This window comes from Microchirus variegatus (genome assembly GCF_963457635.1).
Source record: "Microchirus variegatus genome assembly, chromosome: 15".
Taxonomy (NCBI): Eukaryota; Metazoa; Chordata; class Actinopteri; order Pleuronectiformes; family Soleidae; genus Microchirus; species Microchirus variegatus.
The window spans coordinates 23,008,556-23,080,644 of NC_139816.1; the positions used below are offsets into that span (position 1 = coordinate 23,008,556).

The window sequence follows — 72,089 nt, forward strand, 5'->3', positions numbered from 1 at the left end:
CAAAGTTTGATAAAATTTATGTAAAATTTAGAGTTTAAAGGAGGAAGAAGAGGAGACGTGACGATGATGACTCACCTTCACGCCGGTCTGAGCTCGGACACGACGGAGAAAGCTCGTTTAGAACTGAACGAGAATCCCGACACTCTTCACCACGACATCCAGCAGGTCCCAGGACTTTTCACTCTTTATTATTGTTATTTCAATTTGATTCAGCAGACGGTAAAACTCGCTAAAGAAATAACCATACAATAACAATATTTTTGTAAAAAATAAAAAATGTGACTATTGAGCTTTAATTTTGAGTCAATCAATCACGTGACGTAGACGATACAGAACACATTTTTAATCTTTTTTTTGCCTCTTTTTCCGCGACGTCTCCAGGTTCGGGATATGATCGTGACGCGGCCCGACATCGGTTTCCTGCGAACGGACGATGACTTCATCCTGCGCTTCCTGCGAGCTAGGAAGTTCGACCAGGTGGAGACGTTCCGGCTGCTGGCTCAGTATTTCCAGTTCCGACAGCAGAACCTCGACATGTTCCAGAGTTTTAAGGTAACGAGACGTCGACAGTCCGCCACTATGCTGACAACACCGTCTTCTATATTTTATTTATCACCTAACAACCTGACGTTTACACGTTGTAACTCACATGGGACGAGTCTGAAGACATTGTCACAGGTTCTCTGTGGACAAAATGATTTGATTTGTGGGTTAGGTTTTTTTTTTTACCGTTTTTAACGTTGTTTTAACTTTAACAGCTGTTTTCCTTGTTTGTCTTTGGAGACATCTGTGTCTGTAGACATTTTGACATGTGATCATTTGATCATGTGACTGCGATTTTTCGCATTTTCTGCGTTTCAGGTGGACGATCCGGGCATCAAGCGCGCGTTGATGGATGGGTTCCCGGGCGTTCTGGAGACTCCGGACCAACACGGGCGGAAAATCCTCATCCTGTTTGCGTCCAACTGGGACCAGAGCAGGTAACCATGGTAACCCTGTGTTGTTGTTGTTGTTTTTGTAAACAAGTGCAAACACTTGCGGGCGTGACCTTCAACCAGACGAAACAACACGCCCTCCATGTACAAGAGGCAGGGTCAGTCACGTGCGGGGGGCGGGGCTAAACTACACACGCTAATAATGTGTATTTAGAAATGACAAAAGACACTGAACACAAAACTTAGCAGCTCTGTGATGCCAAGCGCTTACACAAGAACATTTTAAAATCGAAATTCTAACTTTAAAATTTTGATTATTTTTGTCTTTTTATTTGTCTTTTCTAAAAAAAATGTAGTTTAGTTTATTATATAGTATTATTTTGTTTATTTTTTATGAAATTTTCCTTTTTAAAAAAAATAACTTTTCCTGTCTTTATTATTATGTCTTTTTTGACATGTGATGCCCTGGTTTTGTCTCTTTGCTCATTAAAAAAAATATATAATTTCAGTCTTTTTAAAAAAATGTTTATTTTAATGACTCATGTAACATATTAATGAATGAATGAGTGAGAATGTGATCTTCAAGATGTTTGTTAAAGACTAAAGAACAGTCATGCTGACTCCTCCTCGTGCTCCTCCTCCTCCTCCTGCAGGAACTCCTTCACAGACATCCTGAGGGCCATCCTTCTGTCTCTGGAGGTTCTGATTGAAAACCCTGAGCTTCAGATCAACGGTTTCATCCTCATTATCGACTGGAGCAACTTCTCCTTCAAACAGGCATCAAAGCTCACGCCAAACATCCTCAGACTGGCCATCGAGGGCCTGCAGGTGAGGCTGAGACTCTGACGTGTCCTCTCTGTCTCTGATGTGTCCTCTCTGTCTCTCTGACGTGTCCTCTCTTTCTCTCTGATGTGTCCTCTCTGTCTCTGACGTGTCCTCTCTGTCTCTGATGTGTCCTCTCTGTCTCTCTGTAAGTCCTCTCTGTCTCTGACGTGTCCTCTCTGTCTCTCTGACGTGTCCTCTGTCTCTAGGATGTGTCCTCTCTGTCTCTGACGTGTCCTCTCTGTCTCTCTGACATGTCCTCTCTGTCTCTCTGATGTATCCTCTCTGTCTCTGACGTGTCCTCTGTCTCTGATGTGTCCTCTCTGTCTCTGACGTGTCCTCTTTGTCTCTCTGATGTGTCCTCTCTGTCTCTGACGTGTCCTCTCTGTCTCTCTGATGTGTCCTCTCTGTCTCTCTGATGTGTCCTCTCTGTCTCTGATGTGTCCTCTCTGTCTCTCTGACGTGTCCTCTCCGTCTCTCTGATGTGTCCTCTCTGTCTCTGACGTGTCCTCTGTGTCTCTGATGTGTCCTCTCTTGGTCTCTGATGTGTCCTCTCTGTCTCTCTGATGTGTTCTCTCTGTCTCTGACGTGTCCTCTCTGTCTCTGACGTGTCCTCTTTGTCTCTCTGATGTGTTCTCTCTGTCTCTGACGTGTCCTCTCTGTCTCTGATGCGTCCTCTCTGACGTGTCCTCTCTGTCTCTGATGCGTCCTCTCTGACGTGTCCTCTCTGTCTCTGATGCGTCCTCTCTTGTCTCTGATGCGTCCTCTCTGACGTGTCCTCTCTGTCTCTGATGTGTCCTTTCTGTCTCTCTGATGTGTTCTCTCTGTCTCTGACGTGTCCTCACTGTCTCTGTCTGTCTCTGACGTGTCCTCTCTGTCTCTCTGATGTATCCTCTCTGTCTCTGAAGTGTCCTCTCTGTCTCTCTGATGTGTCCTCTCTGTCTCTGATGCGTCCTCTCTGATGTGTCCTCTCTGTCTCTGATGCGTCCTCTCTGATGTGTCCTCTCTGTCTCTAATGCGTCCTCTCTGATGTGTCCTCTCTGTCTCTGATGTGTCCTCTCTGACGTGTCTTCTCTGTCTCTGATGCGTCCTCTCTGATGTGTCCTCTCTGTCTCTGATGCGTCCTCTCTGTGTCTTCTTGTCTTCAGGACAGTTTTCCCGCTCGATTTGGAGGAATCCATTTTGTGAATCAGCCATGGTACATTCACGCCATGTTCACCATCATCAAACCTTTCCTCAAAGACAAGACCAGGAAGAGGGTGAGGACCATTCTTCATCACTTCATCCTCCTCTTCTTCACTTCATCTTTGCCCTTTTGTTTTTCTTCAGTTTCTTAATTATGTCGTTTTTTCTTTTTCTATTTTTTGCATGTCTTCTCACTTTTTTACTCCTCCACTTGTTTCTCCTTCGCTTGTTTGTGTACTCCTCCTAATCTTGTTCCCTCTCCTCTTCTCCTTCTGTTATACCTCTTGTCTCTCCCTCCTCCTCATCTGAACTTCCTCTCTCTCTCTGCTCCTCCTCCCCTCTTGCCTTTCCTTTGCTCTTCCTCTCTCCTCATGCTGCTCCTGCCCCTCCTCTTTTTTCCTCTTTGGACTCCTCTCTCCTCCCTTCTCTCTTTGCTCCTCCCCTCTCCTCCTGTTTCTTTGCTCCTGCTCCTCCCCTTTCTCTTTGCTTCTCCTCTCCTCCCCTCTCTCTCTCACCTCATCCTCCTCTTGCTCCTCCCCTCTCTCTATGCACCTCCTCCCCTCTTTGCTCCTGCTCCCCCCCTCTCTCCCTTGCTCTTCCTCCTCCTGCTCCTCCTCAGATCTTCCTCCATGGTAATAACCTGAACTCGCTCCACCAGCTCATTCTTCCCGACTGTTTACCGTCAGAATTCGGGGGAACGTTGCCGCCGTACGACATGGGAATGTGGGCGCGAACTCTGCTGGGACCGGATTATAACGACGACACGGAATACACACTAACGTACGACGCTCTGCACGTCAGGGAGAACGGAGGAGGAGGAGGAGAGAAGGAGATAATGAAGAGGTCACAGTCTGTGGCTGAACCAGGACGCCTGAGACACAACGACAGAGACACCAGTTCACCACTGCTGAGCCTGGACTGAACACACAAACACACACACATGAACACACACATATGAACACATATGAATACACACACATGAACACACAAACATGAACACATATGAACACACACACATATTTGTCTCTTGAAATCACAATTACATGTTGGTCTTTCTGTAGTTGTGAGGGCATTCTGACTGAATGTAGGCCCCGCCCCCTGACCTCACCCACACTCACTCACACGTGTGTTTGTGCATCGTTTTCTCTCTGGATTCATAAACTCCGTCGGCAGCAATGTGACGTAAAGTCCGACGTCGACGGGAACGAAACCGAACGTCGTTAAATGATCATGAACCAGCATTTTGTCGCAGAATGAACGCAACATCAAAGAACAGCGTCCGAGAGAAAACAAACATAACTGCAAAATACTTTGTTCATTTAGATTATGACCAAAGTCACAAAGAAACAAACAAATTCACGTGAATCCTGCAAAATCCAGTGGCGCAAATCGCAGAGAAACGTGAAATGTGCGATGTTCTCTTTGTGTTCCGTTATAGTATTTGCACTTGGTGCTAAAAAATTGCGGGATGCTACATCTTAATAGCCGATCAGAGTTGAGATCCTCCCAACGTCACAATCTCAGAAAACAATCGCAGAAGTCGGCTGCACTTTACCATGAGTGTAGTTAGCATTAGCGTCGGAGAGTCATCACAGTCATCATCAGTGTCGCTAAATTGCGTTCACACTGATGTCGCATTAATCTCTTTGTGTTCACGCAAGTAAATGCGACATCAATGTAAACGCAATTTAGCGACAATGACAATGCTTCATACTGGGATCCGTTTCACAAAGCAGGTTTAGTGAAAACTCTGAGTCTGTTAACCCTGAAATGAGGGAAACTCTGAGTTTTCCGTTTCACAAAGGGAGGTAAGTCAAAGCAGAGAAAGAGGAGTAACTCTAGCCTGTTCCACAGAGAGAGGTAACTTAACCTCTCGGTCAGTTACCATGGTAACATGCTCTTTGAAACTAACCTGGTCGGGAGCAGGTTTTTCTCCGCAAACCTGGAGTTTCTCTGTCTCCGCCCTCTTTCAGACACACACGGTATTTGATTTCCTCATTCATTCAGTCAGCAGAGTTTTGGTGTAGTATAGTTCTGCGTCTGTGCTGCGTCTACATTAGAAGTTATATTAGGTGGAGACTATTTTCACTACCATGTCCTTTTGACAGTGATCCCGTGGATGAAGGTGCAGAATTACTGTGCAGAGAATTAAATATTCGTCAGGAGATGATTATCATACCTCATAGATGTTCTTACATTTCCACACACTTTTCTTTTTGAGCAGAACTGTTTCACGTCACAGTCCAATCATTTACATTTACATACTTACAAATGTTCTTTTATACAACGTCATAGATGCAGAGCACTTGAACGTGATATAAAGAAGTCATTTATGTGTGAAAACAGCATAATCAATCCATCCATCCATCCATTTTCCACCGCTTATCCGGTGGAAAAGCGGATAAGCAGTCTGAGAAGGGACGCCCAGACCTCCCTCTCGCAGGACACTTCCTCCAGCTCTTCCGAGGGGACCCCAAGGCGTTCCCAGGCCAGCCGGGTGACGTAGTCACTCCAGCGTGTCCTGGGTCTTCCTCTGGGTCTCCTCCCGGTGGGACATGCCCGGAACACCCAAAACACATGTGGACTGGTTGAGCAAACTCCCATGAACCCTCGAGCACCCTGCGAAGGGTATAGAGCTGGTCCAGTGTTCCACGGCCAGGACGAAAGCCGCATTGTTCCTCTTGAATCCGAGGTTCGACTATCGGCCGAACTCTCCTCTCCAGTACCCTGGAATAGACTTTCCCCGGGAGGCTGAAGAGTGTGATCCCCCGATAGTTGGAACACACCCTCCGATCCCCCTTTTTAAAAAGAGGGACCACCACCCCGGTCTGCCATTCCAGAGGCACTGTCCCCAACTGCCACGCAATGCTGCAGAGACGTGTCAACCAGGATAGCCCTACAGCATCCAGATACTTAAGGTACTCAGGTCGGATCTCATCCACTCCCGGTGCTTTGCCACTGGGCAGCTTCCTAACCACCTCAGTGACTTCGGCTTGGGTAATGGATGAGTCGACCCCTGAGTCCCCAGCTTCTGCTTCCTCTAGGGAATGCGTGTCAGTGGGATTGAGGAGATCCTCAAAGTATTCCTTCCACCGCCCAACGATGTCCCCAGTCGAGGTCAACAGCTCCCCACCCCCACTGTAGACAGTGTTGGCGGAGTACTGCTTCCCCCTCCTGAGGCGCCGGACAGTTTGCCAGAATCTCTTCGAGGCCGACCGGTAGTCCTCCTCCATGGCCTCCACGAACTTTTCCCAGACCCGAGTTTTTGCTTCTGCGACTGCTCGGGCTGCCGTCCGCTTGGTCTGTCGGTACCTGTCAGCTGCCTCAGGAGTCCCTCCAACCAACCAGGCTCGATAGGACTCCTTCTTCAGCTTGACAGCATCCCTTACTTCCGGCGTCCACCACCGGGTTCGGGGATTGCCGCCACGACAGGCACCGGAGACCTTACGGCCGTAGCTTCGAACAGCCGCGTCCACAATGGAAGAGGAGAACATGGTCCACTCTGACTCAATATCTCCATATATATATATATATATTATATCTCCATAATGTTCTTTTATACAACGTCATAGATGCAGAGCACTTGAACGTGATATAAAGAATGATAAGTCATTTATGTGTGAAAACAGCATAATGTTGGTGATAAAACAACTGTACAGTCAAACAGCCACTTCATATTTACTTTATGTAAAACATGATCAAAATGAGGTAATCCCATGAGATTATACCGAGGTTTTACCTGTTTGAACAATGTTTTTATGTTTCATCTTAAACTGCTGCCAACTGCGCTTCTCCCCCACGGGATTACACCTAAATAAATAAATTAATAATCTACAACTCAAGCAGTTTCCCCCTGTAATATTATTGTGATTGTGCAAAGGATGACATTTAAACTTCCTCATCAGCAGCAGTGTTCTCAGACGCCGTCTCCCTCTCTTTTGCTGCTGTTACACTTCCTTCTAAAACATGCTCAAACTCACGCATTAATATTTTCAACTCCAGTGTAATGAAGAACGTCACCCTCCGCTTCCCCGTTGTCATGGTGACTCGTCGAAACGGGGCTCCATTCATGCTGTCTTTTTATACTTGTGGTGCACGCGCTTAACTCGAGGTGAAACTACTCCGAGTTGAACAAACTAACTCAAATCAGCTGTTCTGAAACCGAAAACTTACCTATCTCAGAGTAGATCAACTCAGAGTTTAGGGTTAGACTCAGAGTTTGTTGAACCTGCTTTGTGAAACGGACCCTGGGGCCTGTTTGACATGAATGGAGCCCCGTTTCAACGAGTCACCATGACAACGGGGAAGCGGAGGGTGACGTTCTTCACCCACTGGAGTTGGAAATATTAATGCGCTCATACGGTGAGTTTGAGCATGTTATTAGAAGGAAGTGTAACAGCAGCATAAGGGAGGGAGACGGTGTCGGAGAACACTGCTGCTGATGAGGAAGTTTAAATGTCGTCCTTTGCACAATCACAATAATATTACAGCGGGAAACTGCTTGAGTTGTAGATTATTAATTTATTTATTTAGGTGTAATCCCACGGGGGAGAAGCGCAGTTGGCAGCAGTTTAAGATGAAACATAAAAACATTGTTCAAACAGGTAAGACCGCGGTATAATCTCATGGGATTAACCTCATTTTGATCATGTTTTACATAAAGTAAATATGAAGTGGCTGTTTGACTGTACAGTTGTTTTATCCCCAACATAATGATGTTTTCACACATAAATGACTTGTCATTTATATCATGGTCAAGTGCTCTGCATCTCCGACGTTCTATAAAAAACTCCCATTTGTATAAAAAAAAAAAAACGCAGCGCAACACACAGTTTCTACTGTGATGTGAGAGCATGACTCCGGTTGTTAATGTAAGGACGGATTAGGTTGTGAATGTAAATGATGAACTGTGACGTGAAACGTTGCTGCTCAAAGAGAGAAGTGTCTGGAAATCAATGCGCAGTCTGATAATCATGTCCCGAAGAATATTTAATTATCTGCGCAGAAATGCTGCACCTTCATCCACGGGATCACTGTCAAAAGCACATGGTAGTGAAAATAGTCTTCACCTAATATAATTTCTAATGTAGACGACAGAACAGACTTCAAAACTCTGCTGACTGAATGAATGAGGAAGTCAAATATCGTGTGTGTCTGAAAGAGGGCGGAGACAGAGAGAAATTCCAGGTTAGTTGAAGAAAACCTGCCACCGAGCAGGTTAGGTTCACGGCGTATGTTGCCATGGTAACTGACTCAGAGTTAAGCTGAACTGGCTTTTTGAAACCGAAAAACCAGAGTTTCCCTCATTTCAGGGTTAACAGACTCAGAGTTTTCACTAAACCTGCTTTGTGAAACAGGCCCCAGATGTCTTTGGTATGTTTATTTCTCTTAATGTTCATCAAATCTTTTGCACTCATGGACACCGTGAAAACTATCAAATGTACAAAGGTATGAGTGTACATAACTGACTCTCTGACACAATGTGAGAAAACTATATATAATAATTACGTAAGAAAATGAAGAGTAAACAGTTACCGTGTGCGCCTCTTGAATCAATGCAGACATTCTTTTACGACTGTGGTGCTTTCTCTACCACCACGATGCTCTATCCCACAATGCTCTTTGTTCATGACATCACCATGACATCAAAATGAAACTTAACTCAAGTGCACAAATTATGTGTGACAATAAACATAAATTAAACATTTTGGAAAAAATGTATACATTTAAGACATTTAGCACATTTTAATTCCCTCAACCTGAAACTTTACACAGTTACACGCAACATGATATGACATCATCAAAATTCACTCTCAAGTGTCATTTTTGAAGATAATCACATTCAAAGTTTAAAATGATTTCCCACAATGTTTTGGGGGATTGTAAACAGGAAGTTGAATGTCGCCCACGTGTCGATGTCGCACTGTCACTGTGTCCCAAAAGTGAGTTGGTTCATCATAGCGCAACGGCTAGGTTTGCAAACTAGCAAGGTAAGCTAGTGTTTTCTTTCGCAATAATCACACACACACACCAGTAGGGGGCAGCACTGTGTTTATGACACGTAAAATAACTAAAAATAAACAATAGATGGAAACACTGTCTCAGCTCGGGCGGCCAGCTTGTCTTGGGAATTTGTGGGGATGATGAGTTTTCGAATTATGTCTTCAGGGGGCGCTATGGCCGAAACTTACGACAAAAATACCTGTGAAAAATTACGACTTTCGCGTCTTAGTGGAATTCACTCTCAGCAAGTCATGGACGACGACTTACAATTTTGCTTCAAAATTCGCATCGAGTCCGACTGTCCTCTTGTGCGAGAATTTCAAAATAAAAGCACCACACGACGCGTCTGATCTTTCTGACAAATGAACGTGTTAAATACCAAACGTTGCCCTTTGACCTCTAGTGCAGTGGAAGGAGGTGTTTCTACTGAATTTAACTGAGGAAGATTGTATATTATTGTTACAGTATTATTATGATTATTGTTATTATGACACTGCAGAAAAGGCGTAGTCACACTTCTCCTGTCAGTGTTGGGAAACGATTTTAGATGAAAGTAAATCATTTATTTATTGCAGTGACTCAACGAGTGTGTGTTTGACTTTTTCTGCAGTGTTTGATTCGTCATCAAGGCTAAAACTGAGCTGTTATTCACTCGACTGTATTTCCTTTCAATGAATGTATAGAATTAAAACATTTACACTGACACCATCGTGTTTTATGAGAGATTTAATAATATTCAATAAAATGAAAGCTGGTACACATCTTTATCTCACTTCAGTTTGTAAACCACTCACTCTGCCACACACACACTCTGTCAGTTGACATTAAAAATCCTCGTTTCAGATTCAGCTCAGTGACACAAAGTGACCACATGAGGCAGCAGCTCCTATGTCCCCCTGAGCTAAAATCACTGATTTTCTTTGTGGACTTTGGTGTGGGAGAGTGAGTGGTTTACAAACTTCAGTTTCCTGTTGGAAAAGTCTGTCTAACAGTGAGATAAAGACATGAACATGTTCTTAAAACATCGTAGACTTGACGTAGATTTTATTACATGAGCCTTTTATTAAGTGGCTGAAATAAATTTTTCCTTGTGTTGTTGCTGCTGTTGGCAGCCATTTTGTCTTAAACAAACCTGGACTGTCCCTTTAAGAGTCACACAGGCACGGCTTCTTATTTCAAGCTAAAAAGAAGAAAAAAGGAAAGAAAAACACTTTATTTTTTAAATTTTTTTCTGTATTTTCATATAAATATAAATCATTTTTTCACGTTTCTTTATGTCGTTAATGTGCAAAAGTGAAGACAAACCAAAGTGAAAATAAAACCGTAGTAGGAAAACAACGTCAGTGAGAAACTATGAACAAGCGTTTTTCATGTTTGAAGACAGTGTTTTTGTTGTGATGTGAGTCCAAAGAGGACAGGATCAGGACATGCTCGGACTCTCAGGAACTCCTATACCTTTAATGAAAAAGTAAAAACTGTCAAGTGACACTAAACTTCCCCCAAGATTTCCACGTCCTTACAAACATTAACCAGGTCCAGAACCAGGCTGAACCAGGTTCTGTGAGTGTTTCTGGTCAAAGGTCAAGTCAGCAGTACATCTGAAGAAGAAAAAACACATTGAAATGTGAATTTCCATCCCTTGTTCCTTCATCTTCTGCAGTTTTTAGTAGTTTATCCACAAATGAAGCAGGTCCACATTCAAACTGGTCTGAGTTCTGATCTGAGTTCTTAGTCTGAATTCTGGTCTGGTCTGGCTCCTGATCTGGTCTAAATGGCGCTGAGGGTCTGACGCTGGTACTGCGTTAACTCTGGGTGCCAGACGTCGATGATGAAGATGAGGCGGTAACTGTCGGCGTCCTGCCAGACCTCGTGTTCAAAGGAGTCATCAAAGATGAGGACTTTACCCTCGTCCCACTCCCTGAGACACAAACACACGAGACGACGAGGACAAAGAAAAGACGTCAGCAGCGAGAACAAAATACTGTTTGTGAAACTGTGACATTTTAGACTGATGGACACACAGCTGCAGTCTGTCCAAACATCTCCCTGAAACTGTCCAACAAGAATGTCCACAAAAGTCTCTATGGACGTTTTCTGGAATTTGTCCAATGAAGTTCATGTAAGAACAGAAGAGTTAATGCTCTGGATAATTCACCAGTGAGTAAGCGAACGAATGTGGGCCGTCTGGAAATGCTGACTCAGCATTTGTCCAACTATCGAGACATGGCAATATACCCGGAACATGCAGTTGGGAATGCTGAGTCGTCATGCCATTGCCCTTGACACCTGCTTTATCTATTACAGAGTTTTCCTGACTGATTGTGAATACTGAGTTAGCATTTACAAGAACCATTTTCCTTCCCCCTTTGTTTAAAAAAATATTATTGTGAATGACGACTCAACATTTCCAACTTCCATTTTGTTTATGATAGAAAATGCTGAGTCAGCATTTCCACCCTGTTTCCCTTATTATTAGGTATGATGAGTCAGCAGTCCGACTTCTGTTTCTTGGATGACCGAGAATGCAGAGTCAGCATTTACAACTACTGTTTCCCTTATTATAAGGAATGATGCTTTTCCGTGCGCTGGAATCAAACCCCTGTCGATGGATGCAAGGGTTTTTTGTTCACCCAGCAGCTGATTGGACTAACCTAGTAATGACATCACAAGAAGAAGAAAAGAAAGATGGAGAAGGTGAGGATGATGTTGGTACCTGGTCTGGTCAGTGCAGCGAATTGTGCAGCCTGGTTTGGGGATGACGAGGCCGAGGTGCATCCTCAGTCTGCAGTTTGTGGGACCAGTGTGAGGCCACACATGAGTCCCAGGCTGCATGACTGAGAACTTAATCTGAACACAGACACACACATTAATTACTTCCATATAACTATAACCAGAGTTAGCTGAATGAGATCAGGGCTCCGTTTCACAAAGCAGGTTCAACAAACTCTGAGTCTAACCCTGAACTCTGAGTTGATCTACTCTGAGATAGGAAACTCTGAGTTTTCAGCTGATTTGAGTTAGTTTGTTCAACTCGGAGTAGTTGAACAAACTCACCTGGAGTTAAGCGCGTGCACCACAAGTATAAAAAGACAGCATCAATGGAGCCCCGTTTCGACGAGTCACCATGACAACGGGGAAGCGGAGGGTGACGTTCTTCACCCCAGTGGAGTTGAAAATATTAATGTGCTCATACGGTGAGTTTGAGCATGTTTTTAGAAGGAAGTGTAACACCACTACAGCAGCAAAAGAGAGGGAGACGGATACAGTGTGTGTCTGAAAGAGGGTGGAGACAGAGAGAAACTCAAGGTTTGTGGTGAAAAACCTGCTCCCGACCAGGTTACTTTCAAAGAGCATGTTACCATGGTAACTGACCGAGAGCTTAAGTTACCTCTCTCAGTGAAACAGGCTAGAGTTACTCCTCTTACTCTGGTTTGACTTACCTCGCTTTGTGAAACGGAAAACTCAGTTTCCCTCATTTCAGGGTTAACAGACTCAGAGTTTTTTACTAAACCTGCTTTGTGAAACAGGCCCCAGGAGTGTGTGTGTGTGTGTGTTTGTGTGTTTGTGTTTACCTGTCCTCTCTTGCAGCCTGTAGCTTCAGGATGTCTCTCCATCATGGAGCAGGTCTTGGGGACTCCCTGACAGGCTTTTCCAACTTTCCTTCCTGAACGAAAGAATCAGAGTCTTTCCGATGAAGCTGATTTTGAGTCCAAGCTTTATATTATGTGTTTAGACACACTTATAATAGACAGAAGTGGAGAATGAAGGGTGAGCTGAAGTTTGTAAACCACTCACTCTCCCACACCAATGTCCATAGAGAAAATCAGTGATTTTAGCTCAGGGGGACACAGGAGCTGCTGGTCTACTGCTGCCTCCTGTGGTCACTTTGTGTCACTGAGGTGAATCTGAACAAAGGATTTTAAAAGCCGAAGTGACAAAATAAGACATTTGAACTTAGTGATGGAGGCAGCAGTGGATCAACAACTCCTGTGTGCTGTGACTGATTTTCTCGATGGACTTTGGCATGGGAGAGTGAGTGGTTTACAAGCTTCAGTTTGGAAAAGTCTGTCTAACAGTGAGATAGACGTGTTCTTAAGATATCGTAGACTTAAACTGACACTGTTTTTATTAGGTGAGTGTAAAACTTAATACACTAACATTTACAAAAAAAAAACTATCTTTTAATTATGTATTTATAGTGTGTGTGTGTGTGTGTGTACCTTGTTGCCACAGTGTGTACTGGCCCCACACTCCTTTCTCTCTCAGGTTTTCCTCCTCAGGTAAGAACAGTCCAGTGTTCTGGTCCATCACGGCCAGAGCCTCGTCCCTGATCGTCCTCCAGTTCCTCTCCAGCATCTACATACACACACACACACACATTTTAAATGCAATGTTTTACTGTTTTTCACTCGGTGTCTTGTATGCACACACACACACACACACACACACACACACACACACACACACACACAGTGTCACCTTGACCAGGTCGGTGTAGCCGGTCTCTCTGGGCGTCCACCAGGGCTGAGCCTTCAGTCCATCCACGTTGTACAGTGACCTCTGCCACACAGACGCAAAGTGTCCATGTTTGTGTCCGAGCTCGTACCAGTGATACGCCTGAAAACACACACACGCACGCACGCACGCACGCACGCACGCACGCACGCACGCACGCACGCACGCACGCACGCACGCACGCACGCACGCACGCACGCACGCACGCACGCACACACACACACACACATTTGAACTTATTGATGGCGGCAGCAGTGGATCAACAACTGTGTGCTGTGATGTTAAAATCACTGATTTTCTCGATGGACTTTGGTGTGGGAGAGTGAGTCAGTTTTTAAAGCAGCACTGCTGACTGCATGTCAGCACTGCTGACTGCATGTCAGTCAGTCCCGTGTGTGTGTGTGTGTGTTACTTACACTGTTGTCTCCCACTCTTTGCAATGCGTCTCCCAGGTGGAAATAAAAACGGCCATCGTCTGTCCCTGGTTCACCAGATTCCAAACCTTCCTGTGGACAGAGGAAGGTCAAAGAATAAAAAAAAATAAATAAAAAAAAAATAAAATAATAATACTATTAAAATATATGATTTTGTGTGTGAAAGAGTGTACCTTCAGGTATGGTATACTCTCTGCGATCATGTTTTCAGACTTCAGGATGAAGCCGTAGTGAACTTTAGCAAAGCCGTTGTCAGGGGCAACTGCCAGGACCTGGAGGGGCGTGACACAAGGGATGGTCAGCCAATCAGTGACAAAGTCAGACATGAACAAACAAACAAACAAACACACCTCCTCGTAGACCTTCTTGGCACCTTTGTTGTCTCCTAGCAACAGGTGGGCGACACCCAGGTCGTTCTTCAGGCTAATGTCATCAGGAAAGTTCTGAACCAACAGCCCCAGAGTCGCCACAGATCCTCGCATCCGACCTGAGACACACCGAGAAGTGGTCACCACCTAGTGGACGTTTGGTGTCACTGAACCAAGAGTTTTAGGTTCTTTTGTTTATTTAAAAATAAATAAATAAATAAATAAGTAAATACATAAAATGAAATAAAAAAAATTTAAAGGTCGAGGATATGTTTTAATTGGAACTTCCCGTCTATGGGAGCTTTAAAAAAAAAAAAAAAAACAACAAAAAAAAACCTGTACTATCCCTTTAATAACCTGGAGAGACATTGAAAACCAACAAGATGGCCACACGATGATGCCAAAGGATGTAATTAGAAAATCACACCAAACCCCATAGAGAAAATCTGTGATTTTAGCTCACAGGACGCAGGAGCTGCTGGTCTACTGCTGCCTTGTGTGGTCACTTTGTGTCACTGAGGTAAACCTGAACAAAGGATTTCAAATACGGAAATGACAAAATAAGACATTTGAACTTAATGATGGAGGCAGCAGTGGATCAACAACTACTGTGTGCTGTGATGTTAAAATCAGTGATTTTCTCTATGGACTTTGGTGTGTGAGAGCCCAAGAATCTTTAAAAGGGTGTTTTAAAGTTTCCAGTCCGCCCAGTCAGTGTGTCAAAACTATCTTCATCCACCACTGTTTGGCATGGAACCATGTGACTGGACTGTGTAACGTTTGTGTGTTACCCAGGAACTGCTGCCTCTCAGCGCGTCTCTTCAGCGCTGCCCTCAGGAGGTCAGGGGTCACGTCGGGAAGCTCCGCCGCCTCTTTGTAGGAGTTGATGGCTCTCTGCAGCATGTCGTTACTCCGCTGCTTCTCAGCCAGGTCATCCTCCACCTGTAAGTCAACAGCACAGCCATTAGGGCGGTGCTGCTGAGCGCCAACTCATCGCTATACTGACGCAGCGGTGGGGGGTGTACGACGCAGCACCTGGGCTTTTCCGTAGCGAGCACGTGGGCTCAGAGGATTCTGCTGCACCAGGGTCTCAAAGGATTTTAATGCCTCCTCCGCTTTACCCTGAGACACACACACACAGAGATTGATAAAAGGCATCAGTTAATAGATTTATGTTACTCAAACTAACAGGAAGACGAGGTAAGAGACAAAAAATAACTTTTTAAAATAGCTTTAAAACACTAGTGCATTGCCCGTAGGAAGGATGTATTCCTATAGTGGGAGCTGAAGAAGATTTTTCAGTTATGGTAATGCATGATCAGGAACGTAAGACTAATATAATACACTGTGCAACCTCATTAGGCACAGCACAAATGTTGTGACACTAATGCTAATCGAAAATTAAAACATTTGCATTGTGCCAAATGAGGTTGCACAGTGTTTGTATTATGTTAGCCCTACGGTAATGCTAATCGTAGCCTGCTAGCTTACCTTTGGAAACGGGTTCGCCAAGTTAGCTGCAAAGTAGTAGCATTCTAATGCAAAATGAATATGTGCTTGCATATTGGTGAATGGACACTTCGTCGTTTCAGTATAACACCATGTTCTGTGGTGAACCGTTTGAAAATGTCTCTGTCTGTGAGGACAGCCTCTTCACTCCCACCCCCCTGCTCCAGACAGCGCAGCGACTGCTGATGAGCCGCTGCCTGCCTGGTGCAGCGTGATAAATCAGTGAAAATGAAAATTCCTCCAAAAAATTTGAAAATCAAGCAAGCAAACCATTGGGCCATGCTCAACCCATATCCAAAGTATTAGGGCGATCTGAATAACGGTCAGTGAGATATGCCTGTCACAGACACACAGACACAACTTGCTTTATAGATAGATTAAAATACAGAATATTTTGAAAATAAAGGGGTAGTTCGAAAAACTCAGCTCAAACAAATCTTCGTCAGTTTAAGTCTACAATATCTTCAGAATTTCTTGATGTCTTTATCTCACTGTTAGACAGACTTTTCCTTGTGTAAACTGAAGTTTGTAAACCACTCACTCTCCCACACCAAAGTCCATAGAGAAAATCAGTGATTTTAACATCGCAGAACACAGGAGTTGATTATCCACTGCTGCCTCCATCACTAAGTTCAAATGTCTTATTTTGTCACTTCAGCTTCTGAAATCCTTTGTTCAGATTGACATCAGTGACAGCAGCAGTAGACCAGCAACTTTAGTGTGGGAGAGTGAGTGGTTTACAAACTTCAGTTTCCTGTTGGAAAAGTCTAACAGTGAGGCCTGTTTGTCTGAGGCTGGTTCTCAGCAGCAGGGGGTGCTCACAGCACAGTCAGAGTCTGTACCTTTTTACGAAGCTTTTCTGCTGCATCGATCTCTGCTTTAATGGTTTTGTCCAACTTATTCAACAGTTTTGGTTTCTTCTTCTTTGCTGGAGGAGAGAGAGAGAATTAGAGTTAGAATAATGTTTTTGGTCGTACATTTGTTCACTTTTTGTTTAAATCTTCACCTTTTTCTTTGAGTTGGTCCGGAGACAGAGTTTCTGTTGTTCCTGCAACACACAACAACACAGTGGCGCATTATTATACTCTGCATGCGTGTGTGCATGTGTGTTCTCACCTCCAGCTTCTCTGTGTGTCTCTCTCTGTGGTTCTGGTTCTGTTTGTGGTTCTGTTTGTGGTTCTGGTTCCTTCTCAGCTTGTGTAACAGGAGTCTCTGACGGTGACATGGACAAAAATATTTCAACATTTCAATCGAACAAAAATGAAATGAGTTCACAAACCATCCAGGACAGAAAGTCAGGGAAGAAAAACAACATTCCTCTGAAGTGACCGGTTTGACAGTTTCAGATGATGTTTGATGTTGATTAACTCTTGAACTGTTTTCTGTATCTCTGTTTGTTTCACATCCCTGACTTTAACACACATACAGACCCACAAAATACAAAACAGAACAAATAGACAGAAAAATACACCAAAAACTCTGAAAACCCCACACAATACACAGGAAAAACACAGAAAAATACACAGACAAACATAAATACCCCACAAAAAACACAGAAAACCCCACAAAATACACAGAAAAATCCTCAGTAAAACAGACAAAATACACAGGAATACACCTAAAAACACAAATAAACACAAACACACATAAAAACCCATAAAAAGCCAGCGAAGTGAAGTGTGAAAAGTGTAAAATATTTACCTGCTTCCTGTGAAAACTTGGAGCTGGTTGCAAACTGCCCAGACTCTGAGGAAACAGAAAAGCAAAGGTTAACGACTTCACAACATCACAACTCATGAACTGAGGATCATCTTTGGTGAAAACAGTGACTGTGACTCACCAGCGCTCTCCGCTGGTGGGGGATCCTCCACTAAAACTACACAGGAAATAAAATTTGGTTTGTTTGTTTGTTGTTGATATAAAATATGATTAGTCCTGTTTGTTTACCTCCGCTCGTGTCGATGGTGCCGATGTCGTCGTTGTCTGAAACAAAAAAACAACATTTTTGTTTATTCTGTTGTTGTTAATAAAAAATAAAAATAAAGTAAAACAATAATAATAATAATAATAATAACAATAAAGTACATAAAGTCAGCTGTACTGACCATATGGATGAAGACTGCCTCGAGGATCATCTGTAATACAACAGCATCATCACAACCATCACCATTAACATCATCATCCTCACCAACATCACCATCATCAACATCATCACATCATCTTTACCACCACCATCATCATCACTATCATCATCATGTCCATATGGTTGTTATTAACTGACCTGGAACAAAGTCATCATCCACCAGAGGAGGGAGGGGCACAGCAGCTGGAGACACACACACACACACCTGCTCACAACACTTCATACATCAACAAATAGAACATGAAGTATCTAAATGCAAGATGGCTGCGCACACGGATGCAGCAACTTTTTAGCGCTCCAGCTTAGTGCTTATTTTGTATGTTAATGTTTACATTTTTTAAATTATCTGACACGTCAGTCCACTTTCACTTATAATCGATTAAATTAATCTAAAAGATACGACTTCCCGATAAATATTGAATTCCAGCAAACCCGGCATACCAAAGGACATAACAAGACCACTGGGTTCTCCATGGGTGGTCAGCTCGCTCCCCAAGTGAGGTAGATGGAGAAGGGAAGAAGCAGAAGCAAGGATGCAGGTCGGGCCTAGATGCTAGGCTAAGGTAACATCCGCCGCTACCGTGCAGCTTCCTGACCATGCCAGATCTATCATCCACAAAATGGACGAATTGGAGTTACAGATCGCTTCAAAAAAGCTTTGTGCGGAACCACAGCATTATTATCATCATCGAGACGTGGCTTCATTCGCTGATCCCCAATGCTGCAATTCAGCTGGCAGACCACACACTACACCACCAGGATAGAAACATGCACACGGGTAAGAGCAGGGGTGGGGGGCACTGTGTATTTGTGCATAACGACTGGTGCAGCAAGAGCAGGATCATTGACACTCACTACTCTCCTGATTTAGAGGTTCTGGCAGTCTCGTGCAGACACATGTATCTGCCGAGAGAGCTGACAGTAGTAGTTATCGTTGTTTACATCAGATGCTAACATTAGCACAGCTCTTAGTCTCCTGCTCGCTACCCTTAACAAAGAACAGCTTGCCCACCCAGACGGAGTCCAAATTGTTGCCAGTGACTTCAACCAAGCGCGCTTAAAGACTGTCCTCCCTAAATTTATCCAGTAAGTGAAGTGTGCCACAGGGGATAAGACTCTAGATCATGCTTATTCAAATATCAAGCATGCCTACAGAGCCACCCCCTTCCCCACCTGGCTGGGTCGGATCATCTTGGCTTGTCTGTCACCCCCACATACACCCCCTCCAAAGAACAACAAAGCCACAAATAAAGACAATAAAAACTTGGCCTGAGGGAGCTCTCTCAGCTGCAGGACTGTTTCTTGAACTGCCTCTTTGCTCGCTTTGAGGCAAATCGGTCCTCAACACACACAATACACCCCCACCCTCCAGCAGCAACACACTGACACTTCAGGAACATGAATTGAGATGGGTGTTGAGGTCAGTGAACCCCGCCAGCCCTGATGGCGTACCTGGGAAGATACTCAGAGCATGCACCAATGAACTTACTGGAGTCTTCACGAACATCTTCAACCTGTCCCTGTTACAAGCCATCACACCATCATGCCTGAAATATTTAATTATAATTCCTGTCCCAAAAAAGTCAGTGGTAGATAGCCTCAGTGATTACAGGCCTGTTGCACTTACGCCGGTAATCATGAAGTGTTTTGAGAGACTAGTCTCACAGCACCCCATCAGTTCACCTCCACTGAAGATGCCATCAGCATAGCACTCCACACTGCACTTACCTGGATTTACCTGGAGCATCTGGGGAACTATGTCAGGATGCTCTTCCTGGACTTCAGCTCAGCCTTAAATAACATCATCCTGGAGATCCTTGTTGGGAAACTTTCCCACCTGGGCCTCTCCACCCCCATATGCTACTGCAATAAGGATTTTCTGACTAACCGTCAACAAACAGTCAAACTTGACCCCCACCTCTCCCACACCTTAACACTCAGCACTGGCTCCCCCGAAGGTTGTGTACTGAGCCCTCTTCTGTACACGCGTTACAGAACTGACTGCTCCCTAACCCATCTCTCAAACACTTTTATAAAGTGTTGTTGGGCTCATCTTGGTTGGAGATGAGTCCGTCTACAGAGATGAGGTCAAAGGACTGACAGCGTGGTGTTCAGCAATAATCCTGGACAGGAAAGGCAGGGCAGCCCCAGCCCCGCTCTACATCAGCAGGGTCTATGTGGAAAGAGTACATTCTTTCACCGTGGCGGTGGTTTTTCCTGAGAGTGCTCAGGAAAAACAACCTGGAGGAGAAGCTGCTTGTTACCTTTTACCAAGCTACCGTTGAGAGCATTATGTCATTTTGGTTTGCGTTTCGGTGTGGTATGCTGGTTGCACAGCAGCAGACAGGAGAGCGCTGCAGAGAGTGATAAACACAGCCCAAATGTTCACTGGCTGCTCTCTGCCCAGCATGGAGGACATCACCAGCTCAGCAGAGCTGCTAACATCCCGGCCACCACCTGTTTGACCTGCTGCCCTCCTGCAGGCATTACAGGTCACACAAAACTCGGACAAACAGACTCAGGGATAGCTTCTTTCCTAGAGCTATCACCACAATAAACATGCAAAATTAGATCCACCCATAACCTCCATCTGAAAACCCGACACTGCACCATTATGCCATTAATCTGCATCTGTTGCATTGCAATGTGAAATATGTTCAGTTTATCGTATGCAATATAACACAAGGGCAATATCGTCACAAGTGTAATAATAATAAAAAGTGATCTAATCTGTTCAGCATGAGAAAGGCCACTCGTGATCGATAAGTTATGCCTGCAGAGACCGTGAGGAGTACAATATCGAACTGTCTCTGGTTGAGCCAATACATCCATGGGCTGAGCTTGCGCTAAGCATATGGTGTGAATATCATCCATCCTTTGAAAAGTTTGAAACCGCTCGCACCTGCGATACCTAGACAGTTCGGTTACAATCAGTTGCATCATCCTGGACTGAGTGGCAAGAGAGGTGTCCAAGCATCAATGGTTCTAGGAATTCAGCCAAGCACATGCGGATCAAGTTTCCGGTACAGGTCGGGTAATGACGCGCACCACACCGACATTTCAACCAAATTTGCCCTGCATGCCACGAAGTCTCACTCCAAGGTTTTCTCATAAGATGGCAGCCCTGTTTTATAATAATTATTAATACCACAGAAATGCAACCACACCTCTTCATTCTCCTCTTTTTCTATGCATATACCTGATATAGTCTTGTACTACAACATTGTTTTTATATAGTTTTTTTATTGTGTGTTTACTGTTTCTAATGCACCAAAGGAGTTGCATTCTAATTTCATTGTATGCAATACAATAACAATTAAAGCTGCGAGCAGCAATGGGCGGGACCTCGTATCCGCCGGCGCCACCGCCAGGCCAAGTAAGCCACCGGCAGGCCGGGTAAGTCCTGGACTCTGTGCAGACATGTTCAGGACAGATCCCTGGTCTCACATGTCAAGTTTCGAGCTGATCGGTCAATATATGGGTGAGTTACAGGGCACTTCCGGTTTCGGGTGACCTACTTCCTTTGTGCTTGTAAGAGTTTGAAGACATGTTCAGTGCGGGGCCTTGGTCTAACCTATCAAGTTTCGAGGCAATCGGTCAATATATGGGCGAGTTACAGGGCACTTCCGGTTTCGGGTTACCTACTTCCTGTGTGCTTGTCATAGTTTGTGGAGACTGACAAGCCCCCCCTCCCTCTCCCCCTCTCCCCCTCCCCCTTCTCCTTCTCTTACACACGCACACACACACCTGTCGTTAACTGTCGAAAACCCAAAAGAAACAGGGAAACTAGCACCTTTTAAACTTGTCGTAATTCATGAACGGTAGATGATAGAGCTAAAATTTTAAACATTCAGTTGCGACCACGTGAAATTTTGTGAGAAACGGGTGAGAATTGACCAAGTAATGACAGTTTTAAAATCTTTGTCGTCGTGAATTTTCCAAACTCCAAATCACAGTTTTTAACATGGGCGTGGATGAGAGCGTTGACCGGAAGAAAAAACGCAAGTCGTATGAAAATAAAAACAACACACAGGGTTAGCCAACAACCATAGCAACATTTAGATGTAAAAAATGTTTGTTTAAGTTGGAAATTGTGGGCAGGAGAGAAGTTTGTTTGGATATGTTACTTAAAGGTAACATATCTTTAAGTTAAATCCCCTGGCAAGATGGCGCCTCCCGTGTGGTCGCCTGTTGCAGCAGCTCTCGCTATTTTCTAGCCTTTTTCTCTTCAAACTATGTTTTTTCCTACTTTTTTCAACTTCTTTTAAGTGTGTCTTTTTGTTTAAGCACTGTCACCATGGGCACCAAGTACACCATGCTTGTTGTGGCCCTGTTGGTGAGTTTTTTACACTTTTCGACCGTGTCGGGGGATCCCGTGTGGAGTCACGGCTCCATTGTTTACAGTAGGGATCAGCTGTTAGCGCTGCGCTGCACAGCTGTGCTGCCGGAGGAGCGACCCGATATTCCCCGTGGGCTCAGGAGGAGAAAACGGGGGTGTCGCGCTGGAGTCCAACGTCGTGCTGGAAGGAGACGTTACAGACCTGTTCTCCCGTCCATTATTATGGGAAATGTAAGATCTCTCCCTAATAAAATGGACGAGTTAGCGGCGCTGACCCGGCACGAGAGGGATTACCGGCACTGCAGCATCATGCTGTTCACCGAGACGTGGCTCACCGCTGCTGCCCCGGACACGGACACCGCGCTGGACGGATTCCAGCTGATTCGCGCGGACAGGACGAAAGAGAGTGGAAAGAGGAAAGGAGGAGGACTGGCAGTGTTTGTGAATGATAGATGGTGTAACTCTGGGCACATCACTATTAAAGAGCAACACTGCTGTAAGGACTTGGAACTGTTAGCCGTTAGCATGAGACCGAACTATCTGCCGCGGGAATTCTCGCATGTTATCGCGATAGCTGCGTACGTTCCCCCCTCTGCTAACGCTAATGCAGCCTGTGACGTCCTGCACTCAGTGGTGAGCAGGCTGCAGACACAGCATCCACAGGCTCTCCTCCTGATCTCTGGGGATTTTAATCATGCCTCTCCTTCCACCTCTCTGCCCACACTCACTCAGTATGTCACCTGCCACACCAGAGACAATAAAATACTGGACCTTTTCTATGCCAACACCAAGGAGGCATATAAATCAACCCCTCTCCCCCCCCTCGGAAGATCTGATCACAACCTGGTTCATCTCCTTCCTGTGTACAAACCTCTTGTACACAGGCAGCCAGCTGTGACCCGCACAGTGAAAGTATGGTCTGAGGAGACCGATGAGGCTCTGATGGACTGTTTTGAGTCTACTGTGTGGGACGAACTTTGTGAGGGACATGGGGAGGACATCGACAGTCTCACAAACACAATTACGGACTACATAAACTTCTGTGTTGAGAGCACTGTACCCACCAGGACAGTACGATGTTTCTCTAACAACAAACCCTGGATTAACCCTGACATAAAGGCTCTCCTTAAGGAGAAAAAGAGAGTTTTTAGGTCAGGAAACAAGGAGGAGCTGAAGACTGTTCAGAGGGAGCTGAGGAGAAAGATCAGGGAGGGGAAGGACAGCTACAGGAAGAAGATGGAGGATCAGCTGCAGCAGAGAGATGTCAGTGGAGTCTGGAGAGGCCTGAAAACCATCTCCGGCCAAAACAAGCTGGACTCCCAGACTGTAGGGGACCAGAGGTGGGCTAACGACTTGAACTTATTCTTCAATAGGTTTGATCAGGCCCCCACTTCTCCCCCGACAGCCCTGCTGGAACCTCTTTCATCTGGATCACCAGTAAACTGCCCGACCTCCACCCCCCTCCCTTCATCTCCAAGCTCGTTCAACATCACACAACCCCCCTGCTCCAATCTGTCCTTCACACCTAACCAGGTGAGAAAAGAGCTCAAAAAGATCAAGGCGAAGAAGGCTGCAGGTCCTGATGGCATCAGCTCCAGGCTCCTCAAATCCTGTGCAGTTCAGCTGTGTGGGATAATGGGGACCATCTTCAACATGAGCCTGAAACTGGGGAGAGTACCACACTTATGGAAGACGTCCTGTGTGGTACCAGTGCCAAAAACACCGCACCCCAAAGACTTTAACAGTTACAGGCCGGTGGCACTAACATCCCACCTGATGAAGATCCTGGAGCGTCTGGTGCTGTCTCATCTGCGCCCTGTGGTGAGACCAGCGATGGACCCACTGCAGTTCGCCTACCAGCCCAGCATCGGGGTGGATGACGCTGTCATCTACCTGCAGGACAGAGCTCTTTCTCACCTGGAGAAGTCGGGGAGCACTGTGAGGATCATGTTTTTTGATTTCTCCAGTGCTTTCAACACCATCCAGCCAGCATTTCTGAAGGACAAGCTGGAGCATGCAGGAGTTGATCCTCACCTCACATCCTGGATTGTGGATTATTTGACTGATCGACCCCAGTATGTGAGGACTCGGGATTGTGTGTCGGACATGGCTGTCTGCAGTACAGGGGCCCCACAGGGAACAGTTCTGGCTCCGTTCCTCTTCACCCTGTACACTGCAGACTTCTCCTACAGCTCCCCCTCCTGTCACCTGCAGAAGTTCTCTGACGACTCTGCCATTGTCGGCCTCATCACAGACGATGACGACAGAGAGTACAGAGAACTTGTTCAGGATTTTGTGGACTGGTCCCTGCGGAACCGCCTCCAGCTCAACGCGGGGAAAACTAAGGAGCTGGTGGTGGATTTCCGCAGAAGACGACACTCTCCTCCATCGCCGGTGTGCATCCAGGAAAAGGACATAGAGATGGTGACATCTTACAAATACCTGGGTGTTCACCTTAACAATAAACTGGACTGGTCTGATCATGCTGCTGCGCTCTACAGGAAGGGTCAGAGCAGACTCTACCTGTTGAGGAAACTAAGGTCTTTTGGAGTTCAGGGAGAACTCCTGAAGACCTTCTACGACTCAGTAGTGGCATCAGCCATTTTTTACGCAGTGGTCTGCTGGGGCAGTGGCATCACAGCCGCAGACAGGAAGAGGCTGGACAGGCTGATTAAGAAAGCCAGCTCTGTCCTTGGATGTCCCCTGGAACCAGTGGAGGTGGTGGGAGAGAGGAGAATGGCTACCAAGCTATCATCTCTGATGGACAACCTCTCCCACCCCCTGCAGAACACCATCGCAGCACTGGGCAGCTCCTTCAGTCACAGACTAAAACATCCAAAATGTCTGAAGGAGCGTTATCGCAGGTCGTTCCTCCCTGCAGCTGTTAGACTGTACAACAAGTACTGCTCTAAGTAGACCCCACACACACACACACACACACACACACACACACACACACACTCCACTCTCCATGTGCAATATACTGTTAACTCTCATTGGTGTAATATACTGTATATATTTTTTCATAATGTAAATTTTTTTTGAAGTGCAATATATTGTCATTTTTCATACTGTCAAATTTTTTATACTGTAGTTTTCTCATCAGTGCAATATCCTTATCCTTATTTATTATCCTTATTTAATAGCTCAGCCTTGTTTCCTTACACTATAAATACCATGTGCATACTGTGTATATTCTGCAGACCGGTTGTAATGTACATTCTACTTTTAAACCTATTTTTATAGTCAGTGTTAATATCTTTATATATTGTACTTTATATATTCTATTTCTTTTTGGTAATGCATGTTTATTATTTATTATCCTTATCCTTACTGTCTTGCTGCTGTAACACTGTAAATTTCCCCACTGCGGGACGAATAAAGGACTTCTTATCTTATCTTATCTTAAAGGGGAAATAAGTAGTTTATAGTGCCATCTAGAGGAGAGGCTGAAATTTACAACAAAGACCTGCTGCTCTGCTCACCCCCTCCCTTCCCTGAGCGCTACGGTATCCACAGCTGGTCAAATGTCATCCTCGTTGTCTTTCTCCGTGTCAGCAGATGAGGTTCGTGAGGCGAGGGAGAGGGCGAGCTACCGCGGCCGTAGCAGACGAAGCGGAGAGAGTGGAGGCGGGACTTCCACTACAAGTAAAGAGACGCTTGTTTTGTTCTCTCGCGTTTGTCTTTACAGGCTCCGGTAGAAACATGGCGTCTCGCTGCTAACAGTGGCTATGCAACCACGGCCCGCGACCATGTTATTTTACATGACTTTTTGAAACACTACGAAAATGAAACAAAAACTATTATACAGCGACTAGACAATGCAGGAGCACATAACATGTATAAAAAAAGTGGATTTTGGGTTATATAAACCCACAAATACTACACATTGTCCCTTTAATACTTTTCTTAGAGTGAGAGAAGACCACGCCCACACAATTTCAGAGCTCTGAAAATGGGCAAAACGTAAATGCGATTGTGGAAAATCCGTGATATGTATGGAAACGTCGACTTAGGTGAGAAAAGTCCCAAGTGTTGTGACCCGTTTAAAGTTTCAATGACGTTTCTACGTCAAAGTATGACGACACTGCGAAGCTCCAAAGAGGGCTTGGTTTATCTCATTTTCCCATTCGTGTGTATGTGAAACTGAAAAGGCAAATTTTTTGTCGTTTTTTGCGATTTGTGTCGCCATGGTAACTCGAAACTCTTAGAAAAGTCATAGCCAGCTTTTCATGAAGAAACCGCACGTTCTGATATAAGATATGTGAGGGTTTTCTCAAAACTGTAGGAGGAGATACGTTTCAAAGTTTTGCACGGGAGAAGAACGCATCCAAGATGGCCGACATCGCTTTTGCGAGAAATTTGCATTCGTGGACGTGTTGGGGGACGTTGTCCCGTGTCACCTGTGAAGTTTCATGCCGATCGGGCAATGTGTGGCAAAGTTATAGCGCGTTTCGTGTTTGGCGGCGAGCCCTCGAAATTCGCCAAAGTTCTGATGGCTGCCTTTTGCACGCCGTTTTGAATCTGGGAAATATTCTCCAACGGTTTGATCGTGGAAGGGTCTAGTACAGTTTGACGCATTTTTCGTCTTCCTAGGATAAACGGCCTCAGAGCAGCAAGCTCAGATACGAAACTTGCGAAAAGCCCAGGAAAACGCCAAATCCAAGATGGCCGACTTCCTGTTGAGTTGAGGTCATGGTGTCAAGAGGAATTTTTGTTCGTCTCGGGTCGGGCAATATACCCACCGATTTTCAAGTACTTCAACGCAACTAAACTTTTTCCAGCTCCATATTAGGGACCTGACCTGTTGGGGCGCTACTGAGCCATTTTGCATTGGTTTGTCACAAGTCCATTATTTTATCGAATTTTTCGCCAGTTGTGATGTGCGTGCAAAGTTTCGTTCGTTTTGAAGCACGTTTAGGGGGTCAAATTCGAGTTTGAAGACGGAAAATAATAATTAAGGCTATTCTATTCTATACACAGAGAGAGACACAGAGACACAAGGACAGCACTAACCTTGTATCTGTGATTCCACATCCTCTGATCCAGACTCTGACACACAATCACAAACACAAACACAAACACACACACACACACACACACACACACACACACACACACACACACACACACACACACACGAGAGAGTGTTCACTGTGTGTGTTTGTGTGTTCACTACTACACACACACACTCATCACAGCAGCTCCTGTCATTTGGAAGTACACATAAACACACTCACTGTCATCATGAAGACCAGGCGCAAGATCCTTTTCTGAAAATGACAAACAATATCAAACCCAGTTAATTAAAAAAAAACAAAACAACAAAAAACATGTTAAATGAATACATTACCATATTAAGTCATAAACAAACCTGTTGGCTCCTCCCACTGCTGCTCTGCAGCCTGCTTATTGGCTGTTTCTGACTCACTCACTTAGAAACATGGAAGAAAGAAAAACTGGAAAACTTCAGGGAAAGATGCTGAGTCACATCAGAAAATGTATTTATTACAACAATAATTCATGCTAACTGCTGTCGTTGTCGCTGTTGTTTTTCCTTGTAATCACTTACATTTTAGTGAAGTCAGACACATTTTTTACGATTTTGAAACAATATTTAAATGAACCACTCACTCTCCCACACCAAACCCCATAGAGAAAATCAGTGATTTTAACATCACAGCACACAGGAGTTGTTGATCCACTGTTGCCTCCATCACTAAGTTCAAATATCTTATTTTGTCACTTCAGTGTTTGAAATCCATTGTTCAGGTTGACCTCAGTGACACAAAGTGACCACACGAGGCAGCAGTATACCAGCAGCTCCTGTGTCCCTGTGAGCTAAAATCACTGATTTTCTCTGGACTTTGGTGTGGGAGAGTGAGTGGTTTACAAACTTCAGTTTCCTGAAAAGTTTGTCTAACAGTGAGAGAAAGACGTGAACATGTGGCGTAGATACTGTAGGTGTAAATTGACATAGACTTTAAGTACGTAAGTCATTTGTAAAGAGGGTAAAATGGAGTGGGCGTTTTTTTTGTGGGTGAAACAGAGTTTCCTCTCGTCTGACACAATCTGGGATCAGTGTTGGGTTCAGCTGAGGTTGAGCAACAAGGCTGCTTTACTCAGGTGTCAGGTCAGTCTGTGTGTGTGTTTTTACCTGTTTTCTCATCCGGTGAATCTCCAACATTTGCTCTCTGTGCCTCTTTCAGACCTGTTCCACAGTTTGAAAGGTGACAAATTTGTTGTTATTACACAGCTAATAACAAATGAAATGAGCAACAAAGGCATTATCTACTATTCTGTTTCCATTGTTGATTGTATAATGTCTGTTTTCCTGTCATTTGATGATATGAATCAATAAAAAATATGGTACTTTCTTTGATCAGAGAGATGTAAACAGAAGGAGGACGAACTTGTCAGTGCATCAGACTCAACATTTATATCCCAAAATGGCCAACGGCGAGGAGATGTGGCCCTACGATGGTGTTTGTGTGGAAGGAAATGAGCAAAGTGTGGAGGAAACTGGATAAGGGAGATAGCACTGAAGGAAGGTGTTTAAAAGGGTTTGTTCACCACATTTGTTTTATACCACACATTCTACTGCACTTAAAGAGATATTTCACAGTTTGAAAGATGACCCTCTATTAAAACTGGGTCAACTATGTAGCAGTAATGTGAAATAATATTTGAAGAAAGTGCCTTCTTGGCTGAGAAAGGCAGAACATTTTTTTTTTCGCTCATGTACACAAATGGCAACAACTCCCAGAATGCACTGCGCTCGCTGCCCCGCGAGACTGCGTCACTCCCAGAATGCACTGCGCTCGCTCCGTCCAGTATGAAGCAGACACCACACAAATCTCTGTGAGGAATTAGTTGGCGAATACATTACAGACCTGCAAATTACACAGATTTTTTTTCTGTGGTGCTAAATTGTACGGGGGCGTGCAGTAAAAACAAGGAAAGGACAGGCAGTAAGTTCCCATTATTTGCCGGTCAGAGATCCAGAGCGGTTTACAGTTGAAGCATGGTTTAATCAAGTCTCAGAGAAAGTCTGCACACCATCCAGCTCTTGCTCCTCTTCACCACTGTGAGTCCTCCAGCTGTCCCACATCAGATTTTGTTACCGCTCTTTTGTTTGCATATTGTGTTAGACATGCTTTTAGATTTGGCTGCTTGTTTATTTTAATTTGTACTCTTGAATATGAAGGTAAAACATTTTCATTTGTGAATAATAAGTTATTTTTGTTCACCTAACCCTGCATACACGTGTAAAGACTTGTGGAAGGAGGCTGAATAGTTACTGATTTTGTTAGATTACTATACTACACAAGTTAGATTACAATAATACTCTAATGAGGAACACTAAGGGCTAGAAAATATACCACAATATATATGAATTTAATTTTTTTATATTAATAATCATAAAAAGAAAAATCAGACTTATTATTATTGCTCATCGTGAGAATCCCGTCGGGCGTTGTGTGCGGCCGTAGCCAGAGCCCCGCTGCCCAACCGCAGTGGGTGCACCGGCGCCATGACCGGCAAAAAGCAGGTCTTTTACCTCGCAGCCATATCAGTTTGAAAACTATATTTTCTTCTCAGTTTACAAAGCTAAATTAAAGGGAGCCAGAGCCGGTCGTACCTGTTAGCAAAGATGGCGGACACCGTGTTTACATTCTGGGAATGAAGTCTCGTCCCCTATGGATGAGTCTAAAAAGTGCAAAACTGGAGTTGTAGTTCAAATCTTGAATTACCGCTTCACCTCCAATGACATCAAATGGTGCGTTTTGCGTCATTTGACGTCATCGAATGGGTAAAGTGAGGGAGGGAAGCACAATTAAAAAAAAAAAAAAAATACTGCTATTCTAGCAATACAAAGTCACATGCAAATCAGTGAAGTATTCCTTTAACCGAAAAATAAAAGTATAAGAGTCATTAACTAGATATTCTGTATCAAAAAAAAATTTCTGCTGCTTTTTTTGATTTTTAAACATATTTTAGTTTAGTCAACAACAGTGCAGCACATACACTTTCTTCCTGCTCAATCCAGCTGTAAGCCACAAAAACTGCTGCTTTTAAATCAATAAACGTATTCGTTTTCCATCAACAAAATTCATTTACATTCTGTTTTTCTGAATAAATGAGGCCCTTTTACTCCCTAGTTTAATCAAGTCTGACTTTGTTTGAGTTTAGATTTTCTAACCTCGTTTATTCAGAGAAACAGAAACATAACTGTGATTTTGTGAAATATTTATGAGGTGTGTGCATTTCTAGCAAAAAAAACACAAACTAACTGCATGATGCTGCTGCCACCTTGTGGTAATTGATGCATTACAACGTCGTGTCCATCCCTGATATTTATCTAGTTTATGTTTTTGCAGTACATTTCTGTATCTACTTCAAATTTATGTAAAACAAAGAAAAAACAAACCCATTTCGATTCAATTCCATTTATTTATTTCCTTTTGAAATAAAGCCAATATATTAGTGTCACATAACTAAATTAAAAAACATGTAAATGGAACAAAATGTGGAAAAATGTGACGTGTAGTTTAATTTTCAGTATTACAGACACTGCAGTTTTTGTGATCATTGTAACTCTCATTCATAAATTCTACTTAGTCCAGGGGTCTCAAACTGGCGGCCCGGGGGCCACATGCAGGTCCCCAATCAATTAGATACGCCCCCCCACTTAATATCATGTTATAATGAAAACATGGCCCACGACCTCACCGTCTTCTAAACACAGTGTGGAGCTGAGGCTCAGCTGCCAGTGAGGTGATAGAATATACTGTAATATATTGCTAGCAATGATTTATATAGGTAATAATAAGACATTTGGTCATAATTATCCCATTATTAAATGTATCATATACAACATTCAATTACATATATAAATACACTTGTTAGGGCCCGAGCCACGAATGGCAGTGGCCGAAACGGCTCCTGGTACGAATTTTAATTACAGTTGTTCAAATAAATATCTTTTTTTGATATTAATACATTAATTGTGCATCATAAATAGCATTATTAAGTATACGTGTGATATCATGATGCAATATTGTGAACAGTTGTTTTTTTTCTCATGTTTTGTTCTCTAGGCCGGCCCCCTCTTGACCACAATAGATGCGCATTGGCTCCCAGGTCATTTGAGTTTGAGACCCTTGGTTTTGTCCATAATGTCTTTTCCAACAGGAAACTGAAGTTTGTAAACCACTCACTCTCCCACACCAAAGTCCATAGAGAAAATCAGTGATTGTAGCCCATGGGGACACAGGAGCTGCTGGCCTACTGCCGCCTCGTGTGGTCACGTTTGGCATGTTTCCACTGGCTCTACTCGCCTCACCTCAGCATGGCACGGTTAAGTTGCATTTCCACTAGCATAGTACCTGGTACCAGGTACTTTTTTTAGTACCTGCTCTGGCGAGGTTCCAAGCGAGCTGAGTAAGTAGTCTATGTGTGACGCCGGCACACTGCCGGCCACTGATTTGGCCGGCAGTGTGGAAGAGAGTCTTCACAGGAAGAGACGTCCGACACAAAATCAGTGTTGGGTTCCGCTGAGGTTGAGCAGGAACAAGGCTGCTTTACTCAGGTGTCAGGTCAGTCTGTGTGTGCGTGCGAACTGCAGTTCTCTTTCCCTACATCAGTTAATAGGACTTAACAATCCTAAAAACGTGGGTTAATCTCCAACAAAACCAGGGACATGTCTGAAATTTAGGAGCCTGGTGTCATGGAGAAAGTACTGAACAAATATTTTTAATTAACTGATTCTAATGAAAATGTAAAACGAAGGTCGTGCAGTGACGACTCCGCCCATGTTGAGGAGGTACTTTTTTGTAATAGAAACGCAACCTAAACCGTGCCGTAGTGAGGCGAGCCGAGACCATAGTGGAAAAGGGCCATTTGTGTCACTGAGGTAAATCTGAATGAAGGATTGTAAACGCCAAATTGACAAAATAAGACATTTGACCATAGTGGTGGACAGCAGTGGATCAGCAACTCCATTTTCTCTATGGACTTTGGTGTGGGAGAGCGAGTGGTTTACAAAATTCGGTTTCCAGTAGGAAGAGGCTGTATTGGGGGCAAAAAAATAAATGCTGTTGTAAAACTTACACTTCTAAATATGGATTTTACATTATCAGATTTTTTTTTTATAAAGCAGCTAATCATCTTTGTGAGTTAAAGACAAGAACACATACATCTCAAGTATAACTCAAAGTCACTGAGGTGAGTTCTGTAATTCAACTCCTTTTCAACATGAGGAGGTTTTAAATAACACGACCGCAACTTTTGACAGTAAAGTCATGCAGCGTCTGTAACACAACACTGTTGTTACACAGTGAAACAAAGACACGATCAGGTTAAAAGAGAGAAAAGAAACAATGGTGTGGAACCTCCGGTCCGGCTCACTCGTCTTCATTCACACCCTTTTTATTAAAAAGGTTCAGAAAACAAACCCGAGTGGTTTCCATCAGAGACAGACGTCAGCATGAGTTTCTCTTGCTGACGTCTGTCTTTTTGGATTATTTACATCCAAAAATCCCACACTGCACCATTCTGCTGTAAAAACCACCAACTTTACTACAGTCACGCCGCTGTCCACACTAAAGCCAAACCCCATGAGATGTCGAGCACCTAACAGAGATGTTTGTTAAATCCCCGTTAAAAATGAGACGGAATTTTAGGAACAATGACAGTTACCCCAAAACAAACTTCTTTATTTGTTCCCATAAATCGTAATGAAAAACATAAATGCAGCGCTTTCTTTTAATTTCTGTTTCCAGAAACTTGGACAAAATCTTACAAATTGTGACAAAATTATAACCCAAACTAACTAATCAAAGATACATTTAGTGCTGTCAGTTAAACACGTTATTAACGGCGTTAACGCAAAACCCTTTTGACTGCGTCACTTTTTTAAAATCGGGAGATTAATGTTCTTTTTGGCCTCGCAAACTGTCGTTTTTTTCACATGATATTGCAACTAGCAACGTGAGAAAAACTCCAACACCCACACCGGATCTAGCTAGACCGAAAACAAAACACCAGCTACGCTGTTTGGGAGACGAAGTAGCCTTGACACATAACTGTTTGAGTGAAGGTGAACGAAAATGAACGCAAAAGCTCTACAAAGCTGAGCCTCTTGCTGACATGGATCACTATCCCCAGTAATGGTGTTCCACCCACGAAGGAGCACACAGCGAAAATGGCCCGCCTGGCACGCAAGTACCGAGCAGCACCGGCAACATCGGGACCTTCAGAGAGGCTGTTTTCTGTGTCTGGCCATGTTGTGCAAAAGAAGCGAGCTTCACTCTTGTCTGAAAATGTCAACAGGCTCGTCTGTTTGAGTAGCTGGCTGAAAGCAAAGAAGTTGTAGGCTTACCTTTTATTAAAGTACAACCTAACTGTTACTGTTCATTAATTCTGAAACAAGAGGCCTGACTGACAGCAAACTTTATTAAGCCATGGTTTAACTGCACTACAGGCTGTGCCCTGGAACCTGCACTTTATCATTTCATTTTGTACTGCCCTGTTTGCTAAGATTGTTTTCAATAAAAGAAAATATTTGCATAAAGCAAGCCAATCGACTTTTCCATATTGAAGAGTATTGAAATAATAATAATAATGGGACAGAAAAAATAAAATTACATTTAAAATAGATCAATTATGTGATTAAATGTGATTAATTATGAGTTAACTATGACATAATTAATCGCGATTAAATATTTTAAACGTTTGACAGCACTAGATAAATTAAATGTTTTTTTTCGTTGTTTTTTTTTATAGTTGTTGTATGAGGTAAGCCTAAGATAAGAACATGTTCATGTCTTTATCTCACTGTTAGACTTTTTCAACAGGAACTGAAGTTTGTAAACCACTCACTGTCCTACACCAAAGTCCATAGAGAATTTTAGTGTAGGAGAGTGAGTGGTTTACAAACCTCAGTGTCTTGTGTTGTCTCACAGTGAGATTATGTTGCGCATGTTTTATTGCAATTATCGTAGACATCATCACTCCTAGTACCTTGTAATGACCAACACTTCAAAAAAAACTTGACCTACGACCTTTGGAGGTTTTGATGGATCTTTAACCCTCGTCTGAACACAGACTGTTAACCTCTTCTTCACGGTTGCCCCCGGTACCGGCAGCGACAAAAGCATCATCACTAACTTTAACAAACACAGACATGCTGCATACCCACAGAAAGGTCAGAAACTCAGCTAAAAGCTCATATAAACCATTCTTATGTTCAAGGAACGCATGTGGTGACCAGGGTCTGATTCTGATTCTACCGGTTTAGAGGTTTAAAACCAGCTGTCAATCACCCAAATTGACCAAGGTAAGCCAGAGCTATGGCACTGCATAACTGAAGATGCTGCAGAGTCACAGAGTTGTTATTACGCACCGCACAGGGAGCATCCATTTACAGCAAGTTATCATATTTTTTTTTTTTCGAAACAAGTTCTTTTTAGACCAGTAAGGACACATTAAATGGGTTTAAATAATTTGGTACCTAAGAAATCTCAAATGGCACAGATGGTGCCAAAAGAGAAAACGCCTACACATCTCTTTACTTAAACCTCTGTAATGCAATATTTTTTTAGGCGAGAGAAAAAAATCCTTCATTTATGCTGTGTTCCATGTACATTTACACTGACACAGTGGCATCTACAGTGAAACTTACACCTCTGGTGGAATCTCACAGTGTTTTCTTTATTTGATACCAAGATAATCCACATATAGCTTGTAACTGCAGAGATTTACTTTAGTTTGGGCATGTCATTTTCGAGCAGGGACTCCAAAAAGAGGGTCAGGGAAGAAGAGGTTACGTAAATAACATTATTCTGGACGTAGTTGTTTCATTTGGATGTTGTTTTACGTGTACGAACATTCGTAGCGTTAGTGCTAACTTTGTGCGTCACTTTTGCGTTTTCTTCTGCCCGCTAACACCTTCTCCTCGGCTGTTACTGATCTCGGGTGAGAGAGGTCAGGTTTTCTGGGGTGAATTTCTCGTCTGGTGACGTTGAGCTTTGCGATGTTCCGCAGTTTATCCGCCTCCGTCTTGACCCTCAGAACGCTCTCTCTGTTGAGCCTCTGTCTCTCCATCGCCTCCCTCTCTCGTCCTCCTCTCTCCTCTGCGTTCTGTTGCTCCCTCTCTTCCCTTGCCGCCCTTTCCTTCTGCGATCTTTCTCTCTCCGCCCTTTCCTTCTGCAATCTTTCTCTCTCCGCCCTCTCCTTGGCCACCTGCTCTCTCTCCGGTCTCTCCTTCTCCTGGGCGATTCTCGCTCTCTCTTCCTTCTCTCTTTCTGTTCTCTCCATCCTCTCCCTGGCTTGCTTTTCTTTTTCCACTCTTTCCTTCTCTGCCCTCTCTCTCTCCTTATTGACATGCTCTCTCTCCATCCTCTCTTTTTCCACTCTTTCCTTGGTGAACCGTTCTTTTTCAGCTTTCTCTCTCTCCATCCTCTCTCGTTCCTTCATGATCCTCTCTTCCTCCACTTTGGAGATCCTTTCCTTCTCTTCCTCTTCTCTCTTCGCCCTCTCCCTCTCCTTGGCCATTCTCTCTCTTTCTCTGGCAATGCGTTCCCTCTCTATCCTCTCCTTCTCCACTCGTTCCCTCTCTTCTCTGGCTGCCTTTTCTTTCTCCATCCTTTCTTTCTCTGCCTTTTGTTTCTCCATCCTTTCTTTCTCTGCCTTTTGTTTCTCCATCCTTTCTTTCTCTGCCTTTTGCTTTTCCATCCTTTCTTTTTCTGCCTTTTCTATCCTTTCTTTCTCCGTCCTTTCTTTTTCTGCCTTATCTTTCTCCATCCTTTCTTTCTCTGCCATTTGCTTCTCCATCATTTCTTGTTCTGCCTTTTCCTTTTCTATCCTTTCTTTTTCTGCCTTTTCCTTTTCTATCCTTTCTTTTTCTGCCTTTTCTTTCTCTATCCTTTCTTTTGCCACCATTTCTTTCTCTATCCTTTCTTTTTCTGCCTTTACCTTTTCCATCCTTTCTTTCTCTGCCTTTTCTTTCTCCATCCTTTCTTTTTCTGCTGTTTCTTTCTCTATCCTTTCTTTTTCTGCCTTTTCCTTTTCAATACTTTCTTTTTCTGCCTTTTCCTTTTCTATACTTTCTTTTTCCACCATTTCTTTCTCTATCCTTTCTTTTTCTGCCTTTTCCTTTTCTATCCTTTCTTTTTCTGCCTTTTCCTTTTCCATCCTTTCTTTTTCTGTCTTTTCTTTCTCCATCCTTTCTTTTTCTGCCTTTTCCTTTTCTATACTTTCTTTTTCTGCTATTTCTTTCTCTATCCTTTCTTTTTCTGCCTTTTCCATCCTTTCTTTTTCTGCCTTTTCTTTCTCCATCCTTCGTTTTTCTGCCTTTTCATTCTCTAACCTTTCTTTTTCTGCCTTTTCCTTCTCCATCCTTTCTTTTTCTGCCTTTTCATTTTCTTTCCTTTCTTTTTCTGCTATTTCTTTCTCCATCCTTTCTTTTTCTGCCTTTTCTTTCTCCATCCTTTCTTTTTCTGCCTTTTCTCTCTTGGTTCTCTCCTCCTCCCTCCTCCTCTCTCTCTGTCGCTCCTGCTCATCCTCCAGCATCTTCCTCTTGGCGGCCCAGGCCGCCTCCCTCTGCTCTGCCTCCTCGGCGAGGAGCGCCCTGATCTCGGCCAGTGCGATGCGAGCAATCCTCTTGGCCTCCATCTTCTCGTGGATCATCCTCAGCTCCGCCCTCAGAGCCGAGCGCAGATGCTCGCCTCGCATTGGAGGCTCTGAGGTTTGAGGTCAAAGGATTTTAATTTCACAGTCACAAAACAAAAAACCATCATCCTTCAGGGTAAGTGAAACATGCAGTCGCTGCTCTTAAAGTGCTGACTCACACCAAACAAGGGAGTGTTGAGGATGCAGCCAATCACAACACGGCAGATGCTTCTGTTCACCTCAAACAGGGGGTCAACTGTGTTGACTGGACACACACACACACACAAACTTTTGGTCAAAGGTCAAAACATTACACCACAAAAGAACTACAAGGCGACATTCGAAAAACAGCCGTGAACTCACACCAGAGACGTTAGCGAGCAAAGATGGAGCACTTCACGCCAAAGAGGAGCAAATCATCTGCTTCTCCTAACAGCAGAACCAAGAAGAACTTCGACCAATCGTGTTGTAGCAGTGAAGGTTGGCGACACTTTCGACTGATTTGCGAATGAAACTGTTATCATAACTTGCTTCTGTTTCAAAGTAAATCTGTCATACAAATAGTAGGTTTGAATTTTTCATCATAGACATGTTGCGACGTGGTTTGTGTGCCAAACACGTAGAGAGCGTGTTACTGGCTGGTGGCGTCACTAACTAACACTGGATACTTCTGAAATACGTTGATTTGTCCAACTTCTGGAACAAACCGTTTGTTTTGTATTATTTTTATCTATATAACATGATTAACTATATAAATAACTATATAATTTTTAAGTAAATAATTATTATTATCAGTTACCAGGCTCCTCTCCTGAGGAACCAGCTCCCAATGACAGTTCAGGAGGCGGACACTCACTCTCGAGGTATGAATATGACTTCATTATATTTCATTAACCTTGTTCTTTCTTTCCCTAGGATCTCTCTCTCTCTCTCTCTCTCTCTCTCTCTCTCTCTCTCTCTCTCTCTCTTCTTCTTCTGTTAAAAGGGAGTTTTTCTCTCCACTGATGCCTAGTGTTTGCTCATTGTGTGAATTGTTGGGTTTCTCTGCTCTGCATGATGTTGTCTATGTACAGTGCCTTGAGATAATGTATGTTATGATTTGGCGCTATACAAAGAAAATTTAATTGAATTGAATTAGGAAAAAACTAAACATAATAAAGTAAAATCAACGAGCCATAGGAAAAAACTTAAACCCATATTATTTGTTAACGTATGACAAATGCGTCCAAAGAGCAACAAGTGTATCAATCTTTAAGCTTTGATTGTCACTGTATGTGACTGTATCAGACTGAGTCTGCTCTCCAGGGACATCCAACAAGGATCTAGCCAAACACTGCCAAACTGTAGATCAGTTAAAAAGACTTAGCAATCGTAAAAATGTGGGTTAATCGCCAACAATTAGAAATGTCTAAAATCTCAATATTTAACAGAGGATTCTGGTCCAAGACTGGCATCACAAACCCTGCCACTGTTTTCAGTTCAGAGACTGTGTCAGACGGAGTCTGTGCTCAGGTCATGGAGGAAATACTGAAATTCTTTTTTTAATTAACTGACACTGAAAACAACTGCTTTACAAGTCACTAGTCACTTGTTTGTGTGTGTAAAACGAAGTCACCGCAGTTTCAAGCAGCAAGATACTTTTAGTAGTAGATACTTTTTTTGTAGTAGAAATGTAACCTAAACTGTGCCGAGCCGTGCCGAGTTGAGCTGGGACTACTAGTGGAAATGCGCCATTACATGTAAAACTTCAAACAATATTTCATTGACATGTGTTTTACAACTTCAGTGTATAAGTTATGGCTAGCCTGGGTTTCTGAATTCTTGACTTCGATGTCAGAGTTCAGGCATAAATGGAAACGCAGCAGAATGATGATGATAAAATGAAACGCTGATACTGATAAGTGCCAAAATCCTTGGTCGCCAATTGGTCATCCCCTAATCCAGATCAGGTTTAGTCCTGCAGTAGAACCCGAACATCAGGTCTTGGATCAACATGTCTCATAAAAATAAAGTTTAATAAGTCCTCAGAATTTGGAACGTTCAAGGTCATGTTTTTGTGTTTTTTTTATTTTTATTTTAAAACATAGGAACAGAGCGTTATCATCCACTGGTAAAAGCTAAAAATGGCTAACCCGAAATATGTTTGAATTCTCAACTGCGTCGAAAGGAACTCACTCCCAGTTTCCCAGTTCCGACGTCCAAATTCAGGTATAAATGGAACACAACAGAATGATGTTGCGATTGTTAAAATAAACGCTGATACCAATAATCGGCCAAATCCCTAAAATCAGCCTTGTGTATAATTAGTTGACACATAGTCCAGATCCAGCTTCAGGTCCGGGCTCCTCCTCCAGTGGAACCAGTCTACAACAGTCTGGTCCAGGTCCCTGCCTGGTTCTCATTGGTTGACAGAGGGACCAGGGAGCCTCATTACGGGCTGTGGCTCTGCCTCCCGTCTTCTCATTGGTTCTGGAGGTCCAGTGGGAGCCCTTTAACCTCATCATCATCATCAGAGGAGGAGGAGGTGGCCCCGCCCTCATTCTCCTCCCCCTCGCCTCTCTCTACAGGCAAGGACACTACATCATAGAGGAAGGTGAAGAAGCCAAAGATCCAATCAGAGCCCTCCTCAGCTAAAATATCGATAACGTCCTCGAGCGACTCGGTATTTGCGCTGCCGCCACCATCTTTGGTCAAGCCTGACGGAGGAGAGAGAGGGAGAGAGAGGGAGGAAGGGAGATAAGGAGAAAACAGAAAGGGTGCAGGAGAGACAGAAGGATGAAGGAAACAGGACACATCGAGGAAGGATGGAGGGAAGGAAGGAGAATAATCGCAACAAAAAGTGCAACAACGATGATGATGATGAGAGAGAGAGAGAGAGAGAGTCAGTGAATTAAAGTGACGAAACCACAGACATGAAAGAAGCCTCAACTTCCTGTCTCGCTTGCGTCAGGCGACGAAACCGACATTTTCAGTTTCACAAAGATCTAAAACCTCACAATCGAGTTCAGACTGACTTCCTCCACAGGCTCTGAAGCCCCGCCCACATTTGTGCCAAAGCACACAAACGTGAAAGAGCAACAAAAAAACAAGGTTTAGTACCAACACAGTGTTAATGTGGATGGACTCTGTGAGCGCCCCCTGCTGAGAATCAGCATATGACAGGCAAAACATATTCAAAATTAACCAAAAACAGATTTTCTCCTCCAGTGTTCAGTCTAATCTGGGGCCGTGCACTATTTTTATAATAATTTATAAATTTTTGTGTGTTCTTAAAAAGTTGAACATTTTCTGCTTTCTTTGCTACATAAAACAAATAAAATCCTTAAAACTTTATTAAAATAAAAACGGAGTCATTTTGTGTTGAACAAAAACAAGACAGTTGAGAGAGGGCTGTCAATTTTCCTCTATAATCCCATTCCTTATAATTTAAAAAAAAATTATAATGAATTATTCCATTTTAACTGAATATCATGTGGTTGTTCTGTCCACTGGGTCATGCATGCCGCCAGTGTCCCAATATAATAGCAAATGTCCATGGTGATGGTGAACACGACTCACGTTCTACTCTTTCGAGTTTGTTGAGAATTATATCTTTCAGCTCCCATTCCTCGTCTATGAAATGTGCGGTGACTGTCGCGTATGCTTCCGTGGCAACTCTGTCGCTGACGGTTGCGCGGCTAATAACTGTGCACCTTCGCTCAAGCTCTTGAAACGGGACCCCTGCGATTTTAATCAGTCCCATGTCTTTGCAAATAAAGAGTACAAGTTTGTCATAATAGTGTTCTGATGGGCAGCTGTAAACCCCGCGATGTGGAGGGACTCAAAAAAGACGTAATACGACACCACATTTTAACACTTGTATTTATAAAAAATACACATTCGAATAGTAATTACAGCATTCGATTATCATTGATTTTTTTGATATTCCAATTATATTCAATCGTCAGGTTTGATCCACATTTGTCAAATTTTCAAACATTTCAACTAAACGATGGAAATTTCTTATCTTACCATTTCAAAGACAATTTTATGATTTTTTCAGAGCTTCAAAAACTGTTTTGTGAAAGAAAACCAATGTGTTGTTGATTATTTCCTTATTCTGAGTTTTCACCAATTAAAACCGGTTTCTCAGATTTTTCATCTTATTAAATGTGAACATTTACTGGTTTTCAACTTCATATAACAAATACATTTCCCACACCAAAGTCCATAGAGAAAAGCAGAGATTTAAGCTTGCAGGGACACAGTAGCTGCTGGACTACTTCTGCCTTGTGTGGTCAATTTGTGTAACTGATTTAAACCTGAACAAAGGAATTTTAATGCCGAATCGATAAAATAAGACATTTGAACTTAGTGATGGAAGCAGCAGTGGATCAACAACTCTGCTGTGATGTTAAAATCACTGATTTTCTCAACGGGGTTTGGTGTGGGAGAGTGAGCGGTTTACAAATGTCAATTTCACATAATGTGTGAATGTTTTCAGTGTGTGAATATGACCATAAACCCATCAACAGGTGACGTCACTCACACATTCAGCCGTGGTTTAGTGTCACTGTTTAAACCTGAGCCACTGACATGTCTGTATACCACAAGTCTCATGCACACACAAGCAGCAAACTGAGCGTTCAAATCCACTCACCAAGCAGGACTTTAGCATCATCCATGTCAAAGTCTCCATCTCCGTCTGAGTCGTAGGCCTTCAGTTTACCTGTGGGACCAAAACAGAGTTAAAATAAAAATACATAAACAAAAACAGGAATGTGAAAAGTGGATGATAATTTACAAACTATGAAAATGAACGGAAACAGAGATCAAAATATAAGTTTGCAGCAAGACCAAATTAGTGTTACCTTGCAAAACCTCAGAAAAGTTTGTGTGAAACTCCTTCGCTCTGGCTGCATGCAGAGAGAAGAGGAGGAGGAGGAGGACAGAGAAGGTACAATCATCACCAGAGAGGAAAAAGCCTCACTTCCTTTCATCTCTTGTGTTCACAGACAGAGGAGAATAGTCTGTGGTTCATTTATCATCTTCACACACAGTTTCTCTTTATGTTTAAGGGAAGTCGATCAAGTTTCAGCTGCAAAAATACACAGTCAGTGTGTGTGTGTGTGTGTGTGTTTGTGTGTGTGTGTGTGTGTGTGTGTGAGATACAAAAAAGAAGAACAATCAGTTCTAGTTAATACGAGGCTAATTATGACTGCACCCATTTCCCTGAAATGTGATGTGCATTTGAGAAGCAGCAGCAAACAAAATGGCAGCAGTGGTGGACAGACTTTTCCTTGTATAAACTGAAGTTTGCAAACCACTCACTCTCCCACACCAAAGTCCATAGAGAAAATCAGTGATTTTAACATCACAGCACACAGGAGTTGTTGATCCACTGCTGCCTCCATCATAAGTTCAAATGTCTTATTTTGACAATTCGGCTTTACAAATTGTGAATTTGGATTTACCTCAGTGACACAAAGTGACCACACGAGGCAGCAGTAGTTACAAGCAGTAGTAGGAGTGGTTTACAAACAGTTTCTTGTTGGAAAAGTCTGTCTAACAGTGAGATAAATGTTCTTATACTGTAGATATTAAAGACTTTGACTTAAACTGACAGATTTGTCAACAGCAGGGGGCGCCAACACTGTGCTACTACCTCATACAAACACACTTCACAGGGTATCTGCAGGTTTCAGCAAGTCAAACTGAAGACTTTTTAAGACCTTTTTAATGCCACCTTGAATAAAATTCAAGACCGAAAACACTATAAATAAAGGCGATAGTTGGGGAATCATGCTGTATTATATATAATTGGCGTAGTTCCAAATGCTGCTCTCAGGTCAGTGCTAGTAGCAGCGCGGACCACTGTCTGCAAACAGAGGTGCAAAACTGGGATGGTCTGTTTGTGGCTCCTGGCGGTTGTGTGCTTATCGCACTTCACGTGACTCGACAGCCTTCACCCCCATGGTGCCGAGCTTGAGCTCAATTTGCACAGAATGCATCTGGCCTCGTTGGTTGGCAACAGACGTGAGCCAACTTGGAAAACAGACGTTGTCCAGCCAACTCTCAGTAAATTTGCACTTATCCATAGTTGCAGACTAGCTAGCAAGCATGCAAATAGCCTTTTATATGAGCAACTCTCTACATCTCCTTCTTTGTCCCGCGAGAAAAAGGAAAAAAATATTAAATATTAAATAGTCCTGACCCCAAAAAATATAAGACTTTCGAGCATATAACATTTCGAATTAATTTAAGACATTTTAAGGTCTTAATTTTAGATACATGATTTTAAGACTTTTCAAAGATGCGCACCCTGACTTCAGCATCAAAAAGACAGTAGAAGAATAGAAGATGGTGTCCACGATCCTGCACACGGAGCTGTACTCAAACTAAAATCACTATTGTTTTTGTTGTTGTTGAAGTCATCTTGTTTACTCACCGATGACGCCGTCATAGTCCACAATGTCAAAGTAGACCACAGCCATGGAGGTCCACACTCCTAGCAGAGACAGGACCACAAACCAGGTGACCATGGAGTGTTTGGAACCTCCTCCTCCTGCGTCTCCTCCTCCTCTTCCTCCACTGCTGCCTTCCGTCTTCTTTCCATTCTTACTTTCCACAGGTGGCACTTTGGCCTCTGAGGACAAACACACAATCATTTAAGTTACACGATGAGCTGCAAGGACAAAGTCAGTGAAGTTCGTAATCTAAGGTTAGGTCGTTTTGATCAGAGAGTTAACGACAAAAGAAACACAAAGCATATAATCTGATTTGGCTAGTTAAGGCGAGAGTATAACAATTAATATAACTGCCTGACAGTCATATTATATATTTTTTAATCTCAATGTTAACTTCATTTTTCAACAGTAAAGAGAGAACATGGCTGCCAGTAGATAATTTTAGAAGACTCTGCAAAGACAATCTGTGTCAGTCTACGATGTCTTAAGACGTTCATGTCTTTATCTCACTGTAAGACAGACTTTTCAAAAGTTTCTAAACCACTCATTCTCCCACACCAAAGTCCACATCAGTGGAAAAATCTGTGATTGTTCAGGGACACAGGAGCTGCTGGTCTACTGCTGCCTTGTGTGGTCAGTTTGTGGCACTGAGGTAAATCCAAATTTGTGATTATTAATGCTGAAATGTCAAAATAAGACATTTTAATTCAGTGATGGAGGCAGCAGTGGATGTTTAAATCACTGATTTTCTCTATGACGTGAACATGTTCTGAAGACATCGTAGACTTAAGCCAATGTAGATGATATAACAGGTGATTTTTGTTAAATTGTCTAAAATCAGTTTTTCCTTGTTTTCCTTGCTGGCGTCCATGTTTTCAGCGAACTATCCCTTGTAAATATTGCACATATTTGCTCAATTAAAATCAATAAAACACATTTAAAATGTTTCATGCAGAATCTCTGTCTCTGCAACAGCTGTGACCAAAACCTAAAAAGGTTTCAATATAAATGGAGAGAGGAAGAGGAAAAAGATAAGACCTGTCAGGAGCTGTAAAAAGGGCAGAGTGACCCAGAAATACAGCGAGGGACATAGATTAAACATGGGTCTAACACACAGAGAGAGAGAGAGAGAGGGAGGGAGAGAGAGGGAGAGAGGGAGAGCGAGAGAGAGAGCAGCTGCTGATCGTCCAGTTCTGTCTGTAGTCGATGACAGCAGCTGTAATACGTGGCAGTAATAAATCCATCAAAATTTCTTCCTTGGATCATAAACTACATCATCAGAAATGTTCATCCCATTCTTTGATTTACATGTTTAAGTAAAAGACAAATGCAACCGAAAAACAAAAATCTCTCATCATAACTTCATAAAACGTTAGAGCCAACTCTGAGTGAAAGGCTTTTATTGTGAAAATCAGCTGCAGGATGTAAAAGCTCAAATCAAAGCAGAAAAAAACAAAAGCACACACAGTAAACCAAAACCTGTTACAAGTAGATGCTAACCATGCTAATCCATGCCAAACCAGGCTCCTACCTGAGTCAGCAGATGTGACCTCCTCCTTCATCTCCTCCTCATTAAAAACCCCTGACCAACACAAACCAGGCCGAATGAGAACCAAGTCCAAACTGAACCCAACTGGGTCATTTACACCTCCACTCACTGTCATACCTGTCTGCTGAGCCACAGTCTCCTCCTCCTCCTCAGCACTGACCTCCTCTACCCGAGCTGAGGAGGGCGAGTAGAAGGAGGTGCCACAGCACTGATTGCGCTGCATGGACTGAGCGAGTCCAGAACCAAAAAACCCAGATATAGACAATTTCAAAACCAAGTCGGAAAAAAAAACTACAAGGAAAAACAGAAGTTGAATTAAAACAGAAGAGACAAAAATGGCATGAACTAAATCATCTAAACTGATCACGAATGGTTCAAATGGACAGAGAAAAGGCTGCTGCTGCTGCACTGATTGTGTCGAGCTGAAGTCTGAACCTGATCCACACTATTATTAGAGCTGACAAACCCAGGGACGAGTGTGTGTGTGTGTGTGTGTGTGTGTGTGTGTACAGATGCCAGAGAGGACAGAAGTACACCAAATAACCTTGATACTTTGTTTGTCCACACACACACACACAATCTCACCTCTCTCAAAATCTAAACTCCATAGAGAAAATCAGTGATTTTAACATCACAGCACACAGGAGTTGTTGATCCACTGCTGACTCCATCACTAAGTTCAAATGACTTCTTTTATGACTTCAGCATTTTTAAATATTCATTCAGGTTGACCTCAGTGACTCAAAGTGACCACACGAGGCAGCAGTAGACCAGCAGCTCCTTTGTCCCTGCGAGCTAAAATCACTGATTTTGAGTGAGTGGTTTACAAACTTCAGTTTCTGTTCTGAAGATAAAACAGACTTAAACTGACAGAGATTTTATTAGATGAGTTTTTTTTAAGTGCCTGGTTCACTTGAGAAAACCCCATTTTACTTCAGTGCACAGTGTGCATTCTGTGTTTGTTGTGCTGTTTTCCCTGTCCAAGAATGACAGATGCAAATTAGCTGCAAGCTAACTCTGGTGCACCTACTTTTAATCGCAAATAGTTCCAGTCAAAATAAACACATTTTCAGAGGAGGAGCTGAGCAAATCCATTTTCCTCCATTACTACAGCTCCACTGGGACTTTTTTCATTGTCCCTGACGACAACAAAGAGGAACAATGATACGTGCAGAGAAAGAACATTTGGAGACAATGGCTGATAAGAGTTTTTCAGTGACTAACACAAGCTACAGTTTGCATCACGTGAATAACTAGAGTGAATGCTGGCCTGCTTCCTGCATACACTGCAGGTAGGTCAGGGGAGACGTGCAGTTCCACATTTAAGAGTTGAGGTATATTCTGATGCATCATTTCCTGTCCTGAAAGGCAGCAACATCAAATTACATGGTTCACACGCCTTTCCGTGGTCAAATTCAAGCACTTTCAAGCACGGTTAAGGTTATTTGTCAGGCCTTTCCAGCACCTTGATGTTTAATGATGTCTAAAATCTGTTTTTCCTGACCCTGCAAAATTAATCGCCCCCTTGGGAACAAATAAAGACATGGATTGATTGATTTATTGATTGTATCCCACATCCATCTAACATGTCAGTGCCCCAAAGAAGCATTTCACACATCCTTAGCAAAAATAAAACCTGTACATTACCAATACCTGCCATAAATGTATGTTAACTTCTGTGAGTCAGTGATCTTCATTATATATAGATATATAGATATATCTATATATCTATATATAACTTTAAAGGCGTTTATCAGGTACATACTATGCATTAATGTCATTACAAGTTTTTATAATATTTTCTCTGACACTGGTTATCACTCGTTTATTATTCGTTTAAGATCAAAATGCCTGATTTATTTTAGTGTATGCGTTATGTGCGTTTAACACGTACACACTACACAGATATCACAGACGTGTTAATCACGAACGGTTATCTAAAATCTGAGTTGTTAGCTGCTGTGAGCAGGCTATCACTAGCGGTGTTAGCTTAGCAGGGCCACTTCCATTATATCACTGGGCAAGCGAGATGGTGATCGGTCACACGGAGCATCCATGAGTAAAAACTGTCATAATATTTTTGTTGGACAATGTAGTTCATCCACCTCCTGGATTTATGTACGACAACAGCTAGCAATGCTAGCTTATGTAGCCTTAAATATGAAATTGGACTCCGTTTGAAATTCTTCTAATTGTATATGATTTCATTAACTGGCAGGATAATCGCCTGAAAAGACACAAACTATGACATCATTAAGAACACACGCGTAACGCCTCTCAGGTCGGCATAAGTTGAATGTGTGAACTGATTTTAATTTTACGACAATTTGAGTTTGACTGCTGGTTGACACTGCTTTCAGGCACCCGGTTGTACACGCCGTTAAGGAGCAGGAGAAGACCATGGGAACGGAGCAGCAGATAAAGCTGCGTGTAACCGTTTCTCGGTTATCTATTGTGTTGTAATGTAAACCGTAAAGAAGAACACATTTTTAAATTATCCCACAACATGTTCGCTTTCATTTTGATTAGCATACACGTTTAACATCAGAGATAGACAACTTTAAATAGATTGATTTTAAACGGGATTTCGTACTGATGACACGAAAAGGCGCAGTAGACTGTTTACTTTACTGACCTTTTTTCTGGTGAATTTTCGGGGTCTTTCTTTGCGCCATTGCGTCGTAAATTACCCACAGCGGGTTTGTCAGTTGTGCAGGTACGAACTACGAGGCTAACGTTGCTGTAATGACGTGAAAAACTGAAACGAAGTGGACACTGCCGGCCTCTCTCCTGCCCGCACTCTCATTGAAGAAAACACAAGTCGAACACAAAATCACGTCCTCACTTGGAAACCAGCAAAGCCACAGTCCATAGTAACCGTGATTGACGTCGTATTCCACCAATCACAGCCGTACAAACAGTGAGTAGGCGTTCCCAAAGGCGGGCTCTTGGAGATTTTACCCAATCACGTTACGGCACAGCTTCCCGGTGTCGTCCCTCTCTTAGAAGAGGAGTGAAATAACGCAAGGCAGAGGAGGAAGAGGAGTTACATTTAACACATAACATATTTAACTTTATTTGTATCGCTCACGTTCGCAAACAGTGGATTTTTTATAATTATTTTAATGGCAAAGACGCGTTTTCTGTCACATGGAAAAAAGAGGACGGATGTTAACCATCACATACGAAGTCATAATATATTATTATTATTATTATGACGACTTAGTAATGTTATATTTACATTATTATGACTTAGTATCTCATTATTATCAATTAGTATCTCATTATTATGTCGTTTCGTCAGGCTTCTTTCTACTTCAGAAGCTGACAAGATGATGATGCAGAATGAGACTCTTTATTCTGTTAGTCAAGTGTCAATTCTGAACGCTGCAGATCGCCTGGGAGAGCTTCAGCCGAATTCCCCAGAAGCTCTGACCCTCCGTGAGCAAGACCCCACTTTTAAAGGTTACCTGCTCCTCCTCCTATACATCACGTTGTGCACTGCGGTCACGCCAGCCGTCTTTCGTTAGCCCGTGGCCGAGCCAGCCGCTCCAACATTTGCTCTTGAAATGTTGGAGCGGCTGGCTCGGCCACGGGCTTTTAGCTCAATAGCTTCCAGGTCATGTAACCTAATGACTTGAAATGTGTGCAGAAACATAGTTCTAGACTGCCTAGTCAGGACAAACCTTTTTTGATTCCATTTGAATACCTCCCATATTTTTTTAATACATTTTTTAATGCAAATATTAGCATTTTAGCTCAATAGCTTCCAGGTCATGTAACCTAATGATTTGAAATGTGTCCAGAAACATAGTACTAGACTGCCTAGTCAGGACACACCTTTTTCAAATCCATTTTAATACATCCCATATTTTTTTATCAATTTTTTAATGTAAATATTAGCATTTTAGCTCAATAGCTTCCAGGTCATGTGACTTAAAAACTCAAAATCAGTGCAGACACATAGTACTAGACTGCCTAGTCAGGACACACCTTTTTTTTTTATTCCATTTGAATACCTCCAATATTTTTTTTATAAAATTTTTAATGCAAATATCAGCATTTTAGCTCAATAGCTTCCAGGTCATGTAACCTAATGACTTGAAATGTGTGCAGAAACATAGTTCTAGACTGCCTAGTCAGGACAAACTTTTTTTGATTCCATTTGAATACCTCCCATATTTTTTTAATACATTTTTTAATGCAAATATTAGCATTTTAGCTCAATAGCTTCCAGGTCATGTAACCTAATGATTTGAAATGCGTCCAGAAACATAGTACTAGACTGCCTAGTCAGGACACACCTTTTTCAAATCCATTTTAATACATCCCATATTTTTTTAATCAATTTTTCAATGTAAATATTAGCATTTTAGCTCAATAGCTTCCAGGTCATGTGACTTAAAAACTCAAAATCAGTGCAGACACATAGTACTAGACTGCCTAGTCAGGACACACCTTTTTTTTTATTCCATTTTAATACCTCCCATATTATATATATATATATATTTTTTAGCTCAATAGCTTCCAGGTTATTTCAGCTGCTGACCCAAAATCAGTGCAGGATCACACTTGCTTCATGAGACACATTATTTCTTTCTTTAAAAAAAAAAAAAAAAAAATATATATATATATATATATATATATATATATATATATATATATTTTTTTTTCATACATTCAATACCCACGTTTTATATTGAAAACCGGAAGTTTCTATACGCTGCAGTAAGCAAGCCAACATGCTGACTTTCCCAGTTGTCGCAAAGTATTTGCCATAGTGTTGGCAGTAAGGGCGCACCTGAAATGTTGGAGCGGCTGGCTTGACCACGCGAAAACGAAAGACGGCTGGCGTGACCACAGTCCTTGTGCCCTTATTAGTCACTGACCTTCAGTCTTCCATAGGGACCAGATCACTGACCACACAAGGACAAATGCCTTACCTATGCATCCACTTTATGGTCAACCGAAGATCAAAAAAGGCAATGTTCAGGTACGGCCTGCAGGCTTCCGTCGTAAACTTAATTAGAAAAGCACTCTGAGATCGCAGACCTCCACCGAGGCAGCTCAGCCCCACACAAAATAGCAATAAAAATAGTGATAGTGTCTACAGATCACACCCAAAATTCATAATTACTTGTTCCTGGTCGCCACGCGGACATTTCCTGAAAATTTCATCCATATCTGTCCACGGCTTCTCGAGTTACTGTATGTTGCTAACAGACAAACAAACAAACAAACAAACAAACAAACAAACAAACTTCGACGAAAACATTATAAGGCATAGTGAACCTAGTTATAATGTGGACCCAGACTTATAGTCAACATATTGGCTGTGTTAATGTGTCTAAGACACTTCAATTATGACTTAGTATCTCATTATCATGACTTAGTATCTCAAAATTATTATGACCTAGCACATAGAGATAAATATCAAGTGCTGTCTGAAGTTGTAAAAATTTGTTAATTGTTAAATGTTATATTTGCAGAATATGGTCACGGCTAACAGTTGAGCTAATTTGTCAGAAAATTAACGAACATTACAGCGAAATTACGCCGGAATTTGCATTGCTGCCCAAAACGAAGAAAGTAGCATGTTTAGTGTGTTAAAACAAACAGCCAAATGTGTTGCAGTTATTTGCCACAGGCGAGAGTGACGGTTAAAAACTCATTTAAATCAGTTTTTCTTTGGAGCAGGAGGAATGAAGTGTGTGTGGCAGTCGCTCCTACAAACTGTCCCTTTTAAATTTGTAGGCTACTGTAAGCGTCAACTTCACACACAAAAAAACATGGCTCAGTTCTTCTTCACATGAGCGTAGAGGTCCTCGTGGTCTTCAGTGGACGTGGACACTTCTACCTGTGTCCTGCTGCTGTCCTCTGTCCTGCTGGACTGCTAATTTCTCCAATTAGAGAAGTTTTCTACATCTGTGTTTTCGTACGACTGTAGTTCGATCTCATTGCCCCCTGCTGGACTCTATGTGAAGCAGAGGTGAAAGTGTGAGGTGGAAGTACATGTCCCAGAAAAACACATAAAAGAATAACTTAAAAGACTCATTTTATGTTTTCTTACCGGAGTCTGTTGGACAGTTGGACTTGCCGACTTATAATGCCTGAAAGACGTGAAAATAGTTCAAATAAAAAGAACAATGAGATCGCTGGAAGAGGTTCGCAATCCCCACCAAACACAGATGACGACGACGCAAATGAGAACCACGAACCCAACGATTATATGACGATCAGGAACAGGGGTGGAGTGGGACAAAAATTTGGCCCTGGACTTTTTGGTCCAGACCGGCCCACTACAATCCGTGCACAGATATTGTGCCAATTCGCCCCGTTTATGTACATACAAACACACAAGCTCTTAATGACACCACCATACTAAACAATATCCCTTTATATTCTATATTTTGGGAGATGTCATTATAGGTAGAAAGGATCAAAAACTGTGAAAATAGCAGATCTACATGCTCAAAACACATCACATTGCAATATGTGAGTTGTAGGCTTGTAGATCTGTGTGGCATCCTTTGATGAAAATATGAAATATGGCTTAAGTGGTTAATAAAAGCAACTAATTAATTAATCACCGTTTCCTCATCAATTCGGAGGCGAACAATCTTTCTTGTGCTCTCCACTTCTCTTGCATCCAGCTGACAGCGTCCTTTTGTGAATGCAGGGATCTTTTCCTTGGCACACACAAGTCTCACACTGTCCTTTATGTCAAAGCCACGATCGGCCAACACCAAATCCCCAGGTAACAGTTTGTCCAAAATCTCACAGTTATCAGTTGAACACTCTCATCGACATCGGGATACTGCGATCCAAGCGAGCCGATGCCTCGTTGTTATCTCGGATACTTGGTCTCCGTGGTTGCTTCTCCAAGTAGTAAAGTTGCGCTGTTACACCCCACAATACAGCAACAGTTTACCATGGTTGAGATAGTAACGCCAAATTAATCAAATTAAGACACACGACTAAGAGGGAGTACGTCTATAAACAGTGCACATTGGTCCGAGTAGCAGTAAAGAATGCCTCCAACATGGCGGCCACGCCAAATAATGACGTCACGGCGCCCAAGCCCTATAACACGAGACCACACAAAAACTCACAGAGATCGTACTGACTTTGCGAGATAATGCAATCTTTGCGAGATAACGTTTTTTTTTTTCCATGTCCTTAACAGGCTTCCGTAATAGACAGTTAAGCAACCGTTCTGAACCATTTATTTTAATGAGTGTTTATCCACACCATTCTAGAAGGCACATACCTGCTTAACATGGTATCACTGCCTCCTTCACATGGTCAGTCTTCTTTAGCACTTATTTCAGCCTCCTCCTGCACCATAAAGGCAGTGGTCATGGGAGCCTCACTCACTTATCACTCTCTGTCTGACTCATATCAAGGACCCGTTGCTGAAGCTGCAGCCTCGGTGCTGCTCGCCCCGAGAACATACGTGGGTGGGACTTCTGGGGCTCTGTAGCCTCTCATAGGACCATTGGGCTAGGTATTTTTTAGACAGACAAGCCACTGGGCCAATCATCACCTCTGTGCTGTGTCTGCAGCTGAGCACTGTGGGCCGCCGAGCCGATGCATGTCTCTCGCCGGGCCGGGCCGGGAGAGTTACACTAGTTACCAAGGCAAGGCAGGGCATGGCAAAAAAAGTTAAATAAAAAAAACCAAAAAACGGCCGTCACCGGCCCATAAGTGACCAGCCCACCGGGAAAAGTCCCGGTACCCCAGATGGCCAATCCACCCCTGGATGGTGTGTGTATTTATTGTCAGTGTGGACTCCCAGGTATTTGTAGTCCTTGACCACATCCACATCAACCCCTTGAATGAAAAGAGGGGTCACTGGTGTCTTCGACCTCCTAAAGTCCACAATCAGTTCTTTGGTCTTCGTCACGTTAAGCTGCAGATGGTTCTGCATGCACCACGTGACGAAGGGGTCCACTGCAGCCCGGTTCTCCGTCACCTCATCCCCTTTAATGCATCCAACTACCGCAGAGCCATCAGAGAACTTCTGAAGATGGGAGGTCTAGAGTCACTGGTGTAGAGGGTGAAAAGGAAGGGGGAGAGGACAGTCCCTTGTGGGTCCCCGGTGTTGGTGACCAACCTGTCCGACACACACCACCTGCTCCTGATGAGCAATCAGGAAAGCTCTTAAGCCGGAGCCGCCAGTTGACCAGTGTCAGATCGTTGTTTCCCACCAGTCCTCGTCTCTTCGTTTTCTGCTCAACTGGAGGCACCGAGCTTTGCCAGCGTTTCCCGCTACTCCTGGGATCCTCTCCGCTCAACTCTGTCCTCGAGTGAGTTTGTTCCTTGTTGGAACTCATCCACGAACATTGACTCTCGCCGAGAAGTTCCTGTCCTTCCCCGGCGCAGCTGCATCGGCGTTTCTCCTCACTCACTTCCTGTTTCACTTACCATCACCTTAGCTGTTACGAGTCAAATAAATATAATTGTTGATCTTATTATCTGTCTTTCTGTATTATCGGGTCCAGCCTAACTCCTAGCCGCTTCACCTTAAGTGAAGCGTAAAGCCCAATTTGTACTCCTGGGTAAAGTGCTCTACGTAGGTTACGCAGAACCCTCTGCATCGATTGGAGAGCCTGTTGTAGAGCCTCTGCGTCGTCTCCGGCTGCACAAAATATTTTTTAAGTGTCCGTCACTCCGTCAAGGGACAACGGGGACGGCAAGAGCTGCGATTGGTCCTCAGGACAGGTCGAGATAAGTTGCTCTGTGCCGGCCACAGTGCGCATCGAGGGTCCACAGAGGCGGATCATTATCATACATATCATCACCATTATTATTATGCTATAATCAAAATTCAAAAGTCAATATCAATATATTTTTTTATCAACAACCTCTGCTGCTGCTTGTATAAATGACTGTGTAGTTCTATAGACCTGTCATCACTGACTAACTGTCCTGGAAAAACTTATAACTTGACACAGTTGTATATCTGCTCCTGGTCTCCTTCTTCTGTCTCTACCTCATCTCCCTCTCTGTCCCCCTCCTCTCCTCTGTCCCCCATTTTTCCTTTCACCCCAATCGGTCGAGGCAGATGGCTGCACATCTTTGAGTCTGGTTCTGTCAGAGATTTCTTCTTCTGTTAAAAGGTTTTTTTTTATTGTTGGGTTTCTCTGCTCTGCATGATGTTGTCTATGTACAGTGCCTTGAGATAATGTTTGTTATGATTTGGCGCTTTACAAATACAATTGAATTGAATGAATGAGTATTTTTTGTAATTGCTCACCTTTACGACCTCGGCTGTTTCTAATCATCACAACATCTGCACAAATATATCACAATAAAAACGTTTTAATCAACTAAGAACATCGGTCATGCAATCATTCAATACCAATCAGAATTAAAATAATATTGAACCACATGTGATCACTGTAATATTTTAATGGAGGTTACTTAAACAAAGGTAACATATATCTATCATCTATCTATCCATCTATCATCTATCCATCTATCCAAAAAAGACATTTCAATAAAAATAAAAGCACATTTCACATGAATTGCATGAAACTAAGTTATGACTAACATGGCTCAGTTCACTTGAGCATAGATGTGCTCGTGGTCGTTAGTGGACGTGGACACATTGACCTGCGCATACACTGTGTCGTGCAGTTGGCCCCTGTCCTGTGGTGTAGGCGAGGAGGACGCCTCATTTCTCTAGGCGAAGTAAATCTCTCCGTAATGTATGTTTTCTCTGTCTGACTGTGGTTCAACGTGATCGCCACCTGCTGGATGCTGTTTAAAACAAAAGACGTGAGGTGGACGCGCTTGTCCACAAACCCAGAGAAATAAACGTACAACTCGTTTAACGTTTTCTCACCCGAGTCTGTGGGACAGGTGGACATTTAGACTTCAAATAACTGAAACACAGAAGTTTGAGTTAAAATAAATAGAACAGTGAAATCGCAAGAAATGGTTAGCAATGGATAGTAATAGTTAGCAATACTCACCAAACAATGATGACGACAATGCAAAAAAGGACCACAAACCCAGCGATTCCTCCGATGATCGGTTCCCACAGTCGAGATTTTTCTGACAGGGAAACAAAACGTTGGGTTACTCACGTAACCCCGGTTCTCTGATAACCGAGTGAGGTATCTCACTATGGGAAACGCCCTCTGGCGTGACCGATCATGGAAGCTCCAATGACACCACGTCTGTCATATGACAGACCAATCATCTCGAGATGCACGGGCCAGCTCGCCCCCCTTATAAGCGCACCTGTGCGCTGTACCCACCATTCTCAAGCGTATTTCTTCCACCCCACCTATGCAAGTAGGGCAGTGTTGTGAGATACCTCACTCGGTTATCAGAGAACCGGGGTTACGTGAGTAACCCAACGTTCTCTTTCAAACCTCCCTCGGTATCTCACTATGGGAGATATAGCCCACTCCCGGATTTGCATGCTCCGAAGCCCACAAAGCCGCGACCCACAGTGGGTCGACACCCTAAACCCTCCCAGGGGCTAGCACGCAATTAACCCGAACCCACACTCAGGACTGAATGAGCCAGAGAAGTCTTGGTCACATCCAGCCTGTAAAACCGAATGAACGTGTGTGGGGATGCCCAGCTGGCAGCGGCACAAATATCCCTCACTGATACGCCCCTGAACAGGGCCCAGGAGGTGGCCATACCTCTGGTGGAGTGGGCTCGAAGCCTCTCAGGGGGCTGCAACCCACGACTCTCGTACGCCAAGATTATAGCCTCCACAACCCAGTGTGACAGGCGCTGGCGCGTCAGGGCCCTACCCCTGTGAGAAGGAGCCCAGGACACGAAAAGCTGGTCGCTCTTCCTAAATTCCTTGGTCCTGTCCACATAGATGCGTAAAGCTCTCACAGGGGCTTTACGCGGCTCAAGTGCATTGAGCCGCTCTTCATCTCCTCCTGTAAACGGCGGTGGGTGAAAAGCGAGCAGCTCAAGTGTGGAACAGCTGTAGGCAGAATCCCTAACCTTAGGCACAAACGCCGGGTTAGGATGCAGCATCACCCTCCTATAATCCGCGGAGAACTGCAGACATGAGGTGTGCACAGACAAAGCATGTAATTCACTTATCCGTCTAGCTGAGGTCAAAGCCAGCAGCAGGATAGTCTTAAGGGAAAGTACCTTTAAATCAGCAAATTGTAACGGCTCGAATGGGAACCCTGAGAGCGCCTCCAGAACCGTGGGTAAATCCCATGACGGGACCAGAGGTTTATTCACGGGCCGCAGTCGACGCGCACCTTTCATAAACCTCCTAATTAGAGGATGCTGCCCGATAGGCGCACCTCCAAAACCCACATGACAAGCTGAAACAGCAGCCAAATAGACCTTAATGGTGGAAAAAGCTTTATCACCGTCGATTAAGTCCTGCAAGAAGCATAACACATCCGGGACAGAGCACTGAAACGGAATAATATCCTTAGCCTCACACCACCGCACAAACACGCTCCATTTATTATCATATAATGATCGCGTGGATGGCGCCCTCGCGCATTGAATAGTCTCAATCACCCTACAAGGGAGACCAGACTCGTGTAAATTCACCCTCTCACGTGCCAAGCCCAGAGAGCCAGCCTTTCGGGATGTGGATGAAAAATCTGCCCGCGCGCTTGTGACACCAGGTCCGCGCGTAACGGCAGCGGCCATGGCTGACCGTGGACAAGCTGCATCAGGTCCGCCATCCACGCTCTGCTGGGCCAGTAAGGAGCTATCAGGATTAGTGATAGCTGCTGTTCCCTCACTCTGATCAGAATCGGAGTGATGAGGCCGAGCGGGGGAAACGCGTAAAGCAGCCCGTTTGGCCACGGGTGCGCCAGTGAGTCCGCACCCAGCGGTGCGTTCCGGTCTCTTAACGAGAAGAACAGAGGGCACTGTGCGTTTTCGTGCGATGCGAAGAGATCTACGGACGCTCGGCCGAACCTCTCCCACACCCGGTGAAGCACCTCGGGGTTCAGTCTCCACTCTCCGTACAGGGGATTCCCCCTGGAGAGTAAATCCGCCCCGCTGTTCAGTACACCCGGCACATGCGCCGCGCGTAACGATAGCAGGTGCTCGCTGCTCCATAATATCAGACTCTGAGCCAGCCTGTGTAACCTCACAGAGCGCGTGCCTCCCTGCCTGTTTATGTAAGCCACGGCTGTCGTGTTGTCTGCTCTGATCAACACATGACACCTTCCTAGGAGAGGCAGAAAATGTTTGAGCGCCAGGAAAACAGCCAACAGCTCCAGGTAGTTTATATGCGCCTGGTGAAGCGTCGGGGGCCAGGTCCCGTTCACTGACCTGCCCTCGAAAACCGCTCCCCACCCCGTTAACGAGGCATCCGTTGTAACTGTCTTCCTCATCACCACGGCTCCCAGTGGGACGCCGGTAGTGAATATCCCTGGGTCTCTCCAGTAACGGAGAGCCAGGAGGCATTCCGGGGAAACCCTCACCATACGTCTGAGGTGACGTCGTGCGTCCAGATGTAGGGAGGATACCCAGCGCTGGAAATCCCTCATTTTCAGCAGCCCGTGCGGAACCACAGAAATTGACGACGCCATCAGCCCTGACAGCCGGAGACAGTCCCGTAAAGACACTGAATTTCCCCGTTGAAATAGAGCCAGGTGACGGCGAAAATTCTCCGCCCGAACCCGAGACAGAAAGACCCGAAACGAAACAGAGTTTATTTCGAGACCCAAATACTCGATATTCTGAGTGGGAGACAAAACACTCTTTGCGTGGTTTATACTGAAGCCTAAGCTGTGCAGCCTGGCTATCAGTCTCTGCGTATCTCTCTTCGCCTCCTCCCTGCTGGGAGCACAAAGGAGAAAATCGTCCAGATATGCAAACACTCTGAGGCCCGACGCTCGCATCGGGTTTAGGGCTGCTTCCACACATTTGCTGAAGACCCTCGGGGCTAATGAGAGCCCGAAAGGCAGGGTCTGATACTCGTAGGCTGCGCCTTTGAAAGCAAACCTGAGATATTTCCTGTGTGCTGGATATATGCTTATATGAAAATAAGCGTCCTGCAGATCCACAGAAGTGAACCAGTCGCCTGGTCGGATGGATCGGAACAGAACATTGTGTGTGAGCATTTTGAATTTGTATTTCCGGAGGTGTAAATTGAGGCAACGCAGATCTAGGATCGGACATAATGAACCTCCTTTCTTTGGGATGAGGAAATAACGGGAATAAAAACCCTGATTTCTCTCCCCCTCCGGTACTGTTCGAATCGCTCCTCGGCTTAATAGAGAAGATATTTCTCTCTCTAAAGCCTCCGCGGCTTCCCCCGTAGCTTCTGTCGGTAGCACCCCGTTGAAGCGAGGTGGCTTCATTGCAAATTGCAGCCTGTAACCCTTAACAACGGTTGTAAACACCCAGGGGTTGACTGCGCATGCGCTCCGCGTTGGTGAGACGCCGGCTGCTCAGATGACCGCGGCTGGGGCTCCTTATAACCGCTGCTGCGTCCTCTCGCCGCAGCCGCAAACCCATGACGTGGTGGCGGTGCGGTGCGAGGAGTGACCTTGCATGGAAGGCAGAGATCGAAGGCTTCTCCCTGCTTCTTCCTTAGGTCACTGGTTTGTTGCATGGCCGTAACAGCCTCACCAAACAAGCCCTTAGCCCTGGACGGGTCGAAAGGAGCGTCAATAATAACCTGTTTGTCCTGATCCGGCAGGCTGGAGAGGTTTAGCCAAAGTGCTCTCTCTCCTGCCACCGCAAGCCCCATGACGCGGCCGCTGCCTTGGACAGCACCTCTGGAAACCCGGAGAGTGAGATCTGTCACGACACATATCTCCTCCCAAATCTTCGGGCTTGGTGAGCCCTTGTCCAGGAGGAGACCCATCTCCTGAAAAAGCTCAGCCTGATAGGCCATCAGCAGAGTGACAACGTTTAAGTTTTTCACTGACTGGGCTGCTGACTTGTACACTTTCTGGTACATGGAGGCGGCGAAGCGCTCCGTCTTGCCCGGGAGGGCGGGGCCCGCCGCGGAGAGCGCGGAGCGATGGTTAGGGTGGAGGTGGGATGCCACCGCCTGCTCCACTGCTGGGGGGTCCCCAAGACCCCACTCCTCGTTGTTAACGACCTCCAGGCCAGAGAAACCCTTAACGGAAACTCTGTGGCGGAAAGGTTTATCCCAAAACCGCTTCATCTCCCTCATGCATGCTGGAACGGCAGGCATGACCTGATTCGTCGGTGTACGGCGAGAAGGCAGAATTTTCCCGTCATAAAGGTCCCTTTCCTCACCCTTGTCATCCGGTGACGCGGGCCAGTCGATACCCAGCCGGGATGCTGCCCGCTTACACACCTCATGCAGGTCGATCTCCGAAGGCGCAGGGGTGGGTTGGATTTCCCCGCTGACGGAGCTGGCGGGGCGGGATGTCTGGGCTGGAGGGAGGATGGCGTCCTCGTCATCATCCTCGTTCTCTTCGTTAAGAAGGTCCAGATTATCATCCTCCTCCACACACTCTCCTCCGTACTCGTCTTCCGAGTCGAGGAGCTGGTCGAACAGCGGTGGGAAGTCCTCCACCGGGAGGTTATCCCAGCTTGCGCTAGCTTTAGCCGGCTTCAGCTTAACCGCAGTATCGGAGAGACAGGGGTCGGCTTTAGAAGCGGCTGAAACTCTGAGGCGCCGCTGTAGGATCCTTGCTGGCATGTCGCTGCAGTGCTGGCAGCATTCGGAGTCCACGAGTGATGCTTGCGCATGCTGGACTCCCATACAAGCAATACAGAGAGGATGTGGATCTCTCCCTGAAATTGTAAAACCGCAAGAGGCCGGGCACTGGCGGGACTCGACGTCCTTCACCTTGCCGCTAGCCGTTGTCCCCTTAGAGGAAGCGGTAGTCATGATGACTAACCTCGACGGTCAGTTGCAGAAACACCACAAGCTAAACCCTGACGGCTAACGTTGCAGTAATACACACGGCTTTCGCAACGAAAACAGCGATAATAAAAAAACGATGAGCAATCCTGAATATAAAATATTCACGCTCGGTGACTACCTTTACGGCGCGTCTGAAGAGCAGTTAAATGAATATTCCGAAAACAGGAAAGCTGAGGATCTCGGTGATCTTCACGTGGAAGAAAGCGAGAATGGCGGGTACAGCGCACAGGTGCGCTTATAAGGGGGGCGAGCTGGCCCGTGCATCTCGAGATGATTGGTCTGTCATATGACAGACATGGTGTCATTGGAGCTTCCATGATCGGTCACGCCAGAGGGCGTTTCCCATAGTGAGATACCGAGGGAGGTTTGAAAGAGAACCAGAACGAGACACAGGGTGATTCAAAGAAGTCACAGTTTAACAATAAAAACGTAGTTTAACGTGGTTGTGTAACATAAGAACAGAAACAACATGATAAACAATGACAAACTGTAAAATGTCGAGCTATCAAAAATGTCTGGACCTAATTTTCCTGGAGTTGATTTGTTAAACAGCTTCAGCCAAAGGAAACGAGGAAACAGCAAAAGATCTTAACATCAGTGTTTACCTGTGAGCTGGATCTCTGCTGACCTGTGCTGACCAACAGCGTTAAATGCCTCGCAGAAATAAACGTCTCCCTCTGTGAATGTGATGCTGAGATCAGCTCCTTCAGCCAACTTCATGTCTCTGTCGAGGTTCCTCTTGAACCAGGAGAATGTGACAGAAGGTTTGGCTCTGCAGGAGCAGGTCATGTTCACCTGGTGACCTTCTGACCCACTGATGGACGCCACCGTGTCCCTGGGTGCATCTGGAGAAGACGTGAGAGTGAAGTAAGAGAGGAGGAGCATCGGACTGCTGAATCAAACTGAGATCATCTTAATCAAAACACTGCTGCGAGTCGTATCCGCCTCCCACTCCACCCCTCCCTTCCAGAGTCAAGGTTGCCAGAGCAGACATGTAACTCCGTCAGGAACGAGCGAGGAGCGAGCGTTTTATCATAAATGAGTGGCTCTAAGACACACAATTCTGTTCTCTGGGTAAAGATCAAGATGTATAATACTTTATGGTAACATTAGCTGTTGACTAGGGATGGATATATCAAATAGAATAACTTTATGCATGATATTTGACAGAACTGTCCTTCATTTTCACCTCCCCTTTTACAATGTTATATAGCAGGGCTGCCAACTTTGGAGAAAACCTTAGAGTGAGACGTCGTGGCAAATTACCACCACACACCCAATATATTTATTTATGGTAATATTTTATGAATCACAAGCTTATTAATGCTTTATACAATAATAAGGTAAATAATATGGACACTGTCCGGAATCAATCCTACAACCTTCCCGACACAAGTCCATCTATTTAACACTCTCTAACTAGGCTACCGCTATTATTTTCTCTTTACATGTCAGAAGAAGACGATGAGGTAAGACTAAAAGACGCATCTCTGTGTCTGAACTGCCGCTGCAGCCTGCGCCGAGCAGAACCAGCCACAGCCGCTGACAGAACAGAACTGCCGGTGGTCGGTGCTGTGGGGGTTGTGTCTCCGGGCAGACACAACCCCCGCAGCACCAAAGCGGCCGGGAGCGGCTGCCATACTGTTAGGTGCGTGGCAGCCATACTGTTCGGTGCGTGGCAGCCCCAAAACCGTTCGAACAGCTCAAAACACAGAACTCGACAGTCGAGCTATGATGCTAACTTAGTTAGCTGAGCTGAACTTACCTGTCTAGGAGAAGAACCCATTCTGCATCCGTTTTGAAATTCCTCTCAGCTTTAAACTCTCTCCACCGTTCAAAAGCATGTCCTATATAGACCCTCAGTTTTCAGATGCAGAGATCATGTTAGTCGTGTTCAGGGTCAATGTACAGCGAAGTTACGGGCACTTCCTGTTTCATGATGAACAATCAAAATTTGCCCAAATTCCGATTGGTTGCTGTGGTTACGCCCCTTTTTAAGCTGCTAGACTTTTTGACACATTTTTGTCCTTGATGCGTCTCATGTAAATTGACCCAGATATTGTTTTGGTGTGATTCATGCGCTGAGAAAAGTTTGTTCTTTTACAGAAACATGCAAATTGCAGAGACGGCCACAAAATTCAAAATAGCTGACTTCCTGTTGAGTTTAGGCTGTGGTGCCCAGAGTCATTTTTGGATGTCTTAGGCTATGACATGTACTTCCACCAAGTTTGGTGAATTATGATGTAACTTAGTATCAGCTATGTCATACTGGGTTTCCATGTTAGGAGGCGCTACTGAGCCATTTTGCGCAATAAGTTTCCCTTATTTTCCATTTTTTGTACACTTTCACTGCTGTTTGTGTTTCTCACAAATGAATAAAATTCTTACGAATTTTACAAAAAAATGCCATTAAATTGTGTTTTTAGAAGTGATTTTAAGCCCACAAGCCCGATCTCTACTTCCGCACACGGTGTGTGTTGGGTGTGCATGGACATCGTATGCGCTAACTGTATAAGCCCCGCTCACCAAGCAGAAAAAAACGTTTCGTCAACAAAAGTCGTCAAGGATCGTCATCCGAACCTTGACCTGGCGACCCTTGAACCGCCTGACACCCCAACTCCTCTGCCCGACGGACCTTTCAGCTGATGAGCCGCTCGAACCAGACATGTCCGAGGGAGCTTAATTACATGTTTAACACCTGGATTTGTTTCATTGATTAATAAATCTGTCATCTGCATTACAACGGAAGTGACAATCTTCCCTAAATGAAGCATGTATAGGGTAAATTGTATAGGTCCCAGCACTGAGCCCTGTGGAATTCCATAATTGACTTTTGTTTGAAATTATTTTAGTTATATGTTATAATATAACATATAACAAAAATAATTATATATATATTATATTATATCTCCGACTGCTTCATACGCTTACAGTATACACTGAGGACACCGTTATATTTATATATATTTATTAACATGTAAGTTTTACTGTCAAATGTGATTTCACATCACAGACTCTCCTCCAAGCCCCACCCTTGAAATACCACATGACTTGAAGGAGGCGGAGTCTGCAACTCTTACCTGCTCAGCTCCCACCCCTTGTCCTGGCTCCACCCCGCGACTCACCTGGAATCTCCTACAGGACCCTCATAATGAGTTGGAGAAAAATCCAGATGGAACCTATAAGAGGAGAATCAAACACACCTTTATTTTGTCAGACAGAGACGACAGACGCAGCGTCAGCTGTTCTGCTACGTATCCTGTGAGTGAAGGACAACAGAAGACAGTGGAGAAGATTGTGTCTCTCAGTGTTTCATGATTTTGAGTGTAGTCACCGTTTGTTACATAATGCACCTTTAATTATTAGGAGTATAATAAGATGACTGTAAACATCACAAACTCTCACCTGTAACAGTGATGTAAACAGAATTACAAATATCTGTTGCGTTGAATGACTTGCTCTCAATCCTGAAGAAGTATATGCCAGCCTGGTTTGTCTTTATGTTGTAAAACACTGTTGTACAGTTTTGTTCCTTCAGGTTTCCTGTTATTTCACCGCTGTAGGTGTTATTTTCATTGGTGCTGTTGAAGATCACGTTATTGGGATATATGGCAAAGTTGGGGCCATTTTTAATCCACACCCCGAATACTTCCTCTCTGCCGTCTAACGTGGTCTCAGGTTTGAAGCTGCAGGGAATCCACACACATGATCCTGTCAGTGCTTGTATCTTCTCTGGTGCAGTGATTAAGAGGCTGGATTTCTGACAAACACCTGCAACACCTGAAGAAACAACATGGAGGAGACATTCAGAGATACTGTCTGTCACCTGTCACTCACAGCTCTGCTCTTTTATTAGTGTCTGTAATTCAAGGGTGCGCTCTGCAAACTTTTTGATGCAGGTACACACTTTTGTAAATATGACTTGTGCATTATATATATTTTTATCATATATATATTTTATAAATGAATGTTATAATGTCAGCAACACCAAAAGACCTGGAAGACCACGGAAAACCACTGTGGTGGACGGCAGAAGAATTCTTTCCCTGGTGATGAAAAAAATCCTTCACAACAGTTGGCCAGATCAAAACACTCTCCAGGAGGTAAATATATGTGTTTCAAAGTCAACAATCAAAAGAAGACTTCACCAGAGTGAATACAGAGACAAGATGTAAACCATTGGTGAGCCTCAAAAACAGGAAGACAAGATTAGAATTTGCCAAACAACACCAAAAAATCTGTTACAATTCTGGAAGAACATCCTCTGAACAGATGACACCAAGATCAACTTGTACCACAGTGATGGGAAGAGAAGAGTGTGGAGAAGGAAAGGAACTGCTCATGATCCACAACATACCACCTCATCAGTGAAGCATGGTGGTGGTAGTGTCATGGTGTGGGCATGTATGGCTGCCAATGGAACTGGTTCCCTTGTATTAATTGATGATGTAACTGCTGACAAAAGCAGCAGGATGAATTCTGAAGTGTTTCCAGTAATATTATCTGCTCATATTCAGCCAAATGCTTCAGAACTCATTGGACGGCGCTTCACAGTGCAGATGGACAATGACCCAAAGCAAACTGCAAAAGCAACCAAAGAGTTTTTTAAGGCAAATAAGTGGAATATTATGCAATGGAGAAGTCAATCACCTGATCTGAAGCTGATTGAGCATGCATTTCACTTGCTGAAGAACAAACTGAAGGGAAAATGCCCCAAGAACAAGCAGGAACTGAAGACCGTTACAGCAGAGGTCTGACAGAGCATCATCAGAGATGAAACCCAGTGTCTGGTGATGTCTTTGCCTTCAGACTTCAGGCTGAAATTGACTGCAAAGGATTTGCAACCAAGTATTAAAAATTAAAGTTTGTGTTTAGTTTGTCCCATTACTTTTGGTCCCCTAAAAAGTGGGAGGCACATATAGAAAGTGTTGTAATTCCTACACTGTTCACTTGATTTGGATTTAAATACAATACAAAAGTCAGCAATTAAAGCACATCTTTTACAAATCCATTGTAGTTGTGTATAGAGCCATAATAAAGAGAATTGTGTTGATGTCCCAATATTTATGGAGTGTATCAGCATATACACATATACATACTATCTGCACATATAAACCCGCAGACATGAATATACTTACCTCTACATATGTACGCTGTTTGTAAATATAACTTAATAGAACATGATGTCAATCATAAACACATTCAGACCACAGCAACACTGAAACTAAACAGCCACAATTAACTAAATCTACCTTCTAGCTACATAGGGAAACTTTCATTTGTGTGAGACTACTTTTATGAAATTATTTTTTATTTATATAAATAAACAAACACAAACACCCCTGTAAAGGTAGCTGAGGGGACGCTGTGGAGTGGAAGTGGGTTGGGCCAAGAAAAGTCTGAGTCAGAGTGAAAATATGGACAATACATTTTATTTTCAGGCTTGAAGGGGGAAAAATCAGGCATTAAGTGTGGGAGCCGACATCGACTTGGGATCAGTCAATATACATACGGTTCATATGTTTAAAACAGAAACAGCAGGAGTGAGTCGATATATTTAATACAATGGAAATATACTTTTAATCTCATAAATCTGCGACTTTATTTTCTCGTATAATTTCCACTTTTAATCTCGAAAAACTTTTTTCTCGAAATATTACCCCCCTCCCGTCGTAAAAAGATGCCAAATCATGGCAGAATAATCCTCCAGTCTGGTCATACTTCTTCTACTTCAGTTTGTTTTGCAGGCCCTCTGATTGCGTTCATGTACAGGTCACTTCTGGGTCACAACTTGCATTTATCAAAATTGGATTAACTGGTACACTGATTTTGGGGTTTTAACATTTTTTAGGATTCAGAAGAGCCAGGGGGTAGCCTCCCGATCATGGAACAGCTTACCATTAACAGTTTATCCACTGAGATGACTGCCCGGGATCCTTCCTCAATGAATTTCTTCCTGATCGGGAACAGGATCCTAGAACGCTGAAGAGTCTCTCCGGGGAACTGATCGTTCATGTTGAAGTTGGTGCCATTCAGCTCTCTGCCTCGGCTTTTAAGGAGCTCCTTCTGCTTGAAATGTTCGAATTTAGCGATGATGGGCCTCGGTCTGCGGTCATCCTGTTTCTACCTTCCCAGCCGGTGAACACGGTGAAAGCTGATGTTTCTGACAGTATCCTCTGATAGTTTGAGCTGTTTTTGAATCAAGTTTTTCATTGTGTGCTCTGGGTCTTCTCCTGCCTGCTCTAAATAATTAAATTGTCCCTCATACTCCGCGCCAGAAGATCGATAATTGAATCTTTAATGTTTTCAATATCAGCCAACAGACGCGACATTCCTTCGGGTAGATCTTTAACAGTTTCCCGGAGGAATCCTTTTTTCCATGGTCAGCGTCTTGACTGCTGAAATCCACAGACTCTCGCGGGGCCTGAAACTATTTGTGGATCATGTTCACCAGAGAGAGCTGGGAGTCGAGGCTGGACAACTTTTTTATCAATTGATTCCAGCATATCTTCAGTTTTACCTCTGGGCGAGAGGACTCCTGGAGAGTTCTCTGGTCAGCTCCGTTTAGAAGACGGAGTCAGGGTGTTTGTTTTGCCCAAGCACAAGTAACACTCATCAATGATACTATCTAGATCAGTGCTTCTCAATTATTTTCTGTTGTGCACCCCTTAGGATGAAGAAAACTTTTCACAAATGTATTATTCATAATAATAATAATAATAATAATAATAATAATAATAATAATAGTAAATTAGAATAATGAAAGCAATAAAAAAACAAAAAAAACAATCTACTTGCACATATATGTTAGTTATGGAGGTCTACTTACATACATTAACTTGTTTTTATGGTCAAAAACCTCCTAGTTGCTGTAAACCAGCCGATAGAAATCTGTCTTTTCTCTTTCTCTCGTCAGCCGCGATATTTCAGACATAATTCTCACCCCCAGAAGACAGAGTGTGTTGTGATTGGCCAGCCAGCGTAGAACCTTCCCAACTGTCTTGTGATTGGCCAGTACCCGGAAGTGACATATTCAGCACACCCGCTCTCAGAAGCGCAGCTCCCTCCTCTGGAACGGTGGATGCACTGCTACTCATTATCAAAACATTGTTTTAACAATGTTTAAAAATAGCTTCTTCACGACTCCCCGCCGCAGTCCCTTTTATGACTTTGACCCAGAGTCAGACCCAGAGTCAGAAGACACTGTCGCTCGTGAAAAACCTCCACAATGGACGTTATTCTTCTTCTGCGGTTCAATGTACGCAACCGGATGTGCCCGGACTAGTGCCCGGAGCAGGAGGATCTGCTGTTCAGGAGAACCGCTGTTTACGTAACCGGACCGGGTTTTTTCAGAGATCTCGCTGAGCCCGAGATTACAATAAACACAGCGTTCTCAGCAATGGCTGAACTGTTCGTTTCGAAACTTCAGGGCTTCATAAACAAGGTAATGACGCAGATACACACATAAAAAAACAGCGTTAATTGGAACTTACGGTCTAGGTCCGCATTAAAACAAAATACTCTTCTTTTTCAAAAAAACCAAACAGTGCCATACTCCCTCAGCCAATCTTTTGCAACTTCAGTGCAACATTTATCATACAGGACTGCAACTCTGCTGAAATGTTTAGGTGATGGCAACAGGTAACACTTGTCCATAGAGCTGAAACGATTAATCGATGAATCGATGATTAATCAATTACTAAATTAATCGGCAACTATTTTGATAATCGATAATCGGTTTGAAGCTTTTTTCATTATTAAAACAAGATTTCTGACTGTTTTAGCTTCTTAAATATGAATATTTTCTTAGTTTCTTTGCTCCACATAACAAAGAAATCATTCAAGCTGAATCATTCCACTTGTTTGTGGACAAAACAAGACGTTCAAGAACATCGTCATTTCCAGGTTTGACGAACACCGATCAACGTTTTGTAACATTTTATGACATTTTATGGACCAACCGATTCATCGATTAATCGAGAAAATAATCGACAGATTAATCGATCACAAAAATAATCGTTAGTTGCAGCTCTACTTGTCCAAAGTCTTATTGAATCCTGGGTTGCTTACGGTACTGATACTTACATGTCCATCACTACCATAAATGTCACAGCCTCAGCTATCTCTTGACGTCTGCTGGACGTGGTGGGATATGGGGCATTATAAAGAGTGTCCTTAATAGAGGACTGTGTTGCGGTGGCGCTGACTGACAACTTATAGACCACTTTATGACTGAACTTTAAGTGACTGAATAAGTTTGTCGTGTTGCCTTGAGGAGCAGACACGACAGCATGAGAAACAATTTCCTTTTGCTCGACGTCCGTCAAATTAAGCTCAACCAAAGGCTGCCTTTCTGCCATGTTTTCAATCGCTCGCTCCTCATATTATTGATCCACACACGTCACACTGTTGCTGCAGCTGCACGTAACACGGTGCATTCACTGTATTTTTCATAGGAATTTACATACGCGGCACATTAATCGTTTTTTTTAATGTTTTTATGATCGTGAGAAGCCAAAATCAAAATCGTGATTAAAATTCAATTAATCTTCCAGCGCTACACTTCTCACTTCATTATCTTGTCACTAAATTGAAAACTAAAACTTATAGTCAGAGAGTCCATTTAACATTGGAAGACTTTAATATACTGTATATATATATTTTAATGGAGCTGACTTTATGGTCCATGACGATCACATTGACATTCTGGCTGAAATGATCAGATTTACTATCCGTATGAGTATCAGTGATTCTTTCAAAATCTTTGAGATGATTTGACAGTTTCTCAAAGCTTTTTTTCAGACAAAATGTCATCATTAAGCAAACAAATCAGACAGAGGCATTTACTCGTTAACCTGAGTAAGGAATTGAGACTGGAACACAGATATTTAAATTGGCTCACCTGAAACAAACAGGATACTTAGGAACACGCCAACTGTCTCCATATTCACACACTCAAACTTCACCACAGCATGAAGCTGAGAAACAAGCGTTCACTGACTCTTTGAAAGCTACTTCCTCAGTTTGAGAGTGGAAGAGAGGAAATTTGCCTCACTTGCAGCTGCTGGTTTGATGACCATATGTGTGTGTTTAGACACAGACAAGAGTCATAGCAGCAACGTGGATGAAAAAACCTAGTGTCTTTTCTCACCTAAAGACTTCATTACAGATTTAGTTTAACTGTGTTAAATCACTTTAAACAGAGAGCTGCATAGACACAGGTCATTGTGAGGGAGGAAACCCTGGAAGTATTTTAGGTATAAACTTTAAAGAGATAGTTCCCCTTTTTTTGAAGTGTGGTTGTATTAGGTAAAGACTTAGAGCTGACTGTGCTGTGAAGACATGGCTGAGAGACACAAGATTAGCAAGATTTTAGCCACTTAACAAAAAGACTTAGTTCATGAAATCAACGTCAGTTTAAAGCAGGGGTCTCAAACTCAAAAATTTAAAAATGCGGATGCGAAGCTTTTGAAAATTTGAGGTAAAAATGGGGCACTCTGAGGCTTTTTGAAAGACCATTATGGTGACTTATGGTGAAGGGCAAGTAACTCAAAAAAAAAAAAAAAAAAAAAAAATGCCCATTCTGTAACATTGTTTTTTAATCGAATTGTGTTGCTATGGCTGGGACTGTGTGTACTTACAAAACTTAAGTCAAGGCATTGCAATTATAGAAGGTGCCAGTCATCTGGTGCGGGCCTTTTTTTTCCTCCACACCCCCCCTGCTGACTCTGCTCTTCTCTCTCCTGCATTGTGTGTCGCTCCAAGCAGCTCTGGTATCCAACGCAGAATGGATAATTTCTCTATGCGCAGTTTTATCCCCAAATCCATATATGACACATTCGAGTACAGTCGCGATGAAATACAGGAGATCCGAGTAGATCTTAGTAAACCGTGTTGACAGATTCTCAAGAGCACACTTTTCATTGTTTTCACTCCGGTCTCAATCTAGAAGACGCTTTAGTGCTGTAAATAAGGGAATAACAGATGCATCAGATGAGCTGATCAAAGAGAGAGAAGAGAGTTCTGTCGTGGAGAGTTCATAATCTGCGCTGCAGCCAAGTTTCGCTTTTGCGCAAAGAGACTTTCCAGCATTTAATAGGTGATGTTCCACAGTGTCCTCACATCTTGTTGGAACAGGCGTGTACTGGCCGCAGTTTTTGCGTGCGTCATCACAACATCGTTTCGGTGTTTACGGGGGAAACGGGAGGGAAAATAGAGCGTCTGTAGGGCGTCCTGCGCTTGACGCCTGTCTTCGTCACATTACAGCAATCCCACAGTCAGTCTTATCCTTGAACTTCCCACTAACGGTCCATTGACTCCGCGGTTTTATCCTGGTTGCAGCGAGTGTTGAACGATATCTTCTCCCTGGCACCTGCGGGTGGAGAGACTGCAGCTCTGCGGGTGTGGCGGGCCAGCACAGCCGCCGAGGATGCGCGGACGCACGTTTAAGCGAAAACAGAATCACACAACAGCTGAGACGTTGTGATATAGATGTGTGTGTGTATGTGTGTGTGTGTGTAACTGCTGTTTTGAATTAGCAGCTGCTACAGTCTGCAGCTTTATTTCTCTCCCTCTTGCGCCGCTCTTCCTTATCGTCACTGCGGCCTGCACTTACATTAAACTTTTATATCAAGTGGGGGGCCACAAAATATCGGACCGCGTGTCTGAGACTACTGGTTTAAAGCCTTAAAGCCTTAAGGTAAAATAATTACCTTTCTTGTATTTTTACACTTTTCTTTTAATAATCTTAAATTGCTCCTAATTTGCTCCTATGCCTAGCGTATGGCACTAAAATGTAATATAAATCCATCAGGTTTTGAAACTCATCATTATTTAATTATGATAAAAGTATGACCAATTAAAATATTCGGACCGAATAAAATAATTGGCCTAGCTTCCTGTCTGTCTTCTGTCGCCGCCTCGACTCTGTCATCTGGCACCTCGCTGATCGCTGTCACAGCTTGTGAGTCGCGTTCACCGATAACAATACTGGAGGCGGATGATCTCCACTGTGGAGACCAGACCCCTAAAGGGAGAAGCAGAAAGAAGAATCTAGTTTTTGGCATTCAAATAAGAAGTCCATGTCTCTTTTCTTCTTGAAGTCAAAGCCTACACACACATACATTTGATCTTTTCTGCACATCAAAAAAGCTCTGGAAAGAATGTGCTAAAAGCCCATGACAGATGGACCGTATCACTGAAAGACAAACTGTGATTGGCCACATGACAGGCTGTGAGGTGCAAAACTGTCCCTCACAGGAAAAAACTATTCTGTTCAGGGTTGTTGAACCCAGCACAAACCTTCTACGAATAGACCTTTATCATATCACAATGGGTTTCCTGGAAGTAGCCATCGAAGATCGCCAAAGCAGTGTATCATTACCTCTGGTTATTGCTCCGCTGCAGTACACCTACCTGTATGCTGAGGGGGCAACCGAATCCCAAAACATCAGCACACGATTCAGAGTAATTTGAAATCAAAGGCAAGTCAAAATGATTTTATCCTTTCATGTGCCAGTGACGTCATAAAACCAACCCTTGCTGCTGACGTCTCTGTTGCTTCATGATATCATTATAACTTAGTCAAAAAATTAAAAGGTGTACCTTACCATTACAATTCTAAGTTACTGAGCTTATACAAAAGATCCAGGACATATATTTGAGTCTAGAATCAATAAGACTCAATGGAGATAAAGAACACGACAGCTGAAACTGTTCTACCGCACGTCGAAACCTTCTCAAAAGGTTTGACTGCGGAGCAGTGGGGGTTGTTGTCAGAGGGTAAACCTGACAATGATACCAGACTCAGGATGGCAGACATGCTGGTCAAAGTCCTTTACTGCTTCATGGAAACCGTGTCAAACTCTTTGAAACGGGATGCTTCAATGAAGAATGTGCGGAACATTGTGGAGGACTCGATTGCCCGCAGTTTTGCCGAAGCTCTGGGTGTCGAAACAGTCCAAGGTCCGAGTGCTGAAGCTCTTACGGATTTGATTACAAAAGAAGTTGTTACCCAAGCTAGCAGTAAGAAACCTGTGCAGCCCAAACCGACCAATTCAATGATTCGTTTAGTCTGCCGAATGTTGAAGAAGTTTGCTGCCAAGATGTGCTGCTGCACAAAGAAACAACGTCGACACAGCAGTGTCCAGACCTCGTCCTACCACATCCAGGCTAAAAGGAATATAGATAGAGAGACATCAATGACACAGTCCGTCCAGTCTGTCCTCAGCGTCAAGATGAATCTCATCATTGAGCCCATTGTGGAGGATGTTGAAAAAGTTGAGTACAACCAGCTGCAG

The 72,089-nt window shown here is 43.6% G+C and overlaps 2 protein-coding genes across 5 annotated transcripts; one reads left to right on the forward strand and one right to left on the reverse strand.

Annotated features, from left to right (window-relative positions):
* Positions 1–63: 63 nt before the first annotated feature.
* Positions 64–3,864, forward strand: LOC310937356 (clavesin-1-like; the record flags this gene model as incomplete). The annotated part of the gene is made up of 6 exons (XM_083901599.1): positions 64–165; positions 382–552; positions 862–980; positions 1,589–1,763; positions 2,906–3,016; positions 3,562–3,864. 6 exons carry the CDS (start codon positions 64–66, stop codon positions 3,862–3,864), a joined length of 981 nt encoding a protein of 326 aa, XP_083757725.1.
* Positions 3,865–10,236: 6,372 nt separating this feature from the next.
* unm_hu7910 (un-named hu7910) lies at positions 10,237–47,694 on the reverse strand. Of its 4 annotated transcripts, XM_083902077.1 has the most exons (27): positions 47,557–47,694; positions 45,039–45,212; positions 44,904–44,954; positions 43,354–43,551; positions 41,777–41,821; positions 41,566–41,634; positions 28,411–28,464; positions 27,628–27,687; positions 27,494–27,526; positions 18,053–18,097; positions 17,877–17,906; positions 17,719–17,754; positions 17,612–17,647; positions 17,473–17,517; positions 16,888–16,983; positions 16,778–16,819; positions 16,614–16,699; positions 15,298–15,384; positions 15,054–15,204; positions 14,245–14,381; positions 14,068–14,166; positions 13,877–13,966; positions 13,425–13,562; positions 13,166–13,301; positions 12,518–12,609; positions 11,659–11,792; positions 10,237–10,863 (listed from the first exon to the last, which is right to left on the reverse strand). In XM_083902077.1, the coding sequence occupies exons 1-27, from the start codon at positions 47,594–47,596 to the stop codon at positions 10,713–10,715; spliced, it is 2,355 nt and encodes a 784-aa protein (XP_083758203.1). In that variant the 5' UTR covers positions 47,597–47,694; the 3' UTR covers positions 10,237–10,712. The 4 variants fall into 4 exon arrangements, with proteins under 4 accessions (XP_083758203.1, XP_083758201.1, XP_083758202.1 ...); XM_083902075.1 differs by lacking the exons at positions 10,237–10,863; positions 11,659–11,792; positions 12,518–12,609; ... (16 more) ...; positions 27,628–27,687; positions 28,411–28,464 and adding an exon at positions 34,823–36,997; XM_083902076.1 differs by lacking the exons at positions 10,237–10,863; positions 11,659–11,792; positions 12,518–12,609; ... (17 more) ...; positions 28,411–28,464; positions 41,777–41,821 and adding an exon at positions 34,823–36,997.
* Between the last annotated feature and the right edge of the window lie 24,395 nt (positions 47,695–72,089).

Coding starts and splice junctions, on each gene's coding strand:
- unm_hu7910 (XM_083902075.1), bottom strand. CDS start 47,596: ATGGCGCAAAGAAAGACCCCGAAAATTCACCAGAAAAAAG. Junction 45,213..47,556: donor GAAAATTCACCAGAAAAAAG/GTCAGTAAAGTA, acceptor TTTTCCTTGTAG/TTTTTTTTTCCGACTTGGTT. Junction 41,635..41,776: donor CTTTTCTGAGGTTTTGCAAG/GTAACACTAATT, acceptor TTGGTCCCACAG/GTAAACTGAAGGCCTACGAC.